Source organism: Eleginops maclovinus, chromosome 14, assembly GCF_036324505.1.
Source record: "Eleginops maclovinus isolate JMC-PN-2008 ecotype Puerto Natales chromosome 14, JC_Emac_rtc_rv5, whole genome shotgun sequence".
Lineage (NCBI taxonomy): Eukaryota > Metazoa > Chordata > Actinopteri > Perciformes > Eleginopidae > Eleginops > Eleginops maclovinus.
Window position 1 is genome coordinate 1,942,431 of NC_086362.1, and position 71,514 is coordinate 2,013,944.

Here is a 71,514-nt window from a genome sequence, read left to right on the forward strand (position 1 = left end):
TATAATAAAATACATTTGAATAATGCTGGATCTAGGCTTTAGATATACAAATATATATATGACATGTTCCTCAGACTGCCTTCCTCTTTTCACCCTCTGTCTGAAACCAGAGCCCAGTCTGCTCTGATTGGTTAGCTGGCCAGCTCTGTTGTGATTGGTCAACCACTTAGAGATGTCCAACCCCCTTGGATGGATGGAGGGAGGGAGTGAGGGAGGGACAGACAGACGACCGGACGGACGGACGGATGGACGGACAGACGGACAGACGGACAGACGGACGGACAGATGGATAGATGGGTAGACGGGTAGACGGATGGACGGATGGACAGATGGACAAATGGATAGTTGAATAGATGGATAGATAGATAGATAGATAGATAGATAGATAGATAGATAGATAGATAGATAGATAGATAGATAGATAGATAGATAGATAGATAGATAGATAGATAGATAGATAGATAGATAGATAGATAGATAGATAGATAGATAGATAGATAGATAGATAGATAGATAGATAGATAGATAGATAGATAGAGAGATGGATAGATGGATAGAGTGGTTGGTTAGTTTAATGGGGAGCTTTATTGAATGTGTTCTTTAATGTTTATTTCATTATTAACATATAATCAGTACCATCAATCACTGTGACAGCCACCTATTGTCAGCCTGGCTGTCACACCGCGCTGTGTGTGTGTGTGTGTGTGTGTGTGTGTGTGTGTGTGTGTGTGTGTGTGTGTAACATGGAGAGACATAAATAAAGAGAGAGACAGAGACGGTGAGTGTGTATCTGACGTAATTTCAACAAGGTGTGTAAAATCAATAGCCCTCGTCTTAAGGCGAAGGACAGTGGAGGCAGCTCAAGGAGACCAGGGAAAGGGAGGAGGAAAGGAGGTAAGGGAGCAACGGAGGAAGGTAGAAAGGAGACAATAATGAGGTGAAGAAGAAGGAATATAAATACGGACAAAGAAAGGACAGACCTATCAATTAAATGTAGCTTCTCTGCTAAATGCAAACAGCAGCATTGTAAATGTCACAAATAGGGTTTAGCATCCATGCTTTAGCCTGAATTAGCTAATGTTAGCATGCTAATACACCAAATTAGGGTCGTACCAGATAAATACACGCACGTTCGTGAGCATTTTAGCATGCTATCGTTAGCACATACCTCGAAAACCACTGCCTTTAAATGCAGTCGTTAGCGTACACCTGTCGTTTTCCACCCTGAGTCTTGATTGAGGGAATGTTTTACTATGAATGCAATTTAAGAGACGTGATCCAAAGGGCTGCAACATTCTTTCCCAGATGATCGAAAGATATGTAGCTTGTTAGCATGTTCTAAGTATCCTGTCTGCAAATCTAAATCCAGTACTGTTAAGATACTTCTGAGCGGCAGTGAAAGCTGCTACGACATTTTAAGCACATTTGAGCTCAAGATTCTGAAGTATTCAGTTATACCTTCATTTATTCAGGAGTCTCTCTGCAGAACACACAATCGTTTCTGCCCACCAACCATTATTCTTTGCATGTTATTTGTCTATTTCCACCTTGTTTTTTGCAGCAAATTTGAGCACGAAAGACTCAGGAGGTAAGCTTCTTGCAAACATCCAGTTGTGGAGGACAGTGCTCATGCCTTATGTGCAGACTCCAGGCTTTTCCTGTGCGATTTCTCCCGTGAATTTGGACGAATGTTTTACTTTTTTAAACTCAGATTTACAAGAACTTCATAAGACGTGCAGTTTGATCAATCTGAGTAACTTGAAAGCTGTGTACTGAGTTGGAAGTGGCTTTAATTTGTGCTTCTGCAAACATGAAATGGATTTTTACCTGCCCACTTTATTCCAAAGCATTCCCCAATCCCTGTAGCAAATACCAAATGTAGAGTCAAGAGCAAAGCCTCGTGTTGTTTGTGATTAAAGGTAAAATGTTGCTGGTTCAAATCCCAGAGGAATGAATCACGAGCCGAGCATTTGATGGGGGAAACTGTTTGAAGGAGAGGCTAGCATTGAAATAACTGCGATCGCTGCAGAGAAACAGAGTGTGTGTTGGGAAAAGAGTCCATCATGAACCAGTGTGTGAGGATTAAACAAATCAGAGTGAAAAATACCTTCAATGGAATAAATCAAAACCAAAGCTGGGTCCTGCTGTCCCCAGGTAGTGCTGCGGTTCCTAGAAAACACAGAATAAAAATCTACGGGGACAGGGGAAATGGCAAGGGAAGAATGAAAGCATTTGGACAAGAGAGGGGGGGGGGGGGCGCTCCGTTTTGTAAAAAAAAAAAAAATTGACTCGAGAAACTTTATTGATCCGAGTGCCAAGAGGAATTACGGAAACGAACCTCCGGAGCTTTGAAGAGAAGTTTCACTGTCGTTATCGTAAGCCCCTATAATCCATCATATCTGGGAATCAAATTAACATATATTTACACACACACACACACACACACACACACACACACACACACACACACACACACACACACACACACACACACACACACACACACACACACACACACACACACACACACACACTTAAACACAAGCACTCACATCATTTCTGTCTCTTTATAACACACACACACACACACACACACACACACACACACACACACACACACACACACACACACACACACACACACTTGCAGAGAGGCCAAATCATTAGTTGTAGGTTAATTAGTGTTATAATTAATAACCCAGCAGACATTCCTGTGTGTGTGTGTGTGTGTGTGTGTGTGTGTGTGTGTGTGTGTGTGTGTGTGTGTGTGTGTGTGTGTGTGTGTAACGAGGGGTCGGGAGTTAAATCATATTAATTTCAACATTGATTAAGCAATAAAAAAGACTTTTAACTAGCGGGGGTGTATATCACCTCACCACACAGGCATCGCAATTTAAATCTATGTATTAATTAAAATGCACATGTGAATGAGTGTGTGTGTGTGTGTGTGTGTGTGTGTGTGTGTGTGTGTGTGTGTGTGTGTGTGTGTGTGTGTGTGTGTGTGTGTGTGTGTGTGTGTGTGTGTGTGTGACGCCGAGGTTTCTCGAGCGAGGAAGGGATCAACACTCTTTAGCGTAGATAAAGAGGGGGAGAGATTTGAAGAGGAGTGATAGCAAAACATGGATGTGATTCAGAGGAAACGCAGAAGAAGAAGAAGAAAAAGAAGAAGAAGAGGGGATCGAGGGAGTGTGTGAGAGGTGGAGATAAAATAAAAAAGAAAGAGAGAGAGAGGGAGGAAAGGGGGGAGAGAGAGTGACTGCTGTGTGATTGGATAAGCGCCAGTGACTCTTTGAAATTGCGATCCCCTCAGATATGCATTTCAACGTATATAGCTTAACTTTTCCCCGTATTACAGATAACAGCTTCGTTAGCCGGAAACTTTGGCAACTTGAAAGCGCTTTAATTCCCCGTGCAGACTCTTTGGTGATTGATCTGCTTTGAAGGGAGGTTTTCAGATGCAAAACAAGGCAAAGAAGAAGAAGAAGAAGAAAAACAAGAACAAGAAGCAGGAGAAGGAGGAGGAGGAGGAGGAGGAAAAGAAGAACAAGAACAAGAAGCAGGAGAAGGAGAAGGAGAAGGAGAAGGAGGAGGAAAAGAAGAACAAGAACAAGAACAATAAGCAGGAAAAGAAGAAGAAGAACAAGAAGCAGGAGAAGGAGGAAAAGAAGAAGAAGAACAAGACCAAGAAGAAGAAGAAGAAGAAGAAGAAGAAGAAGAAGAAGAAGAAGAAGAAGAAGAAGAAGAAGAAGAAGGAGGAGGAGGAGGAATAGAAGAAGAATAACAAGAACAAGAAGCAGAAGAAGAAGAAGAAGAAGGAGGAGGAGGAGGACGAGGAGGAGGGATGTCAGGGCGGCCAAACTTATTTTTGTTCCTCGATGTTTTGGTCATTTTATGAACGTATCACACGTACATTCCTCCTCAGAGTTGCCAAGAGGGAGGTTTTAAATGCAAAAGAGGCAGAAGAAGAACAACAGCAACAGCAAGAGGAAGAAGAAGTCACTTTTCAACGGCAGCCAAACTATCACAAATACATTCCCCATCAAAGAGCGCCAAGAGCTCGCTGTTTGTGTGAAACCTGCGGGACTTTTTAACATTTTTAGGAGTAAATATCCTAAGAAAGACACAAAAGGACATTCATTCTCTTCTTCTCTCTAGTGCAGAAGATCAACACCAGCCTAAATCCTCCATCCATGTTAGCTTAGCTTAGCACATGTTCAGAGGAACCAGCTTTGTCGTAAGGTCACAGAATTATTCGTTGAGGGTTTAATAACGAGTTTGATTTAGACGTATCACAGACATTTCTGATTCAATTCTGCAGAAGGAAGGAGGTCACTGCCTGTGTGAAACCAAAAATCAACGCTAACTTCTTTTAATTCTCATCCGTTACTGCAAATAACGTACAGAAAACCCCTACTTTTTAGATGCAAAAGAGAAGAAGAGGAAAGGATGTTTTTATGACGGCCAAAACTTGTGGCGACGGCTCTGAGGTTTTTTTCGGGGGGTTTGGGACGCAACAAAGGTGGGAAATAATTGAGTCCTAACAGCATTGTTGAAGTGCTGCGGTGAGTTAGTGGCTGTGTGTCGCCGCCAAGGCTTTCCCCAGACCCTGCAAGGCCTCTGGTGAAGGTAAGCTCAATAAAACACAGCGGGCTGGAAGGTTAAACCGGCAGCAGGTGAGTCTTATCAGGCGGCATCACAGAGTCAGGCTGCAGAGAAACAGCATCCTGACTCAGAAAGGGTGGACTTAAAAGGAGTTTTTGATACACTTTATGCCATGTATGTTGAATTGGCTTGGCAGCAAAACAACACAGAAAGAAGATGCATGTTAATGGGTGTTAAAGGAGCATATGCATGAAAACATAACACAAAAAAAAGGGAAAATATCCTGAAATAAAAGCAGGAAGGACGGCGGCCTCCATACTGACTGAAAATATGTCCTTTCCTTCAGCCAGCGTAGAATAATACAATGCAGCGATACATTTATGGCCCACCTCTATACAAAGGTTAGGAGTACTTCATGTTGTAACTAACAGCAGTACAACACACACACACACACACACACACACACACACACACACACACACACACACACACACACACACACACACACACACACCAAGGGAGCAAGTACAAACAACCTCAGTGCACAAAGAAAAAAGCAGACATCAGGTTTAAACACACACAAACACTTGGTAGATCTCTCCCTTCACAATGCTCACACACACACACACACACACACACACACACACACACACACACACACACACACACACACACACACACTCACAGAGTCTCCGCAGGGTGTTGAAGGGAAAAATGATGAGAAGATCAATCATCAGCTGTCAAGAGTGGCTAATAGAGTATGAGAACAACATATTAACTGTACTGGTTAGATTAACACTCTCTCACACACACACACACACACACACACACACACACACACACACACACTAATGCAATCCTACCTATTGATCAGCTTCACAGTTGATTAGCTTATCAGTCATAAATGATCAGAAAAACCCTCTTTTTTAATGCAAAAACACCAGAAATATTACAAAATTGGAGCATATTTCCCTCCACACTTGTGCAAACACACACATTTAAAAGCATCGCTCTAATAAAAAGTGGTTTATTGCACCTGTGATTCCCTCCTGTGTGTTTGGTGGAAAACACACTGATCTCCACGGAGGAACACTGGCAGCGCGGCGGTGTTTCCTCCTGAAACCTGCCAGAGAGAAGAGGGAGAATCATTTGATATCTGAGGGGTTTCTCTCTCAGAGGAGACGGAAAGCTGGAAATTCACCTGGAGGAATGTGAGAGCTTTTTAACAAAAGCCCGAAACGCTCCAACGAGGCTGGACGGATCCAAGGAGACAAAGAGGAGGATGAATCAAGAGTTTACTTATTATTTACTTACCATAACAAGTGAGGAAAATGTCCTCCAAACAAGCCAAGGGAAACAGATCAAAACTGTTGAGAAATGATTGCTATCCCACGGTTTTATCTGAATATTTTTAAACATTTTTCCTGCAGCTTTTCTGGTTTTACTCCAATTTACTACATCGGTCCGCAGCAGCTAGTGGCTATTAGTGGTACTGCGTCCTAGTGCATGTCACATTAGCTACTTAGCTTTGAATATTTACTTAAACCAATCAACAGCGAGACAAATATCCTCCGAACAAAAATTGCTGTAAAACCAAGAGAAAAAAAAACAACATATTTTATCTTTTTAAGCAAAGTTGGACATTTTTGCAAATTTATTTCTAAACTTCATTTGCTGAAAACTAAATGAGAAGATCAACACCAGATACATTTCTTATTTAAACATCAAGCTACAGCCAGCAGCCTCTTACTGCATTTTATTATGTTGTTTTTAAATGTACACAACTCGATAGCAGCATCTAGTGGCCATTAGTGGCACTGCAGCCACATTCACATTACCGTCAAACTTGAACTCCCAATGTATTCTGTGGTGTCAGTTTACAGATCATTTACAGTACATGTAGCACACACTGGACACACACTCACCCTCAGTTTAATGTGTGTGTAGCAGCAAGGTCGCATTAAAGGGAGGAGAATTAAACAGAAAACAGAACTGACTCTCAAACAGGAAGCTACAGTAGCACTCCTTTCTTTGACCTCCTTAATGATCCATTACAGCAGTGTGTGTGTGTGTGTGTGTGTGTGTGTGTGTGTGTGTGTGTGTGTGTGTGTGTGTGTGTGTGTGTGTGTGTGTGTGTGTGTGTGTGTGTGTGTGTGTGTGTGTGTGTGTGTGTGTGCTGACCTTTCCCCAGTGTTAGCCATCACAGGAGGTATTAATGGACTAATCACATTAAACAGAGAATCATTAATCATCTCCCCTCAGCGCTGTCACTGCCACGCAACGCCTAATCAACTCTATTGTTTACACACACACACACACACACACACACACACACACACACAGGCTGGCATGAGGCTGGCACAAGCTCTGATGCACACACACGCACAGAGCACATGCACAAACACACACTCAGGCATGAAACGTGCGATTTTCAGCAAAAACACCTTGAAATTGATTAAAAACGAGCTAATTTTGAAACCAAAGTGGCAGTTTTCTGTTCCTTTCTCTTAATATATTTGATATTATATTACATTTTTAATTGACCATCCTTTTTCTCTCCTCTTCCTCCTCTTTATATCTCCTGTGTCTGCCTCCCTCCCCCTCTCTCTCCCCTCCATCACCCTCCGACTCTCCATCTTTCATACTCTCCTCTCTGTACGCTGTTTTGCTGATTCAGCAGCGGCGTCATTAAGATGCCTGGCAAAATGAAACCCACACACACATACACACACACATTGCATCTTTAATAACCACACACACAAAGCTTAAAGTGACACCGTGCTGAACGAAGCTAAATACGTACAAAAGTTCATTTAAATTCTTATATTAATGAAATTTCCGTCCTCGTTGCTGATTGGCTGTCAAATTAATGCAAGTTTCTTTGCGTTTCTGTCAATAAATCCCCAAATTGAATTACGTTTGAGCGACAGTTTTTATCTGAAATATGTGTTATAGTACACATATAGTGCTTATGTTGTTCCATTCTGCTTTTTGTAGGTTTCAGTGCATGTAAACGGTCTGCAAACACTCCTTTGTTTGCATCACACTCATGTTCTGTTGGCTAGCGCTCCAACACATTGTATGTGATAGGCTAAGGGGGCGGGACCTCTCTAAGCGGTTGACCAATCACAACACCAGCTAACCAGTCAGAGCAGACTGGGCTCTGGTTTCAGACAGAGGGTGAAAAGAGGAGCTGCAGCACAGAGAGTATGAGAAACATAAAGAGCTTTCTGAACATTAAAGCATGGAGACATGTCCCAGGTAACACGGCTCATATATTCCGGAAAGTGTGTAAATGATTAGACATGGAGAGACGGAGGATCGGAAGGAAAGATCGGGGGAATTCCTGCAGTGGGAACGCCTGTCTGTGAAGCTGCTGACAAAAATAACATCACAGAAGAGAAGAGAGGAGGAGGAGGACATTAAGATTAGGAGAAAGTGTTAAAGATTAAACCTTAAACAATGCTTAAGTTAGGAGGAGAAGAAGATTTATAAAAGGTTAGAGACTGTAAGGAAGGAAGGACACGAGAACTAAAGCAAGGGAAGGAAAGTTACTCTGTCCAAGTTAACTATTAATATTATCCTGTCCCATAAGCAACCACTCAGGCTTCTTTGTGGAGTAAATGGATGTCTAGAGTAAGACAATCCAGCAAGGGAACAAGGTTATTAGAATATGATAAACTTTAGAGAAAAACTGAGAAAAAGAATCTGAATAAAGAAAGACAGGAGAAACGTCACAGACAATGACTAACCTTTCAGAAAAACTGAGATAGTCTGATTGAATTAGGATCTCAAATGTGAACTATAAGCTACAAGACAAACAGAGACAATGGTTAAAATGTCCAGGAAGAAAATATCAATATTAAAGAAATGGAGAAAGAATAAGAAAAACTAAAAACAGTTCATAATTCATAATAATTGTGAAGAAAGACTGAATAAAAAAAAGGATAAAAGGAAGTAAATGCGTGTAAATGAGCCGAGGACCAGAGTCAAGTCTTTTAGCGTCCAATCGTTTAATTTGTGAGATGAGAGCCGGAAAGCTAACCAAGTGGAAAACATCGTCTGATTAAACCCTTCCTCTGTAATAATGAGATCTACTGCAATCCTTTAACACCACCCCCCCCCCCCCCCCACACACACACACACACACACACACACACACATTTCAATCCAGGATTTTTAATATAAATGTAAGGTCAGACGTGAAATTTGAGTCAGTGTAACTGTGCTTTAATCACTTTAAGGACTCAGGAAGATGTGTGTGTGTGTGTGTGTGTGTGTGTGTGTGTGTGTGTGTGTGTGTGTGTGTGTGTGTGTGTGTGTGTGTGTGTGTGTGTGTGTGTGTGTGTGTGTGTGTGTGTGTGTGTGTGTGTGTGTGTGTGTGTGTGTGTGTGTTAATGCAGAAAAATTGCATGCAAAGGAAGTTAAACCAATGGTACCATGCTGAAAAAACTGCATTAATTTATGGGAATAAAATCTGAAAAAATGTCACAAAAAATGTTGTACATTTTATTAAAAACATATATTTAAAAAAAGAGTAAAATGTCCAAATGTAAGGTCAAAGAATGTGTGAAAATGGAAGACAATAAGGTGGAAAAATGAATTTTCGAAAAGAATATGTGAAAAAGAACAAGAAAAACACAGTTTATAAAGAGAGTAAAAGCCGCAGTTCATGCTGAGGAACAAGTGGCAAAAATATGTGAATAAAGTCTGAAAGAAATGATTCAAATATCTTAAAAATACGGATAATATTTGGAAAGCATAATAAAAAAGGTTGTAAAAGCATCAGTCTTTTACTTTACATACTTCAGGTGATGATAAGGGCTTTACTTAAGTAAGGGTTTGAATGTTTACAAAATATGTGATACATCTCATTGAACATTTCATGAACCGATATGTAACCTTTTTATTTTAAAGGTCAGAAAATGTGTAAAAATATGTGAATAAAGTCTGAAAAAGACCCGAAAAAATGGTAAAAATACATGAACATCCAGATCATATTTGGAAAACACACTTCAATACTTTTACTTTAAATAACCTACATTTTAGTGAACGATCAGTCTTTTACTTTACATACTTCAGGTCCATTTTGCTGATAATAACAAGGATTTCTATGCAGGACTTTGACTTCTTCTGGATTCTTTTTAAGGCACTTTTCCTGAAGTAAGGATCTGAATACTCCTCCCATCCCTGCTCTACAACGTGAGGAACATCGTCTCCCCCTCTCTTAGGGTTTCCTTTCTGCAGCAGCGTTATAATCTGCAGCTTTTAATCGTTGTGTAATTGTCAGAGAGAACAAACGTCTGTGTTGATCTGCTGGCTGTGAAATGGGCTCTCAGTGTTAACACGCTTACAGACGTCCTCCTCTGTCTCAGAGACAAATCCTATTTTCAGCTCCCATCAGTGGAGAGCAGACGCGAGGATAGCTCTGTTTCAGTATCTCATTTAGACACTTAGAGAGAGACACACACACACACACACACACACACACACACACACACACACACACACACACACACACACACACACACACACACACACACACACACACACACACACACACACACACACACACACACACACACACACACACACACACACACACACACACACACACAGCCTGTTGCTGCATTCGAGACAAATCCCTTTTTCTGCTTTTCCGTCTCGGACAAAAAGCTCTGCTCTCATTTCCTCACGCTGCCTGTTGCTGCAGATAAAAGAACCTCTGTGATCGAGAGGCTTCGTTTATATCCTCTCTTTTCTTTCTAACCTCTCATCCTCTTTTCTAAATTACTGCACGCTCTGTCTGTCTTTGATTTTGGACTGGGCATGCAACTAGACCATGTGAAGGCCTTGAAATTACATTAGAAATACAGGGTATTAATGACATATTTATTATATAATAATATGTTTTTGAATTTAAGCTCCTTTCATATTACATTTTTTATATTTTATTTACAAATAATTATATATTTTTTATTATTATTTAATCATTTAATCTTTTTGGGGCTTTTTTTATTATTACTGTTTACTATTTTTATTTTATTTTGTTTTATTATTTATATTTTTAATGATTTTTATATTTTTTCAATAAAATAAATGTACATGTTGCATCTAGGTTTATTTTATTATATTATTATATTACAATATTTATATTTTTAATTATAATCCATTTTAAATTATTTTTATACACATTTTATTATTTCAAATAATTTATTATTGATTATTAATTGATTTCTTGACAAAACAATAAAACCAAAGTGAGAGGACAATAAAGACAAGGAAGGACAGATGAGGAGGAATTGAAGGAAACAGGGAATAAGGAAAAGGAAGGCGAGGAGAGGAGATTAAGTTAGATAAAATAACGGTTGGATTTGGAAATGAAATGGCAGGACTGATCAAGGAGAGAGCGAGGCAGCAGCAGCTTGTTTTTCCCAGCTGATATGATCTCCGTCATCAGCTCTCTCCCAGTTTTCCCACATCACATCGGCACAATCAAAGCTCCATTATCTCCCATTACAGGCCAGGAAACTCTGCGCCGCTCCCTAATTCATTTCACCTTTTCCAAGTCCTCAACTGTTCGGTGACACAATCAGAGATGTGTTTTAAAATCAGCGGCGAGCCCTAATGACTTCCCAACAGCACAGGAAGCGGCTCCGAAGGTCATCCATCACCGAGACGGGGAGAGATGCAATCACAATATGAAACCGTTTTTATAAAACATTTAGAGAGCTGTTCCTCTGCAGACACACTGAACTCTGTGAGTGGAAATAAGGGACTGTTTACATGGATTTCTCTCTAACTCACAACTGTGTGATTTATTCTTCAGAACGTCAACAGAAATGCTTAGTTTTTCATTCGTTTTAGTAGAAAAAGGAGTCATTTGGGTTTTAAAGAGACCACAAATGTATAAAACACACTTTTCTCAAAGTTTTTCAGACATTTTATAAGCCTTAAACGGTCTTAGGTTCACTTCTGGAACATAATGACTTCACCAAGTTACCCTCGCGCTCCTATTGGCTCTAACACATTCTACGTGATAGGCTAAGGGGCGGGACATCTCTTAGCGATTTGACCAATCAGAGCCGGCCAGTTTCAGACAGAGGGGGAAAGAGGTGCTGCAGCACAGGCAGCATGAGAAAAATAAAGACACACACACACACACACACACACACACACACACACACACACACACACACACACACACACACACACACACACACACACACACACACACACACACACACACACACACACACACACACACACACACACACACACACACACACACACACACACACACACACACACACACACACACACACACACAGCCCTGCTATTTGACTTTCCATACAGTGGTTAATGGTTTGCACCTGCTCTGTTCTGTTCAGCTTTTTCCAGCGTATCCTTCATCAGTTTGTGTGTGTGTGTGTGTGTGTGTGTGTGTGTGTGTGTGTGTGTGTGTGTGTGTGTGTGTGTGTGTGTGTGTGTGTGTGTGTGTGTGTGTGTGTGTGTGTGTGTGTGTGTGTGTGTGTGTGTGTGTGATTAGAAGTCTTTATTTTTCCACATCATGTCCCTTTCCATCGTCACGCTGCGTCTCTTTGCTTAACTCTGTTGAGACGCCAGGATTTAAACACATGTTGGATGGTTTTTTTCCTCTCGAGACGAGGACAGATGTTAACATAGGGATTTAATCCAGATTCACGGGTCACACATGTTACGTGGAGAAGTGTGTGACACCAAATTCACGTCCAGAGGTTACTCTTCACACTTGGACGTTTTGTGTGTTTTGGTACAAGAGGTAAAGCTTGGTTTAGCATCATGAACCACTGACTTTTTGACGTTAAAAAGCATTAAAACAACACTTTTTCTGGTTGATTTCATTAGCTTTGAGTTCTAGTATTTGAAAGAGGCTATGATGAGGTCATTTGCTGCAAAAAATAATAAAAATTACGTCTCAAAAAAGCAGTGGCAGCAGCTGAAGCAAGACTATCCGCCTTTCAATTTCAAGAAAAAGAGGCATAAACACATAGAATATATATTATAGTTTCAGCTGTCTGTACCATAAGATACAAATACAAACGTCCTGCAACCGACGAAAACAAATGTGCCTTTCAGCTTCAAATAAAACCCTTTTGGTGAATCTGTAAACATTTTAGGGGTAAAAACCCAGAATAGATTTGTATAATTTACCACTTTTAATACGCAAAATGTTTTTTAGAATAAGGTAGATTTTTCAAAAGGTGTGTTATACCTGTAGGCCTGTCATGGTGCATGCAGGTGTGTGTGTGTGTGTGTGTGTGTGTGTCTGAACACAAGGACCAGCCGAGTTTAGAGGACGACACACTGCAGAGGAACAATTATATGAGAGAGAGAGAGCTGTCAGAGTGTGTGTGTGTGTGTGTGTGTGTGTGTGTGTGTGTGTGTGTGTGTGTGTGTGTGTGTGTGTGTGTGTGTGTGTGTGTGTGTGTGTGTCTCAGGAGGGAGGCAGCAGCATAAAGACGCCAGATGCTACTGTGTCAGGCAGGTTAGGTGTGTGTGTGTGTGTGTGTGTGTGTGTGTGTGTGTGTGTGTGTGTGTGTGTGTGTGTGTGTGTGTGTGTGTGTGTGTGTGTGTGTGTGTGTGTAGACGCACACAGAGAGAGAGAGAGAAAGTGAGACGCGTGAGGAGAGACAGAAGGAGGGAATTGGAGACAAGTGATGGAAAAATGAAAAGTGTGTGCGCGTGTGTGTGTGTGTGTGTGTGTGTGTGTGTGTGTGTGTGTGTGTGTGTGTGTGTGTGTGTGTGTGTGTGTGTGTGGCAGATGGTGAGTAGAGACGGAGAGCTTCATATTACAGTATCAAAATATCTACTCATGTTTACTGGGCAAGTGTCTGTCTCAACGTGTGTGTGTGTGTGTGTGTGTGTGTGTGTGTGTGTGTGTGCGTGCGTGCGTGCGTGCGTGCGTGTGTGTGTGTGTGTGTGTGCGTGCGTGCACCTGCTCTATTGGCTGCGGTGGATTATCCTCAGGTCTTCATCTCCATCTAGTGGACTGATGGTGCCAAACCAAAATGAAATGCTTTAATGTTCAGAAGCTCTTTATGTTTCTCAGACTGCCTGTGCTGCAGCTCCTCTTTTCACCCTCTGTCTGAAACCAGAGCTGCTCTGACTGGTTAGCTGGCTGGCTCTGTTGTGATTGGTCAACAGTTTAGAGATGTCCCGCCCCCTTTAGCCTATCACGTTCAATGTGTTGGAGAGATGGGCTTCGATGCAGGAAGTATTCGTCAGCTTTCTCGTCTTTTCCCATTTATTAAACCCAGTTTTTTGCAACCTGGAACCGCTGTACATGTTGATATCCAAGCATCCTCTTATTTATGATTTGTATTTATTGATTAAAATACTCTGATTTACTAACACTAATACTCTAAAGTAAACTCAGAACATGTACTGTAGTCAGAATGTGTGTCAGCCTTAGAGACAGACAAAGGAAACAGAAAATGCCTTTACCAACATTTAACATGTGTGTCATCCCAGTGTGTGTCTGTCTCACACACACACACACACACACACACACACACACACACACTATATTAAGTGCTCGGTGCATGCTGCAGGCGGGTGGAGGCATTGCACTACTAGCCTACTTTAGGACAGGTCAGTCCTCTAAAAGCGTCCACCCACCGTGAAATTCATATTATTCCCATGGAGGACCCCCCCCCACACACACACACACACACACACACACACACACACACACACACACACACACACACACACACACACACACACACACACACACACACACACACACACACACTATATTGAGTGTATAGCTTCATCTCTGTTCATAGAAAACACAGAAGAAGACTAGAAATCCAACCTGTGCCAGTACATCTAAAGTACAGTAACATCAAGTTTCTGGACACTCATTCTAATATAAGTATATTTATATATTTGTCTGAAAATATTTGGGATTATAATAAATAGTAATAATAATAATAAAGGTCATTTCTTAATGTAATACAAATACAACAAAATAGTGTATGTTGTAGTCCACTGCAATTATGTAATACCTTTAATTAATTATGATATTTATATTATTATTATTATTATTATTATTATTATTATTATTATTATATTAACATCCAGACCATGATTTCCACTTCTTGTGTTTATAGAAATATTTATTCATCTTTTCATTGAGTTTTCTTACTTTCACTTCTAGAAATATTTTAATTAAATATTTTAAATTTTATCCATTTTTTTATTTCACTCTAAAAATGACAAAAAACACAACAAAACAAAACGATTCTCCTCAGGATAAATAACATACTATTTTGTTTACCAGCTGCAACATTAACGTGATGCATTCAAAATGATAATAAAATAACACATTATTGCAATCCTGCAAAACTGTGATATTGTGATGTAAGTACTTCTCGTATTTCTAGACTGTAATACTGTACTTGTACTTCGGGAATGGATCTAAGTGCTTCTCTCACCTCTGTGCACACGGTCAGCGCGGGTTCAGAGTCCGGACATGACGTCAGCGGTGCCATTACGCATCTGGAGAGCGCGCACAGAGGATGGGGATGGAGCTGGAGAGGCGCGCGTAAAGCCTCCGTGTTTCTGCGGGGATTAAAACAGAGAGGAAAGGATGGATGTTAGACTCTCTTCCTCCTCCTCCTCCTCCTCCTGCTCCTCCTCCTGAGAGCCGCAGAGATGGGGGACCGGACCCGGAAGAGACTCCTCACCTCCCGGTCCCGGGTCTCCAAGGAAACCAAGCTCCGGCTCCGGGTCCTTTTCCTGGACGACAGCGAGCGCACCTTCGAAGTGGAGGTAAAGCTGGGATAAAACTTTAAAAAACAAGCTATTTCCTAATTATTAAATCATTATTTTAAAAAGTATAACGTGCATATGTGCACCCTCTGTTTTCTATGGGTTAGTAACTATTTATAAATCGCATTTTTAAAGCAGATTAATTGCAATTGAGATTCATAAAAATGAAAATATTAAAGGAAACTCTCTACAGGTGCAGTGAAGATATAGAGCAGGTTTTATTAACTGCTTAATGTTTTTGTGGTGTTAATATTCTAAGTCTAAAGCAAACCGTGAGCATTTCAGTAAATATGTTACTGCACAACATGGTGAAATTGTCCTGTTCCTTAGGGTTAGGTTTAAGCCTAAAAATATTTCCAATATTGCTCTTTAAAGGGATTTATAAATACAGCAATGCATTAACTAATATCTTTATGATGTTTTAGTAGCTGGATTAAATGATCCCCACCTTCAACCTCTGCAGCCATTAAAGTGAGGGACACATGAGTGACTCTTCAAAAGGCCTTTCTGCGTCAGTAGGCTACATTCTGATGCTGAAACCTAAGTGTTTCTTGGGTAAATCGTATGCACTTATGGTTTTAAATGCAGGACTTTTACTCATAAGTAACCTGAGTATTTCAGAGTAAAAGTACAGAGTGTGTGTGCAAGGATCAGATTCATCAGTAAAATGTAGATTTGAATATTTAAGCTTCAGACTTTTAAACTTGTTTCTAAAACTCCTATCCTGCGCTATTTTATATACGATGAAGGCTTTTGTATCTAGGTTGCATGGATTGATCCGTACAGATGTGCAAGGGATGTGCAATTAACTTCTAATTGATTCTCCTGAAAGACATTGAGTTGAATTACAGATGTTTTAGACGTGTTAACATCTGCAGTGTGAGGGGACCGCTCTGCTGTCGATGAACGGTCACATGATCTCTGTCGGCCGTAAGAAGAAGAGACGGGTCAACATGTCGCCTGCCAGGCAGTAACGCTATCTAAAGAGTGTGTGTGTGTGTGTGTGTGTGTGTGTGTGTGTCCCATTTTCCAAGCCCATGCTTTCTCTGTGCAGCGGCCTGCGGGACATGAGTAGCATCTTTACAAGAGGAGGGGGAGAAAGGGAGGAAAGGGAGGAAAAGGAGTGATACGTGAGTGATGAGGGGGAAATATAAGTGTGTGTGTGATAATATAGTGTGTGTGTGTGTGTGTGTGTGTGTGTGTGTGTGTGTGTGTGTGTGTGTGTGTGTGTGTGAGAGAGATCTTCTTGCATTCAGGGTTAAACCCCAATTAATGAGGAGGAAAGATGGAAAAATGAACGCTAAAATATAGTATTCCAGAACGAGTATGCGCAGTACTTGTTATTGTTTTTGGAATAGTACACAAACGTTGTGTTGAAGCAGAAACATTTATGAATAATTAACATTCATTTTTCATTTTCTTGACCAAAACCAGCTTCTGAAACCAGCTTTTTTCAAAAGTAGTCAACAGCATGAATGTCAGATCTTTAAATGACTATAATAATGAAATACTAATCAGTGTTACTGTGGAGATTTATGCGTGAGAAAGAGGAGGACAGATGGATGAAAGTAGGAACGGTGGCTCAAGACTGAGGAGTAAAATGTAATTTCCCAATATGTTACAGAATAATCTGCCTAGTATTTGTAATTTCTTTTAGGAATTATAGGTAAAAGCTTAGTTGAACTGAAGCTATTTTATTTTATAAAAGATACCCTATATGTAGAATAGAAAATATCTGACTTTGTATCGTAAAGTTTAACTCAATCTATTTCAAATAATACTATGTCTCTGCACTGAGTTTCTTCCTCTGTCATTGTTAGAATGTATATATTTTATTTGATCATTTTACCGTCAAAGCAGCCTGGAGATACCTTGCATTTTATCCCCTCCTTCCCCCCGTCTCCTCTCCTCCTCGGTCTCTAAGTACCAAGCAGTTGTTTGTGCGTTGCATCAGGAGGTTTTTTTTAAGCGTTAGCTGTCTGCTAGCCGGCGTTTAGCGCCCTGGTGGGGGTCTCTGGACGCCTCTTATTAAGTTGTCATGAGGAAGACGAGATGAAGAGGAGGGACAGCAGCTGAAGTCGATTACAGAGAGAAACGCATGATTAGTGGAGACTAATGGCCGCCCACACAACAACACAGCAGCAGAGGAGTAAAATCTAGAGGAATAAACTATACCGTCCAATCTGCTGCCTGGAAACCCCTCTGAGGAACATGAAGTACAGCTGTAGTAAAAGGATGTGTGTTTTTAATCAGCTCTGTTTAATGCAAAGATACACTGCCCTTTCAAAATAAGAGTTGCACACAAGCTAAATCTGGATTCATTGACCACATTTGAGTAATAGTTTCAGCAATATCTTAAGTGGTTTTCTTTGCTTGATGCAGGCCGGGAATCTGACCCTTCTGACACTGACTGACCTCCTTTCCAGGACCATAGGATGTGTCTCCAAACATGGTTGTTTAAGAAATGAGAAGCTTATTAATCAGTAATTATCCAATGGAAGGCTCTTACTGATTTACTGAATTAAATCCAGGTGACTTGATGTAATTTGCTGTATTTAGTCTCCAACCTCTTGTAGTTTTGGGGAATAATGCAGGCCGATAATCATAACGGCTCAAAGGATTCTGTAATATATGGCTGAATAATTTCCCAATTTTGGATGAATAATAGTATCTATCCATCTCTTTTATGTTCAAGTACTTATAACCGTCCATAAAAAGTCCTCCTAAATCATATCATGAACTCAGTCTTGAGAAAAACTCCTTAAAATATGAGGAGGTAAACTCGAGAATTATTGTTGCGCAATACCCTGCTTAACTCGTACGGCCTACAACACGGTATTATACAAACTCCCATTATGCAAAGTGAACTCAGTAAGAGAGGAATTGAGCCGGGCTCCCCCGAGGGTCCCTGCTCTTTAACTTTAAGTGTGTGTGTTTAATTAAAAACCCAATCATCCCTCCGCCCGTCGTCTCACACCGTGTTTAATCGTCTCACAGCAAAAGGTCTTAGGCCGAGACTTCTTCAACAAAGTGTGCGGGCATCTGAAGCTGCTGGAGAAGGAGTACTTCGGACTGGAGTTCAGGCACCATGGAGGGAACTACGTGAGACACACACACACACACACACACACACACACGTTAAAGAGTGTTTAGGGTTGTATAACATGGGTCGTGTTTGTGTTGCAGGTGTGGTTGGAGCTGCTGAAGCCGCTGGCCAAACAGATCAAATGTGAGAGCGTTTTTCTGCAGTACTTACTTTACAGTTTACTTATTTCTGCATTTAACTTGAACCATATCCATGTTTTATGATGTCATATTTATAGTATGTTGTGTGCTACACTGTGAAGCCTGCATATGACAATAAAGGCTTTTAATCTCCAATCTTTGAAACAGAACTTTGGGTTTAATTCAGTTTAAAAAGCTGCTGTCTGGCTAAAAATATCCATTGCCATCCAACAGAATACTATAATTCATAAGAGGTTGATGAGTTATTTGTAATCTTATCTTGGATATCCGGCTCTGTATTTGAAAACAAACTTGTATTTTATTCTATATTTTACCTGTTCTTTCTCTTCTTTCCTGCCCGTCAGACACCGACGATCTGTTCTTCAGGTTTATAGTCAAGTTTTTCCCGCCAGATCCTGGACAACTCAAGAGAGGCCTCACCAGGTAACTGCACTTCATTTATTTAGTAATAGTAATAGTATTTGTCAGATGCATGCTCTATCTTCCATATTATATATTGAATGTTCTCTGCAAAAAGAGATGCATCTAATGACCCAACTTGAATTTCTAGACTAGATTTTTACCTTTTAATGTATGAAAAGTGAGCAGATTTTTACATTTAATCGTGTGTGTGTGTGTGTGTGTGTGTGTGTGTGTGTGTGTGTGTGTGTGTGTGTGTGTGTGTGTGTGTGTGTGTGTGTGTGTGTGTGTGTAGATATCTTTTTGCCTTACAGATAAAGCAGGACTTGTCTCACGGCAGTCTGACCTGTAATGACAACAGCGCCGCCCTGCTGGTGTCTCACATACTGCAGTGTAAGGATCCAATGTTAAAAACATATGTAGCTATTCATAGGTGAAAAAAAATCAGTGCACATAATTTAAATCTATGTACTAGAAGTTTAAGTATAGACTACTTTGGTTATAAAGTACCTTATGTTTCATCGGAGGTGGTGGAAAGTAACTTAGTAAATTGGACCACTGTTTAAGATTAGGGAGTGAGAATCATTTTACCAGGCGTGTGTGTGTGTGTGTGTGTGTGTGTGTGTGTGTGTGTGTGTGTGTGTGTGTGTGTGTGTGTGTGTGTGTGTGTGTGTGTGTGTGTGTGTTGCAGCAGAGCTAGGGGACTACGACGATGACCTGGATGCTCAACATTTAGAGATGAAGCAGTACGTCCCCAACCAGGAATATCTGGACCACAAGATCATCAAGTTCCACAAGAAACACAGGTACAGACACAACTCAAATTTAGATTTCCACCCCAGACATACCTCTGCAAGGAATTGAAACAAGAAAAACCCTGCAAAACCTCATGCTAATCACACCCTAGGTCACTAAGGATTAAAATGTGTGGATTTTATAGCCTCCACCTTTCCTTCTGTGTCTCTCTGCAGAGGTATAACTCCAGGAGACTCCGACATCCACCTGCTGGAGGTGGCCAGGAAGCTGGACATGTATGGCATCAGGCCTCACCCGGCCCACGATGGGGAGGGGATGAGGATCAATCTGGCCGTCACTCACTCTGGGGTACTGGTCTTTCAGGTATGGTTTCAGAAATGTAATGGCTCTATGGCAGCAGGTGGTGCTGTTTGCAGACTTATTAGCATTCAAGCTAAGTCTGTTGGTGCTTCAGAGTGGTATATCCCAACAAATATTGGATGGATTGGCATGAAATTTGGGGCAGAAAGCCAGGGAATGGGAATTTACACTCAGGGTAAGACGTATATGTTTTAAGAACATTTATTTTGTCAGGTTTACTTAATGGTCCACTCTTACTTAGTCTGAGTTTCAGGTGATGAATCCTAAAGACTTTGTTGACTCTTTTCAGTGAAAATGTCCACAAATGTACATCTTAAATTTGACCAAATGAGGGACGGGGATGACAGATAAACTGATCTTTTTCTTCTGTGCTTTTCTAGGGAAACACAAAGATCAACACATTCAGCTGGGCGAAGATCCGCAAGCTGAGCTTCAAGCGGAAACACTTCCTCATCAAACTTCACGACACCGTCGGGGTGAGGACCCGAAGGCTCCACTGGGAGTTCTTTGACTGCATCGGTTCAATATTTATCTATGTATGTGTATCTGTCCATGCAGCCGTTGTGTAAGGACACACTCGAGTTCTCCATGGCCAGTCGAGATGTGTGCAAGTCCTTCTGGAAGACGAGTGTCGAGTACCACGCCTTCTTCAGACTCGCCGAGGAACCGAACACGAGACACAAAACTCTGCTGTCCTGCAAAGGCTCCAGCTTCAGATACAGGTACATTACATCCTACTGTCATATTTTCCAGACTCTGTACATGATTCGGCTTGTGCGATGACTTTTGCTTTTTTGCTGTTGTTACTCAAACTCTACTAGTGGACGGACGCAGAAACAGCTGCTGGAGTGTATGGGATCAGGGGAGAAGAAGCCTTCGCATTTTGAGAGGTGAGACTAAATGATTCCAATGATAAAATCTACCTACTTTAGGAAAATACCACCATTAAAGCTACTAAAAGAGCTTTAAAAGTAGTAATTTTTCACATTTTATTTCTACAATTTAGCCCACAGATAATACACTAGTGTTTAAGTCTTTCCTGGTCTTTCTTTGGAGGACGTAACAAGCTTTATCTCTTCTTGCTGTTCCTCAGGACTTACTGCCAGTCAGACTACGACCCCCGGCAGTGTCGCTCTTCTCCTGATCTCCTCACGGACGTCTCCAAACAGGTAATAAAAAGCTACCGTTTATGCATATACTGTGCTGGAAGTAGAGTTGCATTGATGGACTATTTTGATAACTGATTGATCATTTAAGTCCTTTTTGAGCAAACAGACCCATGCTTTTCTTGTTCTTACCTTGAAAAACTAGAAAATCTGTTTGGGTTTAGTTTGGTTTGCAAAGAAATTACTTTTTAAGAATGAAGTCAAGCAAAAAGCCACATAGATCCCTAAATAACCGGAGTTATTGACTGTTGGAGAGTCGGTCAAAGGTCCGATGGGTTGTTGTAAAACCTAGGACCATAGCAACCTTTCTTAAATAAGTTTGGACAAGGCATGAACTCTTGGTCGGACCAATCTTTGACAGCTTCACTTTGGTCTCTAGAAAATTGTGGAACGACATAAGCCATCTAGACAATGATTGGCAGATAAATAGCCAATGTTTGTGTGTGTTACCTCCTCAGATGTACGAGCAATCCCGCCTCTTCACCCGCCCGGGTCATGCGTTGGCAGTCTGCAGTCAGGATGAGATGGACCCCCACGAGCGAGGCGCTGAAGTCACCCGTCGGACTCGCCCTCTCACCAGAGTCACTCCTCTGTCTCCATCCTTACACCCATCAAGCCCTTCGTCCAAGCTGAGATCTTCCTCCACGTCCGTGATGGAGGACGCGAGGCTGGGACGAATCGGGATTCAGCGGCAAGCCCAAAGGTTAGCCGGCGTCTATGGGAATCGGTCACGGCGTCGACCCAATCCCCAGCCTCACCCGGACGCCGGTCAGCAGCTGGTTCTTCTTTACCCAAACACTCCGGCCTACCAGTTCCACCCCATCCTCCCAACATTCCCACTGGCAAGTTCCTCGCCTCTCAGCCGACACCCCTACTTGTCGGACTACGTCACCGTATCCTCATTGGAACGCTTCCCGCAAGCAAGGAGGGATTACGTGCCGATGGACGGGTTATCACGACAGCCTTTCTTCCCGCTAAGCCAGGATTCGCCGCCAATCAGGAGGCAGCTTCGCCCGTCCGGATCAGGCGGGCTGGGCTTGAGTCGGGTTTACCAGCCAGGAAGCAACGGATCGAGGCTTTTAGGCATCGGACGAACTGAGCCGGGGCATTACAGCGACGACTGCAACTTCCTACCTGGGCTTCCTCGCCGCGTAGCTAGCCAACCAGATGTGAAGTTTCACCTTTCAAGGAGCACCAACCCTGCCTTTGACCCGGCCTCTGAGTTTCGCCCTCTCGGTTACTACCCCCATCTGAACCGTCCTTCAAGACCCACCTACCTCCCGCTGAACTCCTCCCCGATCCCAGATCGACCCACCTCGCTGTGCATGATCGGCGGCACCACGGGAAACTACAGCGACTCGGACCCGGAGGTTTTCTACCCGTATTACTGCAAACCACCCCCGCTTGGTAGAATGGTTCGTCCCCCTGGGCTAGCAAGAATGAGGTTTTCCTCTGGGAGCCTCCAACTGGACGAGGAGGAGGAGTGCGAGGAGGAAGACGATAATGGAGCGGCGAAGGGTAAAGCACCAAAGGCGTTGAAGGGGGAAGAAGAGAAGAAGGAGAACATGGAAGGAACTGCGATTACTCAAGTGACTCTGTAGATAAAGACGAAAAACCAAGGTTCATGATGTGATCACACTCACAACCGGACACCTGCAGATCAAACAGGACAGGGTGGATTTATATGTACTGTTTTTGCCTTGTTTTAGAGAAACCTCAGCTTCTTCAGTAGCCACATTACGGGTATAAGCAACAAACCTGGAAGCAACAAACATGGTTTACAGATAATTATGGTTATGGCGTCATTTTTTGTACCCGGGCATTGAATCAATTGGGGATAAATAGGTCAGACGGACCGATTTGCTGGTGCGTTTGAATTTGTTAACATTAAGGGTGACGTAGCTGATTATTTGTTATTTTATATGAATTGTTTTGGTGAATGTGTGGAAAAAAAGTCGGTTTGAAATAACAGAACTGCATTCGCAATTAAGGATTACTCAAGGATGTGTTCAAATTAAAACAATTAAACCAATCAGACTTTATCCAAATCTCTAAGACATATTGATGTACAGAATGAAAATAAAACATCTCACACCGTTTTCTCAATCAAACTTAAATATTTATTAATAAAACTCTAAAGTCCCGCTACAAAAAAAAAGTACGCGTCTGTAAAATCTTTCATTATACATCCCCCCTCCCCACCCCACCCCACCCCCCAACAAGCATTGTCGAATCCCTTATGATATATATATAAAAAGACAAAAATATACAATGACCGAGTTTTATAGTGTCTTTGGTACAAATCAGTAATTTCTTTGATTACAGCTCCCTTCATGCTCTTGAAACGACCGTCCTTTCCAATGATTGGTGTTAAAAACGACGCCGTTCGCATCGAGCATTTCGCGAAGAGTCACCTTTCAATCCTCAATGTTTCCGAAAATGAATCCCAAATGTACATTTTAACCACCAGTTAGGCTACTGTCAATTCAACCACTCATTTAGACCGCTGACTGTTAAGCTAACAGGGTGTGCTATGCCACTAAGTGTGCTACAAAACACATTGATGTTATTCAAATGGCAGCTTTGAACATTTAGCTTGTAACCCTATCTTCATTTATACATATTTAAACAGTTAAATTCAGCTAGCTACACCAACAGCTAGCTAGCCAGAACAAAAACAGAATGCTAGCTGGCTAAACGGTGAGCTGGCTAGCTATTTTGTTATTGTGCGTTCACACCAAAACGCGGGATCAGGGAACTGTAATTTAGAGAATTACTAACACGACAACAAATATGTATTATTGGCATATAATCTGTCTCAAGTGCTACGGAACAAACATCTACAAACATACCACTGCTGACGGACCAACCCTCCTCTATATATTTTTTTGTGTACAGCTTCAACAAAACAACATCTCCGTTACAAAAAGTCTACTTTTAGAAAATGTCTGATAGCATAAATAATTAAGGCACATTCTGGTAAATTTAAGAAAGTTTGAACATACTTTACGCAGACTTACTTAAGTTTGACCTAAGTGAAAACAGACTGACAATTTAGTTTAAAACTTCAGACCTTTTGAGCTGTATTTTGAATCCAACTTGGGGAGAAAATAGGTTTTCAACCTGCAGCAGTGAATATATATATATATAATAGAAAGTGTGTTTACAACATTAGTGTGTGTGTGTGTGTGTGTGTGTGTGTGTGTGTGTGTGTGTGTGTGTGTGTGTGTGTGTGTGTGTGTGTGTGTGTGTGTGTGTACAGCGAGGAGACATCGCACAGCAAATCTCCTTCTTTTCCGAATCCTCCAGCAGCGTCACCGTACGGAAACACAGTCTCTCTTTCCACGAAACATCTCCCACGTTCTTGTCCTTCAGTTGGTCGTGAATCTGAGGTGGAGCGACAGAAATCAGAGAGGGAGGAGAGAAGGCAGAACATTTGGTAAACAAATCTGAGGGAGGAAGGTATAGACATCTTGTTCTGATAATACAACGAGAGGAAGACACCAAAACAAAGCTGAGACACTACAAGTAAACACAATGAATACCACTCTGAAACTTCCCCAGTTGATCATTTATAATAAAGACAATTGCTTTTATTATTAAACATCATGCATAAATAACAACACCCTGTAGTTTGCATTGTATCTATCCAGTACATATTAGTTTCTTTCATATTTTATCAGACATTTGCTTTTGTTTATATTTTCTTTAATTATTTTGCACATATTTCTTTTTACTTAATATTTGTATTTATGTTTATTTGACTTTATTTCATTTCATTTTTGGTTCTTTTATTCTATTTTAAATACTCCACAGCTTATATTATAGTATACTCTATATGTTATATGTTATTGTAGTCCAACGGGAACATTTTGTCTTTAACTTTTGATGTTTATAAGAATATATTTCTTATATTTTATTGGAAATTTCCTTTTGTTTTTATGATTTTTAAAACATTATTTGAACGTTCTTCTTTGGACTAAATATATACTTTTTATGATTTATTTTAAATGTTTTTATTAATGTTTATTTTACTTTATTTATACATCAGTTATTTTATTTTATTCTACCCAATTTCCCCCTGCAACAGTATTCTTGATCCTCTTTTTTACACTGAATAAAAACATGTTATGGAAGCAAAACAGCCCAAAATGCAAATAACCAGGCAAAAAAAGCATGAAACAAACAAACAAACAAAGAGAAAGACGTACTTCTGGTACCTGGCAATGATGTGTGTGACCATCCTGTCCGTGATGCCGGGACAGACGTCTTCAGCCAATCGGATGTTGCGTTCCAGCTCCTCGATAGCCAGTCGCTGCTCAGAGTGCTCCTTGTGCTGCTGCTTCAACTGCAGGAAGAGGAAAGGGGAAAGTGACCCAAAAGTCAGGGAGTGTTTCAAACAAATTGAGCTGCATTATTTGTATTCGAGATGAGGTTTATGTTCAGACATGCAAATGCTTTTACGGACATAAAATCCCTCAGACAGTTATATTCTTTTATGGCTGAACTGTGCACTAACCTCAGTGAAGACAGGGGAAATGACTGTGGTCAGACTGGTGGATTTACTCAGCTGATCCTGAACCTGCACAAAGGGAGAGGAGGATGAAGTTTAAGATTGAAAACATTTTTAAAAGGTAAGAATGAACCATATTTGGCCAGGATTTTGCAAATGAATCAGAAAAGCTGTTTCAACATTGTAAAACCCAATAGTATTCAAAGAGTATTATGGTTACTGACCGTTCCTTTCAGAGCCTTCCTGCCGTCCGGCTTCTTCTTACGGACGGTGGTGAAGTTCCAGTCAGGTGACTCGCTGTTCTCCTTATTACTGGACTCACTGCACACAGACATGTAAAAAAACACACACACTTGATACATATTTTCCATCTTTTTGCCTGCAGGAAAAGCTTATACATCCATTATACATTAAAACATATTGGAGGACAATATATACATAGTTTTCTCCATTAAAATGAATATTTTTCAACTTAAAATGATGTTTCCCCCTTTGTTTTTGTATGGATTAATCACAAATAAGTAAAAATAAGAGCTAATTTGCTACAAAATGTATATAAATCCTGATTAAACTCCTAAAAAACGACCCCTCACATTGAAATGAGTTACCTGTTTTCATGTTTTCTATGACATGTATAATAAAATAGCTAATAAACACAGAAATTAAGAATTAGACACTCTAAAAGTAATCTGATTACCCGTCTGAGTCGTCGGAGCTACTGTCGCTGTGTCCCTCCTCCTTCCATCTCCGGTACCTGTCGATCAGCTCGCTGAGGTACGACGTCTTCTTGCAGTGTTTGACGATGAACTTGTGCTTGAGGAGCTCTTTGGCTGTCGGACGCTGCAGGAGCAGAGGAAATATACCCGGTTATTCCATCAATTATGTAAAGTCAGTGGTTTAAGTAAGATACAGATGGAGAGAACTGTTTGACTGCAGGACTCTGGAGGAATATTACCTGATTTTAAGATGGTTTGTTACATGGTTTATTAATAAATGGAGGAGGAGAAGAGGAACTAAGGGGGAGAGAGCAGTGGCGCTGTTTGTCCACCAGGAGGCAGCAGAACGCAGCATCAATAACACAGTAAAGGACCCAGTGTGTGTGTGTGTGTGTGTGTGTGTGTGTGTGTGTGTGTGTGTGTGTGTGTGTGTGTGTGTGTGTGTGTGTGTGTGTGTGTGTGTGCTTGCATGTTTCTTACGAAGGTAGGGTCCTTGTTGAGGCAGGCCTCGGTGAACTCTTTGAAGCTCTTGGAGAAGTCTCCGCTCAGCGTGGGGGGTGGGGACTTGGGGATGTGGAAGAGGACTCTCATCGGGTGCATGTCCGAGTTCGGAGGCTCCCCTTTGGCCAGCTCGATCGCCGTGATGCCCAGAGACCAGATATCAGCCTGCGGATACACACACACACACACACACACACACACACACACACACACACACACACACACACACACACACACATTCAGATTTAACACACACATTGTGCTACAATCCTAAAGTTTCTGGAACCCAGTGACATCACTACGGAACACTCGTGCTCCGACACATTGTACCTGACGGGCTAAAAGGGGCGGGACATTTCTAAGGCAGGTTGACCAATCACAACAGAGGCAGTCAGCTAACCAATCAGAGCAGGAGAGGACTCTTTAAAACTATGAACCTAAATGAACTAAAGCACTTCTTCTTCCCTCAGTGTGACAGGAAGTTTGAAATGTCAACACAACACCTTTTAATGCAATCTGTAAACGGCAGTATCATCAGACGCCTGCCAGACAGAAATATAAGGAATTGTTTTTGTGCTCAAGTTATATTTGTTGTCGGGTAGAGAGTGGCTGACCAACGGGCCAAAAACATATAGAAATATTGAGCTTTATAAAAAAACAGCAGGAAGCGAAAAACTCAAGATATTTGTTGCTATATAAAATTAAATACTTCATTTTGTTTTTCCTGATAATGTAATGAAACAAAGTGCACAGAGCTAACACACACACACACACACACACACACACACAGGTGGTTTGCAGAGGGAAGTTGTCAGGCTGCGACACTCACTAACCATATGTCATCTCACACACACGCACGCACGCACGCACGCACACACGCACACACACAGGTTGAATGTCACCTTGTTTCAACTTGCTCCAATGGCCCTGTGGCAGGTAAGAAACACAAACACACACAGACGCATATATACACACACACACACACACACACACACACACACACTAGCAGCAGAAGATCACATTACAACAGGATGCTCAGTCATCGTTTGACTGTTAACTCCAACGGCTCCATTACTGATACACACTGAGCATATGGCACACACACACACACACACACACACACACACACACACACACACACACACACACACACACACACACACACACACACACACACACGAAATAAACCACATCAACAGAGTACACACACCCTAATGGATTCGCCTTATTTCCGAAACACACGCACACACACTCCTCAGACTTGTATAGCGCCAAACAGAGCAGGTCAGACGTCCAGGTCTTTATCTGACTATATAAAGAGACATTTGTTTACTTTGATATTTGGTATCGCAGCTATTTAAAGCACATTTTACCGTGTGTATGTGTGTATGTGTGTGTAATAACAGCAGGTGCATCTGTGCATACACTCTGCTGGGAAACCCCAGCCAAAATAAAATCACTATAAAGAAATGTGAGGGTAAAGATTTGAATAAAGGAACTCAAACCCTAAAATAAGATCTAAGAACTGAGAAGAAAATCTGACTTTTCTCATTAAAGTCCAGACCTCAGGACAGTGTGTGTTTTTATTGGATGCAAATTAAACTGAGCGCACTTTGGAAACAATGCAAACGACTGAGGCCAGACGTCAACAACAACACGTGTCTGCGGTTGCTACAGCAATACGCAAAGGTGGCGTAGAGACAACAGAGGAAATCACACAGCTGATGATTAAACACAGATGAGGTTTAACAAGGAATGGAAAGAGTGTTTTCCCTCTCCTGCAGTGTGTGTTATAGGTTTCAGCGCATGTAAATGGTCTCTAAAGACATGATATATTCTCCGGAGTCTTACCTTGGAGTCGTACGCAGACTGCTGGATGACCTCCGGCGCCATCCAGAACGGCGTTCCCACGAACGTTTCCCGTTTGATCTGCGTGTCGGTCAGCTGACCGGCCACCCCGAAGTCCGCCAGCTTCACCTGACCGTGCTCCGACAGCAGCACGTTGGCAGCTGCAGGAAAACAACATTATTTGACATTTTTTTATTCACTTTTTATTTGTTTTTAAATATATTTATTTTTTATTGAATTTAACTGATATTTTTCTTTAATTTTTTAGGTTTATATAAAAATATTCATTCTATTTTTATTGGTTAATTTAATTTACCTTTTTATGTTTATTCAAATATTTTTATTTGACATTTTATTTAACTTATTATTTATTCTGCATTATTATTTTATTGAATCATTTTTACTTTACCTTCTTATGACTTTATAAACATATTTATTTAATCTTTATTGGTCAATTAAATTAATCTTTTATTTATTAAAATAGAAGAAATGTATTTTATCTTTTATGACGTTGTGACTTTAAATGATCATGTTTATATCAATATTTTTTATCCTTCTTCTTAATTTATTTATTTAATTCTGGAGCAACGGTCCAGAAACCCAATTCCTCCCAGCATAAAGAAAGTATTCTGATTCTGATTTGAGAGTTTTTTTAAGACCATCTAAGCATCTATAACAATTATTCTGATTGTGGTAAACATATCCAAAACTGATCAAAATGGAGAAGTATTTCATGCTCTTAAATGTACCAGCAGGGGGAGCAAACGTCAGAAACGTCCGCTAAAAAAAAGCATTACCCAATATGTGGCATGCCTTGTTTCAGCTAAAAATATAAAAGGCATGAACAATAGAAAAGTTTGCTCTTATTCCACGAAATCTGCAGAGATGTTGTGATCTCGTGAAATAAGCGGGAATGAATCCCTTCCAATGCGCTGCTGCAAACACCACATCTGCCTTTTCGCGGTCAATAAAGGTTCCTCTAATCGGTTCTTTTTAAATGTGTATCTCTGAAGAGCCCACATTTGATTAAAGTGCATGAATATAAACGACAGCAGTGATTTTAATGCACCAGGCTGCAGGATATGTAGCGCACCCTTGATGTCTCTGTGGATCTTCTTCTCTGAGTGCAGGTAGTCCAGACCCTTCAGGATCTCCTTCAGCATCGTGGCAATCTGAGCCTCATCGAACGGACCTGCATGGAGCTGCACGCACGCACACACACACACACACACACAAAAATGATGACAGATATACAACATGCCGAAAGCTAATTGTAAGAAACACACCCTGTTGAGTTTCATTCAAGACAAGACTCAACACGAAACCATGCAACCAGAGAAACTACATCACACCTTCAAATAATATCAAACTCAAACTTTGTTATTATTATTATTTCGGAGCAGCTGCTACTTAACTCAGCTAACAATGAAATCCACATTTTTCGTTTTTCTGGATTTTATTAGAAAAATGTGAAATATTTTTCATTAAAACCAAGATCATTTCCTCTCTGGCCAAAACTGAAACCCCCTTTCCCTGCATGACTGATCGCTTACATGTATGCTAATAAGGACAGATAATAGACTAGAAACTGCTTTAAAACTCACCAAGTCGAGCGCTGAGCCTCCACCCAGATACTCCATGATGATCCATAGTTTACTGCCCTGCAACAGGAAGAAGCATTTTACTAAACGGACAGAAAATCCAAATACAATATGAGATCAATTATTCAAATGATGCTCTTTTCTGATCCTAAATATATATCCTTCAGATTAGTCCCTGTGATTTCATGTGTAAAGATATTTGTTTTATTTTTATTGGTCAATTTAAATGAAACTTCTTATGTTTATTAAAATATTTGTATTTTATTACGTTTTTATTTTAACTTAACAATTTTTATTCATGTTTTTTATTGTACATTTCACATTATATGTTTATAAATAAAAGCTATTCTTTTTTTATATTTTATGGATATTTTATCTTTAACTTTTTATGTTTATTTAAAATATTTATTTATTTTTATTAATTATAATAATAATTATTTTTTCAATTTAATTCATCTTTTTTATATTAAAAATGTATTTTATCTTTTATTTTACATTGTTACTTTATCTTCTTGTGTTGATCTAAATATAGTTATTTTATTACATATTTTTATTGTACATTCTTACTTTAACTTCTCGTGTTTATATCAATATTTTTAGGCTTTTTTAATCAAACCTTTTTAAGCCCACAGACACAAAACAAAGACAGTGAACCCGTGGTCCTACCTTCAGATATGACCCGAAGTATTTGGTGATGTAGGGGCTGTCGCACTGGCTGAGGACGGTGATCTCCTGCTGGATGTCCTCGATCTCGTCCTCCGCCTCCTCCAGATCGATCGTTTTGATCGCTACCACGCTCTGAGTGCGATTATCGATGCCTTTGAACACCTGCAGGACGAGGAGCGATGCATGCAGGGTAAAAAAGAAGCACGGACAAACAGAACATGATGTGGAAGACAGACTGTAAATATGAACACACACACCTCTCCGAAAGACCCCTTCCCGATGCGATCCAGCTTAGTGAACAACTCCTCCGGATCGATCTGAGAGCTCTGAGAGGAGGAAGAGGAGGAAGAGGAGAAACAAGGAGAGGAGACACAAAATAAAGCTGTTAAATAATAGTTTTATCCACCAAATTCTTGAAATGGTAATAACTGTTTAAATCTGTGCTCAGAGCATGTCGTGAAGTTCAGGAAACACTGAAAGTCGTAGGTGACGCATTTTTCTCAAGTACGGACCAAAAGACATTCAGTTTAATGGAAAATAATACAGAAAAAGCCAGAAATCCAAACTTCAAGAGGTTAAAAACATGGGTTTCTACCATTTCTGAATTAAATCAACCACTTTTACGCTCTAGATTTAGTCCAAACCTCCACACTAACACTATCAAAGCATGTTCTACCTTTAGTTTACGTGCAAAAGCATGTTGAAAAAGCTTCTTCAAATCCATGCATGCAGCACTTGCTGTTATTATCCCAGGTAGCAGGATGTGCAGACGGGGGACACCAGAGTGACTTTTCAAAATAAAGCGCAGTGTGTCTTGTGCAACTCTTCTCTGTTTGAAGTAACTTTGCACCAGCTTTGTCTCCGTCATACGCTCATTTGCATATTTACGAGGTCATTGCACCTTCATTTGCATACAGCTTGTGATGAGAGAGAGAGAGAGAGCGCGAGAGAGAGAGAGAGAGACTAAAGAAGAGGGGGGGCTGTGATCAATCTGGGAAATAATTTTCTTGATGGTGTGAATACCTTGCTAAATTAGTAGGTATAATAGGATGGGAAGACTTCCAATTTTACTTTATTTTACTACAAATACAAACACGTATCAAGAAGTGAATTCAATTAATGTCAAATATTATTTATTTATAAATATATGGGTCCAAATGTCAAGTATTTCTCATGCTAAATATAAAAAAAGGACAATAAATGTTCTGTTTCCCTCACTTTCTCATGCATTTGACTCCTTACACACACACACACACACACACACACACACACACACACACACACACACACACGAGGCTTTGCAACACGACAGCCATGTTGTCACCACAGAGCCACTCTCTCACACTCACACATTAAAACACAAAAGGAAGCAAGCATGACAGTTAAAGATAACAGGAACTGTACACACATACACAGCTGCCTGACCACACACACACACACACACACACACACACACACACACACACACACACACACACACACACACTATCTCTAAGGGTTTCCACTGACTTAGATGTATTCCCTTAACTCTGCTCTTCGTTAGCCTTTGGTTTTAACAGTAGAAAGGTCTGCAGTTTACAGTCACAGGGAGGAGTTCATACATGAGAATTTCTATTGTCATTTTTCACAGCTTCTGGCACATTTTGACACTTATTAGAGTACCATTGCACTGACTTCTAGAAAGGGAACTAGTTTGTGGTTAAATGTGATGTATTCTGGTTTGTTTTGAGGTCGGAGCCAGACGGTCACAAGGTGATGAAAATCATGAAGACAGTCGTTTCTGCAATATGTATTTATGCAGTGGTTTTACATCACCTCATCACACTGCACTACTTTACTGTTATTCAACACAATTCAAATCCTTTTTATCTATCCATACAAACACAAGAATTCAAAGTAAAAAATGCCCAAAAATAAAAGATCAAATAAAGCGTCACAGAAATATAATAAGTAAAAGAGAATGATAATAAACAATAAGGCATGTATACAAAGAAATCATTTTGATATGTCCAATAAAATATGATATAAGATACTAATATTATTAAAATATAAGAAGTTAGAAGAAAGAATTAGCAACAAAAAGAGAAATAAAAGAATATTTTATAGAAATATCAGAAGTTCTAGTCTATACACACACACACACACACACACACACACACACACACACACACACACACACACACACACACACAGACACACACACACACACACACACACACACACACACACACACACACACACACACACACACACACACACTTTTCTTGAACTCATGTCATAAACACACCCACAGAAGCGTATGATATTCCTATGATGCTGCCTCAATTTCCTCTCTGAACTAAAAAAAGGAACTACCACACACACACACACACACACACACACACACACACACACACACACACACACACACACACACACACACACACACAGCCCACAGAGTTGCCACACCCTGTCAGCACACAGCGCTTACTGTCTGACTTTAGCTCGGTGCAGAGAGAAGCAAATAGAGACGGTGAACACAGAGAGGATAACACACAACACAATAATATACAGCTGGTTCGTCTTAAAACTGGAAACACACAACTAACATACTAAAGACTAACATGTGTGTGACGTGAATGTACAAAATAAATACTAAAAGGAGAATTGAAAGGGTTAAAAGATACAAATGTGCTTTAGATTCAAAGATGAGGTAACAGATAGACTTGAGTTACATTAAACATCTATAGAGGGCTCAGCAGAACATTTCCAGGTTCAAACACAGTTTAGACTAAATAAAGCACAAACATGACCAATGTATTACCTATATTACATCAGCTGCACGTCATACTCCTCTAATAATAACATATATTTATTCTAATGGATATCGGGTACAAACTAAACAAACTATACCCGGGGATAGTACAACTTCTCACCGTCAGCTCTGAGAAGAGTTACAATTCTTCCCTTTTTGTCTATTTATGAACGTTTAGCACTAATATTGTATAAACTGCACAGGGGACTTGTAAAAAGGCAGTATATCTCACAAATAATTATATTATAAAGCAATAAAAACTCAACTTTTCACCTAAATGTGATATAACTGAACACTGTGACCAAACAGATATTTCCCTTTTGGGTTTCTCCACATGACGTTCTGCACTCAAGCTATTTCTACCCACCAGCGTGGACATTACAGGCTGCTGAGGTCTGACTGCGCTGCCTATATTTAACTTTCTCAACGTATAATTACATGCATTCTGCACACATGTACTGTGCCGGTTCTTCAACGCCCCATTTATGGGTTTCTGTGTCTGCTGAAGTTCCGGTACCCAGTGACATCACTACGGAACCCTCGCCCTCCGTTTGGCCAGCGTTCCGATACATCGTACGGGATGGGCCAAGGGGGCGGGACATCTCTAAGCTGGGTTGACCAATCGCAACAGAGCCGGCCCAGCTAACCAATCAGAGCAGACTGGGCTCTGGTTTCAGACAGAGGGTGGAAAGAGGAGCTGCAGCACAGGAGGTATGAGAAACACAAAGAGCTTTCTGAACCTTAAAGCACGGAGACATGTCCCAGGAGACATTAAACACTGATTTACCCCTGAACATGAGGAAAATGGGGCCCCTTTAAAGGTTTCTACCTGTTCTGACTCACCTTCTTGTGTGTTTATCTCCTGCTTTATTAACTAACAGCTGTTAAAGACAGCACTTATCTTTCCAGTCGCTCCTAAGGTTCAGTGACATGCGTTTATACTGACACAGCAGCAGAAATCTACCTCAATATTGGCATTCAGGTTTCCATATCGTAGGATCCATTCCCACCATACTTAGTCCCTAATCTAATCATCCTAATTCTCCCTTGCATGTGTCAGATGCTTCACCTGCAGCCAATAAGGAAGTCCAGTGATCAGCTGTTCAGATATTAACGATGATGCGATTTTAAGCAGCGACGGGGCTTCACCTCAGGACTCTGGACTCCCTCTCTGTCTCCTCATCACAGCTTTTATTAAACGCTTTCCTGTGCTTTTCACTGCATGGTTATCTTTTTCCCGCCTACAAACTGCAAACCTACTGAGAAGAAAAAAGGATGTCTTTCTTTCTCCATAAGAGTCCGTTTCAAGCACCAGTGTGAGACCTTTACTCAGAACTATGAGCTCTGTTCTTCATGTAACAAAAGGACACAAAGTCCTCAAAATTTAAATGACTATAAAGATATGTGGAACACCATGTATAATCGCTCATATTTGTATTAAAATAGGTATAAATATTACACGTCACAGGTTTTAAAAGGCATTCGGTGACAGGCTTGAGTTGCCATAAAGAAAAGCTGCCTTTGTTTGGAAACTTGACAGGTTTTTTTTGAGGGGAAATGGATTTAATCTGATAGTTGCATGTTATATATCTGTGCAGAAACATCTGATTTTGTTCATTGCACACATTTAAAACACTCAAAAGGTCTGTACAAAGTGGTGTTTGTGCTAAATGCAACAGTCCTGTAACACCACCCACAATTATGCTGAATATCCTGTGTAGATCATACAAAAATATTACACGAAAGGCTCATTTCAGGTGAGGTTTTACATTTAAAAAGGTTGCATACTTATCAAATTAAGGAGGGACTTTTTTAATTATGCAATTATTAATCTATTTAAAGCAACTTCAGTGAATTTCCAGACTCAATTTCATTCCAGGGTTACACTTTGACCTCAGTGTGTGTGTGTGTGTGTGTGTGTGTATGTGTGAGAGAGTGTGTGTGTATGTGTGTGTGTGTGTGTGTGTGTGTGTGTGTGTGTGTGTGTGTGTGTGTGTGTGTGTGTGTGTGTGTGTGTGTGTGTGTGTGTGTGTGTGTGTGTGTGTGTGTGTGTGTTTGGTGAAAGAAAAACAGAGAAGAGGTTAAACATTCAACCCTCGCTCAATCAGCGCATACCTGTTTTGTTACTGTAGATGCATTTCTACACATGAGGAACAAAGCTAGAATCTCTCTCACCCAAAAGCAGGGTGAGTAAATGTTTGACTGCAGGTAGAGAACAACAACGAGTCGACACGCAGTCTGGACATTTTTATTCATCAGTTACGGGACTAATGCAAACACGGGTTTTATAAAAAGGTGCTTTGCGTTAATGAGTAACCAAAGACAAAAGAGAGTTTAGATTGAGCTGCTGAGTCATATATCGCACCTCCAACAACAAACAGATCCAGAGCTCCGGTTCCTTTACTTCCTCTCCAGAGAAAAGGAGAGTAAAAGAAAGGATCAGAAATCTCAGTCTCAGTGTCAGCCTGCTGCCTGCCACTCGTCCCCCGCAGACCCACCGGACATCCATCCCCTATTTATTCTCCATTAGCTGTCTCTGCCCTCTGACCAGACATCTGACTCCATCTTCATATCTCTGGACTCAGTAAACCCTTTCTGACCAACAGAGAGATTCCATCCTGTGCAACCATTAACTGCTGTACAGCTAACCAGTGTCTGCAGGATAACACATTAACTCTATTACAAGAGCAAAACATTTCTCAGCAAAGAAAAGCATCCAAATAATAATGCTAGTACTTTGCATGTGTACTTTCCACCTGTAGGGATGTTAAGATCACTCTAAGATACGCAGTGCTGCGGCTAATGATTAACATGTTCATTTGTTGTTCATTTATTTTGGGATGAAATTAAACGAAAGATAAATTAATTAAAAAAGAGAATAAAGGTATTTTAACACAGGTAGTAAAAGTAGCTAAGCTGCAATAAAAATAAGTATATAGAATTTAATTGTCCAATAAAATAATGAATAAATACATATTTATATTAACAGGGAGAGGTTAAAGAACTTTGACACTAAATAAATTAAAATTAAGAAGTTTAATAATTAATAAGAAGTTGAAGTACAAAAGCAAACATTGAGGACAACTTGAACAAAGCTGTGGAAACTCAGTGAGAGTTACTGAGAGAGATCCATGTTTTTACTGACAACTGGGGTCCAAATATCCAAACATAAGAAAGCTGTGTGTGTGTGTGTGTGTGTGTGTGTGTGTGTGTGTGTGTGTGTGTGTGTGTGTGTGTGTGTGTGTGTGTGTGTGTGTGTGTTGAGAGGTCAAAGGTCACAGCTGCTGCTGGAGGAGGATGAAGTACAAACAAGGCGTTCTGAAAGTGACCCTTCAGAGCTGCATCATGTGAGAAAGTCGCCCCTCTGAACATTTCCTGTTTCACTCGAGAGCTGAAACACGTCCTGATGAGTCCTGCTTCTCACAGGCACTCATCAGCAGGGACATTTCCTGTGTTTACAGTAATAAAAAACCTTATTTCTCAAATGTTAAAAGGAGTATTTTTTGAACATCATGTTTGTACACCGAAATATGAAGTCGCTCAGCAACTGGTTAGCTTAGCTTAGCTTAGCTTAGCGTAAAGACTGGAAACAGATAGAAACTGCTAGCCTAGCATTCTCTAAAGCTGACAAACATCTGGACTTATGTCAAAACCTTATTTTACTGAACATGAACACACAGGGTGAGCCAAACCTTTCATTTCTATCTTCATTAAAAATATGGAGCATTTCTTATTCATTTAGAGTGGTGTAGGGAGCAGCTAACACTTTTCTAAATTACTAATTGATCCGCAAAACATTCTTTTCCTAATAAATCGTAAACAATGATCATGAAGATGTCTTGAATCCCAGTTCAATCTCTTCAAATAGCTTAGTCAAATTATAAATGTATTATCATAAAATAAAATGTGTGAATAATATTTCAGGTCACAATTATCACTTAATTCTTCTCCACAATTAAGAAATCCATGTGAGTTAACGACGTAAACTCAGAGGGGGTTTTTTAAATGAAAGTTACAAATTAATTTGTATTTTTTATTATTATTTATTTATACTGCCTTCATTTTAAGCTTCTTCTTTATTTACTAAGGGAATTGTGTAAAATATTAAGAATATTAATGTTATTTTGTTAAATTAATACAGTTAAAAAAAAGAGCTTTAACCATAATTAGAAATATATAACTCATCAGCTGTCAGTGTCTAAAATCTATTTTCTCTGAATGTTTGGTTTGTTTTTAATTCAAACATGTCGCCTGATCTCGGTAAACACCTCTTTCAGCGCTTCCTGATCTGTTACACTCAGTCCAACACAGGAGCTGCTTTTAGGCCTTCTGTAGAAAAACTCTACTGTAATGTAAACAAACACAAGGAGGAGGAGGAGGAGGAGGAGGAGAGCAGAACTGAAACTCCCACTCACCACCTGAAGCCAAAACTGATTATTTAACACCCAGAAACCCTGAGGTCTCATTCCAGTGTCAGCCTGTGATTAGAGGCCGTAAACTGACAGAAGAAGAAGAAGACTCCATGCTGTGTGATCAGGATCAGCTCAGAGAGGAAACTACCTGCTCTGTGGTTTACAACAGGAAGCTTCAACACCACAATCTGAAGAACTCATCCCCTGCAGGAGGTACTGTTCAGATGGGAACAGGAAGTCCTCATTTTTGCAATTTTTGTTTATGAGGAAGGGTCAAAAGGGCAGCTAGACATCAAGCCTGGAGCCTGGACCTATTCCTCTATTTTCTGACCTCTACAGTCCATTAGCACACTAATAAACATTGCTTTAAATGCACCGGAGTCAGCTAAGGGGCTTTTTTCAGCTGTAATCTCTTGACGATTGCTTCAAAGTCCCCCTAAAAACAAATGAACCTAAAGATATTCACCCAAGCATGATATAAAACAGAATGAAGGGAAATCTCTTGATTTAAGCGGCTGAAATCAGCTTTTGCAGCCATTTTTGCATCAGATTTACTCAAATAAATGATCAATAATCACAATGGTTGCTAAATCCTTTTCCACTGACTAACCATTAGTCAATTTACCATTGCATTGAGCCGTCATTCCCCACACAACACACCCACAATGCATCATCACTCCTCTCTACAGGTGAGACAGATCATTCATGTGTGAGCCTCTGCGCTGCAGCAGCTGAATCTGGGTGTCAGGTGTGTGTGTGTGTGTGTGTGTGTGTGTGTGTGTGTGTGTGTGTGTGTGTGTGTGTGTGTGTGTGTGTGTGTGTGTGTGTGTGTGTGTGTGTCTCAACACCGTCTCAGCCCCGCCCATCTGGGACACACAGCAGCCAGTCCCACAGGTAGACACACCTGAGAGCCGGACAAACAGGAGGCCAAGCTTTCATAACTCGCGTCACACATTGCAGACACACAAATACTCCACTGGGTTGTCAGGGAGTGTTCAAACTACAGACACATTATTATTGTTCTGTTTCTATTCATTTGTTTTATTAAGTCCTGTGTTTATCCACATTTTCAATTTGGCTTTAAATTAATTGTATTTATTCCGTTTGTTAATTTTTCTACCTTTTACTTCATTTCTTATGTTTAAATCAACATTTGTATTTATTTAAATGTATTCAATCTTTTATTTCCCATTTTTACTTTAACATCTTTCTTTAAATAATTATTATATTGTATCTTTATTTCATAGTTTTACTTTTAAGGGTTAAATATTATTTGTATTTGATTAGAGATTTTCATTTTAGCTTCTTAAGTTATTGTTTTATATTTCATTTGACTTAAACCTTATATTTCACTTTTTACTTAAACTTCCTTTGTTTAGAAACACATTTTATTCCAGTTTGTTTATTTTTTACTCATTCTCTTTTTTTCTAAATTTTTTATTGGACATTTTTTCCCCTTTTACTGTTTGTATAAATAATGCTTTGGTTTTAAGTGCTTTATTTAACCACACAGTGATGTATTGCTTTGTCTATAGATTCGGAGGGGGGTTAGTATTATTTTTATTCTATTTAAACAGATTTTTAAGCATTTTGTGTATAAAAAGTGATACATTCTGGTTGATTAAATGACCGAACAAATGTACGATTTGAGCCCTATGATAACCATCCAGTGCTAAACCAGTCCTTTAATGACCTATCACCCTGTTGGGTGATAGGTCATTAAAGGACTATCAAAAGGCTACTGCAGAGCCACACCTTCTGACAGCAGTCCACTTATACCTCATATAAAAGCAGATAAAGATACTGAGCTATAAATACACCTGAAATAATCTCCCAGACACAATGCTTCGGGAGTATCATGGCAACAATACAGTGATGTAACCACACTTAAAAGTCCTTTTGTAAATATAATTATGACTCTAAAGTTCACGATAATGACACAATAGGAATATTATAGGACGTTTGGAGTTCCAAATCTGCTTTATGTGGATACAGAAGTAGTGAAAGGACTTCAGAAACTCACAGGTTACTGAATATAAAGCAATGAAGTGAGATGACACGTCACTTTATGAGTATTATAGGGACATATTAAGAGATATGAACACTGTAATGTCACTGTAACTCACATTTAAATAACAAAAGGAGAACTGAAGAGAGAAACTCGATGTGGAGAGGCAAATCAAAAACTAATAAAAGTCAGCTAATACTAACGGGACATTTCAAGAGACTAACACCAATATGTCCCTGTAAACTAAGATTGGACTATCAAAGCCACATACAGTCACGACGAAAATACTCAGACGACTTAAGGATTATTGAATATGCAGCACTAAAGTCAGATTATAAGTCACTTTATGAGCATTATAGGGGTATTTTAGGATAAATAAACGTCATAATGTCACTATTAAATAAGATTTAAGTAGTAAAGCCACAGTATAAGCTAGTATAGGAACATTATACAGCTATTTCAATTACAGTAAACACCATAAACTCAATTTGGAGAACAAAAATCACAATACAAGTCACCATATGAGATCTAAACAGCAGAAGTTTCCTATAAACTCAATTTAGAGAAGCAAAGTCAGGTTATAAAAAGCTATAGGAGTACTAAAGGGACATTTAAAGAGATATAACCACCATCATTGGTTTATTTAATTACTTTAAGGTAGAAAAGTCACATTAGAAGTCACTAAACGTAAACTGTAAGGATTTCTTTGAACATAATTAGATTATATTAAGCAATTTGGAGCAAGAAAGTCTCAGAGAAGTCTTAAAAAACATATATAACCAACAGCATAAATCCAGTTTAGAGTCCTGAAGTCACACCTAGAGTCACTTTAGGAGCATTGAAGAGTTATTAAAGCACTGTAAATGTACTTTAACGTTCAAAACAAACATCTAAAGTCACTATAGGTCAATTGTATGGACATCTTTGAACACAATTAGATTATATTAAGCAATTTGGGGCAAGAACGTCTCTATGCAATATGTAAAATCACCATACAGTTAGAAGAAAGTCAGTTTAGAGTACTCAAAACACATGTGGAGTAGTGTAAGAGCATTATAGAGTTACTAAAGGGGTTTTTACACCATAAGCTCACTTTAAAGTCAAAATGGAGTACCACAAAAGCCCATTTAATATAAAATAACCTTTCAACGCAACATTAAAGTGACTTTCCTTCCAACATGGAGACAGAGGACGGTGTATTTGAATGAAGAGGCCTGCAGGTTAGCCTATAAATCTAAATATCACGCAGAAACAGCAGCAGGTAGTGGGAAACCACATCGGAAAAGGCCTGTAGTTGCACAATGCTGCCTTAAGTTGTGACAAAGCTCGCGAAATATGCAAAAACACACGGTAACTGCCCTTCAGAATCCACCTTTCTGCTCACCTGCATACCAGGAACTTCCATGGTTACTTCGAAGTATGAACGCCCTTTTCCTCCTCCAGGTTTCTGTCTTCTTCTTTTTTCAGTCCTTTATTTACACCTCCTCTTCGAGCTGTCTTATCCAACCTCAGAATAAATACACTCCAGAAAAAGTAGCAGGTTAAACTTCGAAGAGGAAGTGAGGGAACAACGTATCCGAGGAGGGAAAAAAGTTAGCAGTAGAAAAAGAAATGAGCAAACACACACACTCTCACACACACTCTGTGAGTCTACAGCAACAAAAAGTGTTGAGCAAACGAGCAGAATGACGGGTTCAGGGGCGGAGCGACAGGGTGGGAAATGTCAGTTTCACACATGAGGATCTCTACTGCCTCCTTGTGTTTATACACTGCCAGTGTTTCTATTCATCTATCTATCTATCCATCTATCTATCTATCTATCTATCTATCTATCTATCTATCTATCTATCTATCTATCTATCTATCTATCTATCTATCTATCTATCTTTTATTTTAATATTCCAAGTACTTTGTCAAATTATATTATACGTAGTATTCTTGTATCTCTATGTTTCATGTAAATATTGAAGATACTATAGTTCTTGGATTTGTCTTGTTAAATTATGAAAATATCGTCCCTGGCACGAAAAGATAGTTATGTCCTATTGAAATGTTTAAAATGTTAGACCATATCTAGGTTTTGATCACAGAGTAATACATGTAGAAGCATTTTAATGTTGTGTTCAATGCAAAGACCGATATAGTGCTGTATCATATCATTTAATAATATATATTTGTAAGAAGTAGACTTAAGGTTGAACGTATTTAAATTTAATACAACTTTAATACCCATATGTTGGTAGTTTTGGTTCTGTCTAGTAGTATATATATATAAAACATATATATAAAATACAAAATATTTGAATACCCATTTTTCTAATTACATTTGCATTGTTAGATCACAAAAAAACTCTAACATTTTAGAAGTATGTTTTAATCGCGTGCACTGGCCCTTTAAGACGGAAAGGCTGAGTACTAGAGCGTCAGATTTCCGTTCTGTGGTAGCCGTGTATATATAGTTCCAAAAACAGTGTTTTAAAGAGAATAAATTATAGATAACAAATTGTATTTAATAAAAAGAAATACAAAAAATGTATAGATACATTTTACTTATTTATTTGGCATTGTGAGATCACATGCAAAAATACAAAAACATATTTTTTAACGGTATATTTTTAATTGAGTGCACTGGCCCTTTAAGAATGAACCGGTGTTCATACGTTACTAGAAAGGGAGCGTCAGATTTCTGCATGACGTCAACCGGAACTGTGGAAAAGGGGGCGGGGCCCGGGAGAAGATGGCGTTTCTGCGCTGTAGGCGAGATCCCTGCGGTGTTATCTGTCTGATTTTAACTTATTTCAGCGTGTTTTACGCGGACTACGTGGTCATACAGTATGTCCTCATCCCCGCCTACTCGGACAGGTCTGTACTTTGTGTTTTTGTTCAATTTAAAGCGTTAAAAAGCCGACATGGCGCCTGTTTCTCTGCTGCTTTCTCCATTCATTTGACAGTTTCTCCCTTTCTCTGCAGCTGCATCCGCACCAAACTAGTTTTCCTGACATTAACACACATTTAAATATATTCAGGGGGTCTTTGTTAGGGGTTTTCACTGAGGTGACACCTAATAGTGTGCGTTTCTTCTTTTGTTTACAGCAGGAGGTTTTGGTTGTTTATCACCAGTGGTGTAAAGTAACTAAGTACATTTACTCGGATACTTTTTTACAATTTTAACGTTTACTTTTCTTTTAATGGCACTTTTTACTTCTACTTTACTGAATTATGGAGGGAAATATTGTACTTTTTATTCCACTACACACATGATTGCTTTTGTTGCTTTTTTGCACAAATAAACTTAAATAAAATTAAGAATTGGTGACTTCCTTTTAATAATGTATTTTAATCTCCTCTTTTGAACTAACTGAGTATTTTTACAGTGTGGTATAAGTACTTACTAATTAATACAACTTATTTCCACCACCGTTAACTCCTTTACATTTGAGTTATTATGATTATAGTTCATTTAGCATATTTCTTTCGTTGACAGTGACACAGTTGCAGTGATTTTTCATTTATTCATTTGAATTAAATGAATATAAGTATGGACTTACTGCACACACGATAACTAGGGCTTTTTTGGAAATTAACCCCAGTTATATCACTGTTTCGGAAATGTATTTAATTAGTTTTAGAATAGGACTAAATCTTTCTTGTGTGTGGAGAAGCATGAAGCAGGGAAAGCTTAGGCATAACGAACAATGCCCCTGTTTCAGCAATAAAAAACAATATTAGTTACACCTGTGCACATGTACCACCTTGAAGGAGTAATATCTATTATTTACATTTAATCTTACTGTTCGTAGAGTTTTTAAGAAAATAACTCGAGCTTTTTTATAATTTTCCAAACAAAAATGCCTCTCCAAAGTGCAGCCTGTGTTGTTCGATGACTCATGTTTCATCCATTCAGGCATATTGTAGATCCAACGACACATCTACAAAATAATCTGCAAGTTAAGTGATGAGTTGCATCCTTGCACATAACAGATCTGTATTAAACCGACTGTATGTGTGTCTCTGACAGTGTGTGGTGTACTGTGCATGGATCAGTGTTCAACCTGATCCTGCTGCTGCTGCTCGCCTGCCACGCCAAAGCTGTGTTCTCAGACCCCGGTCAGTACGTGTGTGTGTTTGAGACAGAGAGAGTGTTTAATATAAAGATCCATAAATCCAGTCTTTATTTTCTTTTTAATATGTGTGTGTGTCTCCAGGTATGGTGCCTCTCCCTGAGACAGCGATGGATTTCTCAGATCTTCGCTCGCAGTCGTCTCGGATAAATGAGCGGGTGAGTCCAAGAGTTAAGTCCTTTCTAATCTTAGTAATGACACAGAGTTTACTGCATCCTTTCACTGCTGAGTCAAGTGTAAAGTGGTGTAAATTACCTTGAATCGTTTAAAAACTCATGTTCTTTGTGTCTTTCCTGACATTTTTCTGAATGGTTAATGATAGACAGCTCCTCTCTGATTATAAGTGTGTTATTAACAGCTATATATTTATGTCCTGGTGACTGTGTATTTAAATCTCAGCAGCTGTGATTATGTCTGCTAGAGCTTGTCATTATGAGTCTGGACAGCGTTTCACTGAAGACAGGAAACTTTGGGAAGTGTGTTTATTTTTGTTATACCCTGTTCTACTATTCTACTTATAGCCGTGTTTTGCAAAGGTGAAATTAAAGGCGGATTTATTTTAGGTTTAGCATCCATCGGAGTTCAGGTGTTTTACCCATAATGCCTCTGTTTGCAGGGCTGTGAAGGCTGGACGGTGTGTAACCGCTGTGAAACGTACAGACCTCCCAGAGCGCATCACTGCAGAGTGTGTCAGCGGTGTATACGACGCATGGACCACCACTGTCCCTGGTGAGGACACACACACACACACACACACACACACACACACACACACACACACACACACACACACACACACAAACTTTAGCCCTTTCTCCTTTCTCAGTTTTCCCCTCTTCGACTCTTCACCTCGTGTCTTAGTCCGGCCCACAGGAGATGCGAGCGGAGGAGTCGAGGAGGGAACCGAGGACGGAGGAGTGGACATTTTCCATTTTTCCTTTAGATTTTCTTTTCAAACTTTTCTTTTTTTTTTTTTTTTTGACTATTTCTTCAAGATTATCACTTTTTTCCCAAAAGATATGACTTACTTTTTAATTTCTGGATTTTCTTTCTAAATGTCGTCTTTAAGAAATTCTGAATTTTTTTTCCAAATTATTATAATTTTCTTCCTAAAAATTCTGCATTTTTTTCATATTTCTACCTTTTTCTCCCAAATTTCTTTCCTTTCGATTTTCTTTTCAAACTTCTGATTTTTCTGAATTTCCTACTATTTCTATAAAATGATCATTTCCTAAAAGAAAAGAAATGTCCCTCTATTTTCTCATTATTCCAACTCCTTCACGTGGCCCTAAATATCTGCTTTTAAAAATTCACACTTTTTGTCTCCCAATTTGGGTCGAAATTTGGAGAAAAGAATCTGTTTTAAAAGAAAATAGAAAAGAGGCGAAATGGGAAAGGGCTTTTGTCTCTTACTCCTGTTTTTTATTTGTGTGTTTTAGGATCAACAACTGTGTGGGAGAGCTGAACCAGAAGTATTTCATCCAGTTTCTCTTTTACACCGGTGTGTAAATACAGTACGCTACATCATGTTACATAAATTGCAAATATTAGTGCTACCCCTTAAAATGTTTACGAAAAAAGGTCTCAGAATAAACGCAAAAAATAATAATTTAACTAAATAAATAAATATTAAAATGTGTAGAAAATGTCAAAAGAAATCATGAAAAATAGATGTAAGATTTCTGGAATAAATGTAGAGAAAATGGTTTGAAAATGGTTTGAAAATGGTTTGAAAATGCCTGAATTTATGTGAGAAATTTCTTTGTAATTTTTGTGTAAAAGTCCCAAAAACTAAACCATCCATCAAATCCAATATAAAACACTGACAAGAACATCACTACTTTCCTTTCCTCCAGAACATTCTGAAGTATTTGAGCATTTTTACTTTGTATGTTTGTGCAGGTATGGCCAGTCTCTACTCTCTGGTGCTGGTGGTGTCGGCCTGGGTCTGGAGGATACGCAGCGAGAGGGAAGGAGGAGCAGAGAAAGGAGGAGAGGAGACGCCCAGCAAACACCTCATAGTGTGAGTCCTCAGCGCAGGGAGAGATGTGGACAGTATTTCAGAGTGAAGTCTTCTGCAAATACTTTAAAAGCTTGTTGTTTCTGTTGCTTTTCTCCTCTTTAGTGCTCACTACATCATCCTGCTGGTGGAGTCGGTGCTTTTTGGATTGTTTGTCATGGTCATCTTCTACGACCAGGTACACACAAACACACACACACACACACACACATTTAAACAGTAAACATATACAGTTTTCTGAAAAAAGCGTGATTCCTCCCCTCCAGCTGGTGTCTATAATCACAGACGAGACTCCCATCGAGCAGCTGAGGAACAGACTGATGATCATGGGCCGAGGCTCTTCATCCTCCTCCTCCTCTTCATCCTCCACCTCCTCCCCTCAGCCGCCTCCGCCCCCACACACCCGCAAACCCAAGCTTGCGCTGCTGAGGGAGGTCTTTGGAAGAGGTGCGTTTGTTTTGATCAGATTTACCGTCTCAGGTGTGAGTCAATACTTAGCAAAGCTTCTCATCCTTCCCCTCCAGGTTCGGTGTTCTGCTGGCTGCTTCCTCTCCACTCCAGCCCTCCGTCAGTCGGCGGCATCACCTACTCCGCCCTGCCCGACTATGACGTCTGAGGTCCAGGTTTTCAGTGTGTGTGTGTGTGTGTGTGTGTGTGTGAGAGTTTTCTGCCTAACTATGATGTCTTATTTGGATGGAGGGAAGGAGGATGAAGGTGTGTGTGTATTAAATGAATGAGTGTAGACGTGTGTGTGTGTGACTTCATCCTCAGACTCATGATTTTTTTTCTGTCATAAGAGAGTTAGTCCCGATCTGTAGTTCAACTCCCGGCATCGCTTGATTATTTAGTTGTGAACACTGGGGTTCAGCTGATACACTCAGCTTGTGTTTTTACACCAAAGCGGCTTTTTCCCGACCAGGAACTCATTATTCCAACTATTCTGACAGTGCATGAATGCAGCACAATGCCCTGTCTCGAAATGTTAACGAAAGTGGAAAATAATTTGCTAACCCGCTCGCAGTTCAAATCCATTTCTGCTGATGGAGGTAATGGGAAACTGGGGTTTTACTAACACTATGATCAGTGTGACCCCTGTGTGTGTGTGTGTGTGTGTGTGTGTGTGTGTGTGTGTGTGTGTGTGTGTGTGTGTGTGTGTGTGTGTGTTCGTTCAAGGGAGTCAGTATTTATGCTCACGGACGTTTTAGCATACACACTAAATACATGAACAAGCATCGAGCCCTCAAACAAAAAGCCCCTAATGGCAGTCCGATATGGTACGGGTTTTTTTAAACCTTCCCCCGAATGAAGACGGATCAGATATTGCCTTTCGGTTCTTGAACTCTAAGACTAGTTTGTTACTGAACTGATTTCAACAGAGAGGTAATATCCAAGCTAAGCCTTACAAATGTTACCAAGGATGTTCCACTGATAAGGAGTACTAACAGCTGGTACCAATATCTGACATTTCCCATGGTGTTGAAGTTAAAACACTATCATGATTCATCCATTTATTGCAATTAAAGCAGCAAAGGAATATATTTTTGGCCACATACTGAACTATTGGATCCATAATGGTTCATTTCTGTTGCCGACCAACACCAAAAGACATTGAGGTCACTTTATTTTCTATTATTTATATGATTTTATTCTCAAACTAACTTCTTGAGCTTGAGATATTGACGATACGATGTCCGTAACTCTCATTTTTAGACAATATTTATATACTGATCCACTACCAAAACTAGCTACCTGTCCTCCATTACATATTTTGAATAAATACCAAAAATCTGGTTCAATAATAGAAATAATAGGAACAAATAATATGTGTGCAAGTGATGCATTTGGGTTCAAACAGGAAATGTCCTCAAAGAGATTCATTTTTATGATGATTTATTTTCTTATTCCTGTGTTATATTTAAACGTTTGACGTGCTAACTAAACAGAAATGTGTTACACTTACAGATTAGCACCACACACACACACACACACACACACACACACAGAGTACTCAGTATTCTGCTTGATCTCAGTGAAAGGACGATGTTTAACTTATTTATTGTTTCTAACTATTCCGTGGAGTTTCTCTACCAGCATGTGTGTGTTTTGATGTGACGGGTGAAGCTGCTTTTCTGCACTGAGGAGGTTTTTTAAATGGTGGTTGTGTCACTATAAGTTAAAAACACAGCAGCAGAAAAGCAGCTTCACCCCCCCATGTTTGTGTATATAGTAACCTGTGTTTAACCTGGGTGCTGTCAAGTGCTTCAGTGACCTCTCACAAAGAACTGCCAGTAAGAAAACGGTTTTTCCTCTGAAACAAAACAACCTTTTTGTGACTTAAAACCTGCCTTTTTAACTCTGCTTCGAGAATAATCAACATGTTAGCGCTGTATGCTGATGACGACTCTTCATTCGTTAATGAAAAACCTTTGAGATGGCAGCGTTTGTTTTGCATGCTGCGTTGTTGATGGGTTCTTTTAGTGCGGCAGTCACACTTATGAGCAAGATGGCTAATATTTCAGGAATCAGAACAGTTATAAATCGGGTTTTTTTTACTGTAATTAGGAAAAAACCTAATGAATCACAAATGTTTGATTGTTTAATTCTACTCAAGATGTAGAGATGGGTACTAATGCCTTCTGTGCTTGTTAGTGTAATTATTAATAGGTTAATACTGTCAAAGAATGACTGAATTATACATTAAAAGGCAGCAAACAGCCTCATCTGTTTAATTGGGAGGCTTTTATTGGCCATGATTCTTCATAGACGTTATCCCATTTGCAGAGACACCAGACGGTTGAGATTTCATATTTTTTATTCAGTTTATCTGAGCTAATATGTAATTTATGAGCCAATTAAAAGGTGATGGTGTGAATGCATGTTTAAAAACCCCAAAAGCTGCATTCCTTCAACTTATACGATGCCTTATTTCAGATTTTTTTCATAGCCTTCGACATATTTTAAAGCGCTCTCCAAACAACTTCTGGACAGGCAGATACACTCACAGTCGCCCAAGTTTGGTTTTCATCAAGCTGTATGAAGGTTCATGTTTTATATCGATGATGTGCAATTCTCATGAAGGGAAAGTTACTGAAACTCATTTTTTGTTTTCGCGATCTGGGTAAAAAAACAGCAAATTGAAGTGTTTTTGTGAATATTCACGAGGGGAACGAGGTTAAGTCTTTTGATTTGTCTTACCTTGTGGATTAAATTAAAGAAAGTAATAAAGGGGAAATCCTTTTCTGTAAAAACGTACAGTCCCACGTCTCAAATCAAGTGCGCCTCCCCTTTTGTAAAACACGTAAATACATTTCATACTGTTTTCTTTCACCCAGGTGTGTGTATATCAGGTTACTGGCTTTCTTGTTTGAAAAATGCAGTTGATCTGTTTCTGTTGGGTTTTTTTGTATCAATGTTACTCAACAGGGTGCGCTTGTTTTGTTTGAATAAAATAAGCGCACCCTGTTTTGCTGTTTTTCTTGACAGCGGGAAGGAATGTGTGTATAAACAAAGAGGGGCCTGAAATTAACACGTCGCCACCAGCCAAACAAACCTGGGGACTTTAGACTTTTGGGGGGAAACAAAAGAAGTTTGCATTACATTCCCAACTTTATATTACACCGGCTTGTAATAACAAAGCCATTTTTATTGAAAATAAGTTTTCTAATCCAAAAAACACACCAACCAAAGAAGTAATATCCAATATTTCAGATACTGTACATATTAAACCAATACAACTTAAAGAAAGCTTCCTATTACAAGTGTTACAAGAGGCTGTTTCATCAGTAAACTCACATTCTGTGCACTCTCAAGACACTTGTTTTAGTTTGGAAAACTTCATATTTGTTGGCTGGTTGGTCCAGGAAAAGTTATTTTCTTGCCCTGCAAACAACACCAACAAAGACTTTACTATCATCTGGCTTCATGATGAACGAGTTTACTGACTGATGTTTTATTTATTCATTGTTGCTCTCTTGAAACCGTGACCTGTGTATGATTCCTGGTGACATGCTGCTCGCGCTCGTTCGACTGGAAGTAAAAACGGATGTCTTTTAAACTTCACTGTCTCCTTGTGTCTTTTTATAAACGAGCATTATATCTCACGACTTGCTCCTTATAAATATTGGGGGCTTTTTTCTACTGTAACTACTTTCAACTTACAGAAGTGCTTGGGTTTGAAAATCAGACATAACCTGACTAACAGGAAGAGGTATCTGCGTTGTCATGTGGACCGACCGTCGGCAGAGCGAGTGTGTTCCTGCTTGTGTCACCTGACAGCGGGGATGTTTGACGACTAGAAAACACACGGACTCACATTACAATGCTGAGGAAACCTGCAATGAAGGGGGTTTTTAAACGGAGCAATACAGAACAGACAAAGGTCAACGCTTGAGAATAACAAAATATTTTACATCTGGACTGTTAGAGTCCGTGCGTGCTCCACCAACAGATGGGTTTCTATTGTTTGAATGAGAAGGGTAACGTAGATTTTGAGTATTTTTTTTAAATGAAAAAGGGGTAGAAATGGGGTTGATAATTAAAGATGACGTATTTTGCTGATGTTCAGGTGTATATCAGTGTGCAGTGTCTCTCCTGGGACATGTCTCCATGCTTTAATGTTCAGAAAGCTCTTTATTTCTCTCATGCTGCCTGTGCTGCAGCACCTCTTTCCAGCCCAGTCTGCTCTGATTGGTTAGCCTGGCTCGCTCTGTTGTGATGGGTTCACCAGTTTAGAGATGTCCCGCCCCCTTAGCCTATCACTTTGATTTAATCATTCAAATCTGATCATATACATCATCTGGAATATTGAATTTGAATATGTTTTATTGGATGGGGGAAAATATAGTACTTGGAGTAGGAAATAGTTCAGCTTCCACTTTCATAAAAAAATAGCACACTACAAATATGGAAATATAATCAAATACACTACATTTTTCTCAGCATTCACCGAGCCCTTCGATTTTGTTTTATATCTTAATTAATGGCTGATGTGCCCCAGAGTTAATTCAAATAGTTACATTTTGCTCAACAGTATAGACAAAGATGCTGACCTTAAAGTTTTCAACTTGAGAGGCACTTGAAAATATTCCTGTTTAATTGACAGGGGTTGCTGGCGTTGTGAATCCCACTTGCACACTTCTGACGAGGTGTAGGGTTATGTCTGATGGGAGCCCTTTTCTCACCAGTTCATCTTCAATCTGTAGAAGAAAAGTGAAACAAGGGCGATATGATGGAAGAGATATGATTATGACAATTATGATAAATGACGACATCATTGTGTGTAACGTGAGAGTACTGTAGGACAAGAAGAGGCTGACCTGTTGCATGATAGTGGTCCTGATGTCGTCCTTAGACAGTGGAGACACAGAGGACAGCTTGATCCTCATCGCTACAACAACTAGAAGAACAGTGACTTGACGTTACCATGCAGGCAAGAAGAGGGCTGAAACTGAGTAATATGCATGGACAACCTAACTATGTGCATGACGAGAAAAAGAGGTGGGCCGAATTGTATTTGTACTACAATTTGGTTTTCTGTTTGCCATCCTGCAGTTTTTGTTTGCAAAAAAAAAACTCTGTTCATGAGTACACACTTTTAAAATGTACTCACTCTGTTTTAAGACTCCAGTTACAGGAGTAACTGTTGTGTCTTCAGATGTAGAAATCTGTGATCGACTTGATGGTGTAGTTGTTGGTAGAACAGTCGTAGTTGGTGAAGTGGTGAGGGTATTCGTTTGAGGTGTAGTTGTTGGGAGAACAGTCATAGTTGGTGAAGTGGTAAGGGTTGTAGTTTGGGTGTAGTTGTTGGGAGAACAGTCGTAGTTGATGAAGTGGTAAGGGTTGTAGTTTGAGGTGTAGTTGTTGGGAGAACAGTCGTAGTTGGTGAAGTGGTGAGGGTTGTAGTTTGGGGTGTAGTTGTTGGGAGAACAGTCGTAGTTGGTGAAGTGGTGAGGGTTGTAGTTTGTGGTGTAGTTGTTGGGAGAACACTCGTAGTTGGTGAAGTGGTGAGGGTTGTAGTTTGGGGTGTAGTTGTTGGGAGAACAGTCATAGTTGGTGAAGTGGTGAGGGTTGTAGTTTGTGGTGTAGTTGTTGGGAGAACAGTCGTAGTTGGTGAAGTGGTGAGGGTATTCGTTTGTGGTGTAGTTGTTGGGAGAACAGTCGTAGTTGGTGAAGTGGTGAGGGTATTCGTTTGAGGTGTAGTTGTTGGGAGAACAGTCATAGTTGGTGAAGTGGTGAGGATTGTAGTTTGTGGTGTAGTTGTTGGGAGAACAGTCGTAGTTGGTGAAGTGGTGGGGGTTGTAGTTTGAGGTGTAGTTGTTGGGAGAACAGTCGTAGTCGGTGAAGTGGTGAGGGTTGTAGTTTGGGGTGTAGTTGTTGGGAGAACGGTCATAGTCGGTGAAGTGGTGAGGGTTGTAGTTTGTGGTGTAGTTGTTGGGAGAATAGTTGTAGTTGGTGAAGTGGTGAGGGTTGTAGTTTGAGGTGTAGTTGGGAGAACAGTCGTAGTTGGTGAAGTGGTGAGGGTTGTAGTTTGAGGTGTAGTTGTTGGTAGAACAGTCATAGTTGGTGAAGTGGTGAGGGTATCCGTTTGAGGGGTAGTTGTTGGGAGAACAGTCATAGTTGGTGAAGTGGTGAGGGTTGTAGTTTGTGGTGTAGTTGTTGGGAGAACAGTCGTAGTTGGTGAAGTGGTGAGGGTTGTAGTTTGTGGTGTAGTTGTTGGGAGAACAGTCGTAGTTGGTGATGTAGGGATGGTTGTTGTGATTAGTGGTGTAGTTGTTGGGAGAACAGTCGTAGTTGATGAAGTGGTGAGGGTATTCGTTTGAGGTGTAGTTGTTGGTAGAACAGTCGTAGTTGGTGAAGTGGTGAGGGTTGTAGTTTGAGGTGTAGTTGTTGGGAGAACAGTCGTAGTTGGTGAAGTGGTGAGGGTTGTAGTTTGTGGTGTAGTTGTTGGGAGAACAGTCGTAGTTGGTGAAGTGGTGAGGGTATTCGTTTGAGGTGTAGTTGTTGGGAGAACAGTCGTAGTTGGTGAAGTGGTGAGTGTTGTAGTTTGAGGTGTAGTTGTTGGGAGAACAGTCATAGTTGGTGAAGTGGTGAGGGTTGTAGTTTGTGGTGTAGTTGTTGGGAGAACAGTCGTAGTTGGTGAAGTGGTGAGGGTTGTAGTTTGTGGTGTAGTTGTTGGGAGAACAGTCATAGTTGGTGAAGTGGTGAGGGTTGTAGTTTGTGGTGTAGTTGTTGGGAGAACAGTTGTAGTTGGTGAAGTGGTGAGTGTTGTAGTTTGAGGTGTAGTTGTTGGGAGAACAGTCATAGTTGGTGAAGTGGTGAGGGTTGTAGTTTGTGGTGTAGTTGTTGGGAGAACAGTCGTAGTTGGTGAAGTGGTGAGGATTGTAGTTTGTGGTGTAGTTGTTGGGAGAACAGTCATAGTTGGTGAAGTGGTGAGGGTCGTAGTTTGTGGTGTAGTTGTTGGGAGAACAGTCGTAGTTGGTGAAGTGGTGAGGGTTGTGTTCTGTGGAGTAGTTGTTGTTGGGAGAACAGTTGTGGTTGGTGAAGTGGTGAGGGTTGTAGTTTGTGGTGTAGTTGTTGGGAGAACAGTCATAGTTGGTGAAGTGGTAAGGGTTGTAGTTTGTGGTGTAGTTGTTGGGAGAACAGTCGTAGTTGGTGAAGTGGTGAGGATTGTAGTTTGTGGTGTAGTTGTTGGGAGAACAGTCATAGTTGGTGAAGTGGTGAGGGTCGTAGTTTGTGGTGTAGTTGTTGGGAGAACAGTCGTAGTTGGTGAAGTGGTGAGGGTTGTGTTCTGTGGAGTAGTTGTTGTTGGGAGAACAGTTGTGGTTGGTGAAGTGGTGAGGGTTGTAGTTTGTGGTGTAGTTGTTGGGAGAACAGTCATAGTTGGTGAAGTGGTAAGGGTTGTAGTTTGGGGTGTAGTTGTTGGGAGAACAGTTGTAGTTGGTGAAGTGGTAAGGGTTGTAGTTTGGGGTGTAGTTGTTGGGAGAACAGTTGTAGTTGGTGAAGTGGTAAGGGTTGTAGTTTGTGGTGTAGTTGTTGGGAGAATAGTCGTAGTTTGTGAAGTGGTGAGGGTTGTAGTTTCGGATATAGTTGTTGGGAGAACAGTCATAGTCGGTGAAGTGGTGAGGATTGTAGTTTGTGTTGTTGATGAATTTGGTCTACTGACGGATCTTGTGGTGAGTGGGGTAGTTGTAGTTTGTGTGGTTGTGTTAGTTGGTGTACTTATGGTTGTTGTGTTCTGTGGAGTAGTTGTTGAGGGAGTTGTTGTAGTTTGTGTGGTTGTTGTAGGGATTTGTGTTGTGGTAAGTGGGGTAGTTGTTGTGGATTGAGTAGTAGTTGTAACTATTCTAGTGCTGGTTGAAGTTACTGGGTTAGTTGTTGAGCGAACTAAGGTTGTAGTTTCACCGGTTGTTGTTGTTGTTGTTGTTGATAATGATGTAGTTGTTGTTAAATGAGTTCTGTTCGTAACTGGTGTAGATGTTGTGCTGGTTGTAGTTAGCTGAGTAGTTGTTGAGGGAAATGTGGCTGTAGTTTGTCTGGTTGTTGTATTTGGTGTAGGGGTGGTTGTTGTGGTTAGTGGTGTAGTTGTGGATTGTTCAGTGGTTGTATCTGGTGGTGTTGCTGTTGTTCCTGCTGTTGTTGTTGAATGAGCAATGTTTGTAACTGGTGTAGATGTTGTGCTGGTTGCAGTTAGCTGAGTAGTTGTTGAGGGAACTGTGGTTGTAGTTTTTGTGTGTGTTGTATTTGGTGTAGGGGTGGTTGTTGTGATTGGTAGTGTAGTTGTTGAGGGAATTGTGGTTGTATGTTGTGTTGTTGCTGGTGTAGTGACAGTGGTTGTAGCCACTGGTGTTGTTGTTGATGGAATGGCTGTGGTTATTGTTGGCTCTGTAATGCAGATGGAGTATACAAGAAAGATTAACAAGGAAATAAGCAATGTAATGTAAAAGTAGAATTCTTGATGGTTGTCTCACCATTTCCAACAATCACAATGACACATCGGAGCTCAGACTGATATCTGTTGACTGAACTGTGGAAACATATCAATACATTAAGTTATTTTCAATTAGCACCGATGTAATAATTTCATTCAAATACATAAACCTGCAGCCTGGAGTCCATCCCTTATTATGTTATATAAAACAAAGTTCTTCCCCAGACTCCTTTCTTATCTTTTATATTCATACTGACAGACCCAAACCTTTGCCCTCAGTTAAAAGCTTTCCTCATACGTTGCTTTAGGCTAATGTTAAGCAGGACAAGTGACTGACGTTGTTATGGCTGTTTGGACGACAAAACAGATGGGATGGCTTTCTCCGTCTTCTTGTTGAGACGGCGTCCATCTCAGGAGGAAACTTCCTGCTCCTGATGAATTATTGATTATGTTGTGCGGCCCACTGAACAGCAGCTCATAGTTCCTTTAAAAAGAGAGAGAACAGCCTTTTGTTAAATGTTATCAATTCAAATGACAAAGCATTATTGTAGCAACAAAAAACATATGTATGTAAATATCTAGTTAAGTAACGACCAAAGTTGCTCTCCCTGTGTGTGTTTTAATCCAAGGACCTGACTCAACGTTCTATTTAATGCGGTTTTTCATGCCTCATTGAAGTGGACGAACCAGTTTATGCCTTTAAAAGTCTGAGCTTGTAAGACTACTGAGACAATGTGGTGCTTACAAACAATTTACTCTAGGGCCTGAATGCATTACCCACTGTGTTTGAAAACTATTAGCACCATACAGTTGGTGGGTTCAGTTAGATTTACACTCTTGTCAAACCGGTGTTGTGCGTCAACCACAAGACACCATATTGGATTCCTTGTGCATTTGAAAAACTTTAGCTATGATAATGATTTGTGTGAGCGCCCTAATGTGTGGGACTAAAAGTATTTTTCTCCAACCACAGAATGTCATTAACCTTTGGTATTTTGATATATTAGTTCTTTATATTTTGTTTTATGTTGGACTCACGTGACGTTAGTTGCAGCTACATTGATGCTGATAGAAAGGATCTGATTGACAGGGGTGTACAGTTGAGCTTTGTTGGCTGGAGTTGGTGACAAGAACTCGGGCATATAGAGTCCCTCTGTGCAGGATGGCACCACGGGGTCCACTGGAAGATTAAAGAAAAGCTAAATGTTGTTCAAGAAAGGCAATGCCTTTAGGGTCGTCTTTGCATCAGTCGTTTCAACACTTTGGTCCAGATTAAATATCTAACTTACTGTTTGATTGCCATAACATTTTGTCAACTACAGATTCATTTTCACCCATTTTATATTTCAGAACTGATGACTTTTGTTGTTAAAGCTTAAATTGGAAGTAAAAAATCCATCGCTAGCTAGAAGAGGAATCATCCAATCATGGATGGTTATTAAAAGACACCCACAAGTTATGACTTCTCAATATACAGTAGTACTCTCAAAAAACTGATCCACTCCCTGAAGATCAACAAGCTGCATGATAAACAAGATCATGCAGCAAAGTAAAAAATCTTACCCTGTAAAACAAACTGGACAGGTATTTTGCTGATAGCACTGTTGACCGTAAGCTGTCCGTTTTGGGTCAGGGAGATTGTCTGCCTGGGAAAGTCCTCCATCACCAGCTGTACAATATATGAACCTTCGTTGGCGCTGCCGGTGGGGCTGAAGGACAGAGTACAGGACTGAAAGAGGTAAAACAAAGGATTTCCTGTCAAGTAATGAAATGCAATGTCATCTTCAAGCGTCAGTGTCTGTGGCTACTCACTTCTGAGAGGCTGAGAACAGACGGCGGTGTGCAGTCGGTACACTCTGACAGCGAAGAGTTTGCGTATCTGCATTTGACCTTATCTCCATCAGGATCAAAGTCCAGCAGGTTGAAATCTCTCTGACAGTTTGAAGGAACTCTGACAGAGAGACACATTATGTAAAGCACGAGCCAGACAGCCAACCAATCTGCTGTTGCTCAGTTTTGTCTAGACAGATTTAACTATTTAGTGTCAAAAGACAATGGGGTGATTGTCATTTGGAATGAAATGGATATTGCATGCAATCTCAGCTGCTTGTTGCTCACAATTTGCTCCAGGAAACCTTCTTAAATTTAAGCGTGAATCTGAAATTAAACCAAGGCGAACCAATAAAATAACGGAAATTACCCGCTAACTGAAGAAAGGGGGCTCACCTCAAGAGTGGCAGGATGGTGGTCTGGGGCGATGTGTTGGGTTGTCCAATGTCCGACCTGTTCCCCAGCTCCACTCCAGTCACAGCTCTCCAAAATGAGATCCCATTTATAGCTGAACTTATCCAGGCAACACCAGTCAACCTTCATGAGAAAGTCCATTTTTAATGAGCTACACAGAAGCTGGCAAATGTAAAACATCAGACTGCGTTATGTTTATTATTATCATGGTGGACTCACTGTAGTTGGAACTGAGCGTTGCTGGGAACCCGCCGAGTCATGATTCCCTCTCTTTGACACCACTCTCCAGTGCTAACCTGGTCCACCACGTTCAGCGCTAGAGAAGTCTGAGTCCCGCAGTTTAGAGAACGGCAGTCCCAAGTGTCCCCCCTTGTGCAATCATCGAAGTTCAGCTTATAGCGGAGGACCACCTGTTGTTCACAATGTGTTATTCCAGGAAAAAAAACATAAGAAGGTGCTGACATGATAGTCCAGGTTCCGTACAGAGACAACGAGCGAACACGCTTCTTTCAGCTGTTATTCATTCACAAGCAGTTATGTGAAGTTATTCTACTTATTTGTTTGTCAAATTTCCACAGGTAATTATTGAATTAAAAGGAAACAGTACGTACCGTGAGAGATCCATCTGTGTTAGTGTTTTTTGGGTAGTAAGTTATTACTGTCCCGTAAAAATGAGAAGCCTGGGTAGTGCAGACCAGCAGTAGCAGCCGCAGAGGGACCAACATAGTGAACGTGATACTTTCTGCACACAATGATAAGAATACTGGAATACATACCAAGACTAAAGCATTTACTTCAAAAGACAGCCCTTGTTCACCCCTCCCTACCACCTTTTTGTCTTCCAATAGGAGTCTTTTGATTGGATAATAGAACACAAACCAGGAAACTGCCAGGTATGAGGAAATATTGGGTGATACGGTTTGTTAAAGACACCTTTAGAGAACAAGAGGGCTGCTTTTTTTTTGCAATTCTCTTTTTACTGGTCACCAAATAAATCCTCGAGGAAATTGCAATCAGTTCAGAATGAGATTTTATTATATTTATTTATTTATTTTATTTATTTTATTTATTTTATTTATTTTATTTATTTTATTTATTTTATTTATTTTATTTATTTTATTTTATTTATTTATTTTTATTTTTTTAATTTTATTTATTCTACTCTTTTATTTGCCCTATTTGTTTGTTTGTTTGTTTTGTTTATTTTTTGTCTGTCCTCACAACATGGAAAGTGGCCTTGGGTCCCTTGAAAGGCGCAATATAAATGTAATCTATTGTTGTTATTATTATTATTATTATTATTATTGTTATTATTATTATTGTTGTTATTGTTATTATTATTGTTATTGTTATTATTGTTGTTATTATTATTGTTATTATTATTATTGTTATTATTAGAAGGATGCTCCGGAGGTGAGCTGTTATTGTTAATCACATTTTTATGTAAATCAAGGGGAAAACGTGTTTTGTCTGATGGCAGCCCTTGTCCAACCACTTCATCTCTTATCTGCAGAAGAAAAGTGACAGAAGTGCTCAGATATGATCAGAAGTGCTCAGATATGATCATGACAACAATCAGGTATTATAGTTCTGTGTTAAGCCATAGTCCTTATAAATCCATCGCACAACGGTTCTAAGAGACTCTTGACATTCACTTTTTAAGCTCATGTTTCTATGGAGGTTTTGGAATAATGGAATAAAAACAATTGAAACGAAGAACTGTAACTCAAAGAAACAAATAGCCATGACTGTATTTTAGGTTTATTTTACGCAGTTACTTCATACTGTCTTTATCTTGTTCAACCTGCGTTTATTGCGCCCCTCTCATAAAATAACTGGCATGGTGCTCCTGGAGGCTAAATGCATTAACACACACTCTGTACATACTAACAGCCCCATGCAGTTGGTTGGTTGGTTCGGATACACTTATTGCTCTCTTTTGAAACCTGTCTGATGCATCTGAGCAACACAACCCAACAAGTCAGATTCCTTATGCATCAGATTACCTTTGAAGAATGATGAGAATTTGTTTGAGGGACCCACTAAATGTGTGTGTGTGAAAGTAGATCCTATTCAAGGAAAGAATGTTCTGTGCCTTTCAACTATGGATTCTTTACATAGCTAAATTTGACTGATGTTGGACTTACATTGAGACAGTTGCCTCTGCAGTGACGAAGATAAAAAAGATCTGATTGAGAGCGGTGTACAGTTCTTCCTTGTTGGCAGGAACCTGGGCAGATAGAGTCCCTCTGTGCAGGATGGCACCACAGGGTCCACTGGTAAAATAAAGAAAAGCTAAATGTTTCTCAAGAAAGGCATCAAATGCACCACCACTTTTTGTCCAGACATATTGGTAACTCTTGATTGCCGTAAAAAAAAGTGACATTTTCCACCAGCAGGTTCACTTTTTTGAATTGCCAGTTGCTTACAGAGACAGAGTTTTGAATTAAGCTGTGTGTCATCGACGGACAGCTAAGTGGACGCCATACTTGGTCAACTGTGTAGTTTCTGAAAGCTGGCATTGCCTGGTCAGATCCCGGCTGAATCATTCTGCAAAATAAAAGCTCTTACCCTGTAAAACAAACCGGACAGGTAAGGTATTCAAAGCATCGTTGAAATTGCTCAACGACTCTCCAGTGTAGCAGGCTGCCTGGGAAAGTCCTCCATTGCCAACTGTACAGTGTAAGGACCGTCGTTACTGCTGCTGGTGGGGCTGAAGGACAGACTACAGGACTGAAAGAGGACAAAGGGGAAGGTGAGGTCAACATAAAGTATTTCCTTCAAGAAATCAGAGATGTTATTTTTTCCTCATCTATCTGCGTCTTCTTCGGTTTCTCTTCCTTATTTCCAACAAAGCAGGATTATTCTCAAAGCCCAAACAGTATGGACTCACTTGTACCTAATATATTCAACCACACTACAAATGGATTACAACGTCATCTTCAAGCATCTGTGTCTGTGGCTACTCACTTCTGAGAGGCTGAGGTGGACGGCGGGGTGCAGTCGGTATACTCTGACAGCAAAGAGTTTGCGTATCTGCATTTGACCTCCTCTCCATCAGGATCAAAGTCCAGCAGGTTGAAATCTCTCTGACAGTTTGAAGGAACTCTGACAGAGTGTTGGTCTCAAGGTTACTGCCTGCCTCACTTGTTCCTCAACATTTGCACCAGGAAACCTTTTTAACTGTAAGCGTGAATCTGAAACTGAACACCAGTCAGGAGAAATGAAATGCTAAGTAGTGAGGGGGCTCACCTCAGGGCTGGCAGGATGGTGGTCTGGGGCGATGTGTTGGGGCTGTTGTGCCTCTATCCAGGCATCACCATGAGGAAGTCAGTTGTTGTGGTGCCGCACAGAACCTGAGGATATCCAGGTATTGCATATGTGTTCAGGTAACCTGCCTTAAAATCTAATACAATCTTAACAGTTTTAGAACAGTCGAGTCGTTGTGGACTCACTCCAGTGCAAATTTAGAGTTGTCGGGAACCCGCCGAGTCATGATTCCCTCTCTTTGACACTACTCTCCAGTGCTCACCCGGTCCACCACGTTTAGCATTAGTCTCTCTGTACAATTGTGGAAGTTCAGCTAATAGCGGAGGACCACCTGTAGTTATTACAGGGACAAAGTCTTCCTGCGTTAGTGACAATATCCAGGAGACAAACATAACAAGGTGCTGACTTTGGAAATGGTTTTCAAAAATATAGAGCCTTGAGAATCGCCCTTGTTGAATTGTTCTAAAAACCCAGAATTATCCCCAGTTTGCGCTTATGTATTGTTGAATTTCCACAGGTAAGTACTGAAATAAAAGGAAACTGTACGCACCGCGTGAAACAGTTCTGCTGGGTTTTTTGTGTGTCAAGGGGACTGGTATGAGGACAGGTTTCATAAAAAACTTTGGCTTCTCACTCACACCAAGGTGATATGTAATGTCTCACCTTTTTCTTCCCCTGTCTTTGTGTGTAATTAATGTAAGATAAGATAAGATGGACCTTTATTGATCCTTCTAGGGAAATTCAGGTGTTATAGCAGCAACAGATTAGGAGGGAGACACAGGGGAGAATATACACAGGGATATAAGTAATTTTTAAAGTATAATAAATAAGAATAAACGCGTATTAAAATAAATATCAAATATATTAAAAATATATATATTATTAATAATAATAATAATAATAATAATAATAATAATAATAATATGTAATGTTGGTGTATTACGATGGGAAAAAACAACAAAACAAAAACGCACTGTAGAGTTAAACTTATGCACCCTCACGATGGTCTTGCTTGTCTGAAGCACTGTTGTTGTTGTTGTTGTTGTTGTTGTTGTTGTTGTCCTTAGTTTGAATCTTTATGGTTTACTTGTTGTACGTCTCTTTGGATAAAAGCGTCATCTAAATGCAATGTCATGGAATCTTATATAGGGACCGGATCGACACGCCCTCTTGTCAAACGGGTCCAATCCGAAATCAGATCCCGCATTTGATCCCATGTGACAGATGTTTGTGAGATGTAAACTGTTTATTTTTATTTTATCTATACTGTATTTGCACTATTCAATGTTACTGACCGAAAATAAGTGCCTTAAATGTAAAAACAAACCAAAACTCTGCCAGCTGTCAAACTGTCAGACGGTCCAACCCGAAAACAGATCCCGCCTTCTCACGGTGCGCTCTCTCATTGGTCGAGCGCGCGTTCAATCACAGCTGTGACTCAGATCCCAGTCATGTGACAGATGTTTGTGTTCGCTTCCTGCCTTCAGTTTTATCGCCTCATCACGTGGAAGTCAAAACCCCTGACTGGCTTTGTAAGGTTTAAAATAAGGTTAATTTATCTCTACCTCGGGATTTTTTCCCCCCAGGACTGTTGAGGAGGACGGGATGTCTGACGGGGAACGGTCGCCTCTTCTGTCCGATCAACACGACGGGACCAACGGCTTCTCAACTGGTCAGATCGGACATGGATATCAGAGAAAACCCCAGAGTATGTTTCTGCCAAAACCATTCAGACACATTTAAAGTTTTTATAACAGTAACATTCGAGGATTTTCATTGTTTAATTCGACCTGGAGAATGTCGACAACTAGTAAACAAACTTGTAAACAAACGTTGGCTAGTGTCAGTTGAGGGTTGGAAGCTAGCTAGCTAACATTAGCACTAAATCATTACATTACAATGCATAACATTACAATATACAATAGTACAATACATTGCATTTAGCTGCATTTTATGTTCTGATAATGAACTTACAGTCACAGGTAAAGAGGTTTAACTCACTTTAGGTTTTGTAATTAAACCCTAGAAACGTATTAAGGCTGTCCGGTCTAGCTATTCAGACATATTTAACATTTTTACGACATCAACTTTGGAGGTTTTCATTGTTTAATTCAAGCTGGAGAATGTCAACAACTTGAAAACAAATGTCAGCTAGCTAGCGTCAGTTATGGGAGAGAAGCTAGCTAGCTGACGTTAGCGATGTAGCTAAAGTTAGCTCTAAATATTGAACTTACAGCCTCAGATAAAGAGGTTTAACTTATGGAAATGAACCTTACGATTTGTTATTAACGTCTGGCAATAGTTTAGGGCTGTCACGATGTAATGACATGATCCCAAATATCCTAACAGTTACATAGGTGGAAATATTCCTTTACTTAAGTGAAGCAAATACTCCACTACAAGTAACACTCCTGCAAACTGAAGCTTGCTAACATTATTAGTATCTCAATATTCTTAGTGTACTGATATTTATATACAATTAACATGCAACGTCCCCGTACATCTGTTTTCATTAGAGACTTTTTTCATTTTTCATAAATAACTCAAATACAAGGTGAAAAATCTACAGAGGCTCTGTGACAATGACAGGCTAATGTTGAGCAGGTCATGTTTATCATACAATCTGCAATCTTAGTGTCGCATGAGATCATAGGACAATAGGCACTGAGGCTGATGGTAGTGTCTTAAGTTTAGATGGTATTTGGTCGTAAACCGAGTTATTGGACTCATTACTTTTGAGCTCATGATGCCACTACATGGAATAACAATGGTTCATACGGAGGGCACAATAAATGTCTGAACAAAATCTAATTGCAATGTGTAGGATAGTATTTCAGAATGATCTAAAGTATCATATTGACAGGGACGTGTAACTAAACTCTTCCTCCCTGGTTGTGCCTCCCTCCAGGTTTGGCGCCGTTCCCCAGCTCGCTGGCTCCAGATGAGCCTCCACCCCCGTATTCCCCTCAGGGCAGCCCGGACAGCAGCAGCGCTCCGGTCATCAGCTGCCGGGTCTGTCAGAGCGCCATCTCCGTGGAGGGCAAGACGCACCAGCACGTGGTAAGTGCAGCATCTGCAACGAAGCCACGGTGAGTCAGACACAGATTAGCAGCGGGAAAAAACGATTTAGGTTCTCTCAGCGTGCATAAAGGGGTGTATCGAAACATTTAGTCCTGCCTGTCCACCTTCTTCTCCAGTATATCTGTGTTGCAGTGTACTGTGGAACATCTCTTCACCCTGGAACAAAACTAATTACTGCAATTCGGCTGTTTTTAAAATGAAAAAACTGGGGGCTTTTTCTTTTAAAAAGCAAGAAGAAGCAATTAACAATATCCTTTGAACTTAAAACAATACATAGTAATAAATGAATATACTGTATTTGTGTTATTCTGTAGTGTTGAGTATTGTACAGCCTTCTCTTGTATTGTACACAGTATTGTTTCTTGTTTTCCTGCTGCAGCACTTCAGTTTTCCCGTATAAATATATCATGTTTTGACCTTTTTTTAGAGGCTGAATTAGGGACTTTATTCACGTTACAAAAATATAACAACAGATTGGAGATTTGTTAGCTTTTCATTTGGATTTCTCAGATCTGAAAGCGTCTAAAGGGTTTAGAAAGACTGCTAAGACATCAGACTGAGTGTCAAGTATCTCAAACCAGACCTCGGCAGTGTCTCGTATTTCCTGTCAGGAAGTCTTTCCATCGTCTCATCACCGAAGATGTGCAGAATTTCTGGTGATTGGATCAAAAGTGAACTATTTAAGAACCCAGAAATGGGGAATAAACCTTGAGGCTGAAACTAAAAAAGTGCTGTGTTGGAAGTTTTCTCACTCCTGCGTCCTTTCTTCCTCCCTTTCTCTGCAGCCGATAAAGAACGCTCCGGTTGGGAAGAAGTACGTCCGCTGTCCCTGCAACTGTCTCCTGATCTGCAAAGTCACGTCTCAGAGGATCGCCTGTCCGAGGCCGTACTGGTGAGGAACAGGATTCTTTTCACCCTCTCATAAATGTGCAGCATTATCAGTTTAGACACATAACACTTTATATATATGTCGAGTCTAAAGTTTACAAACTGCAGAGGAAGAGAGATTTCTTTCCTTGTCATGTTGCTTCATTTGAGCAAGTTTGTGATGCCTCAAAAGGTAAAATGATTGGGTATTTTGTAAGAAAACCTCAATCATCATGCTCTACTTCTGGTTGGCTTTGGTAAGAGTTTGATTGACAGATGGTTCATCCCATCACCTGCAAAGTACTCAAATGAAGGCCTCATCAGTTGGGCGAGGGTCTGATATGTAAAGCATCAAAATATAGAATCTAAATGTGTAGAAATGATTTACTTCCTCACACCTTTCCTGTGTTTTATGCTTGAGATTATGACCTTTTATTTTATTTAGTGTATTTGTATTTTTTTCTGTGCAGTAAACGTGTCATCAACCTGGGGCCGGTTCACATCGGGAGGGAGAGTCCGGAGCCGCAGCATCAGCCCGTCGGCATCAGGATCATCTGTGGACACTGCACCAATACATTCCTGGTAACACACACGTACACACACACACACACACACACACACACACACACACACACACACACACACACACACACACACACACACACACACACACACACACACACACACACACACACATTATGAATGACAGTGCATATTTCACTTCTCTGTTATTTAATATATGCAGTTTTTGTGACATTTCACTTCCTGTTTCTGTTCCAGTGGACAGAGTTTTCAGACCGAACTTTGGCCCGATGTCCACACTGCAGAAAAGTGTAAGAGCCTCAGAAAAATCCCCTTTAAAATACCATTGTTGTTTCTTTGACCACTAATTTATTTATTTTTATTTCCAGCTCTTCTATTGGTCGGCATTACCCCAGGAGGAGGAGCCTGCTGTGCTTCCTGCTTTTCATCGTCCTCGCTGCCTCCACTGCAGGACTGGTGGTGTGTGTGTGTGTGTGTGTGTGTGTGTGTGTGTGTGTGTGTGTGTGTGTGTGTGTGTGTGTGTGTGTGTGTGTGTGTGTGTGTGTGTGTGTGTGTGTGTGTGTGTGTGTGTGTGTGTGTGTGTGTGTGTGTGTGTGTGTGTGTGTGTGTGTGTGTGTGTGTGTGTGTGTGTGTGTGTGAAACCGTCTGGTTCAGATCAGCTGACTTGCCTCTCTGTGTTCAGGTCGGCACGTGGCATCCCGCTCAGACCTCTAAAGGGATCTACGTCTCCTGGATTCTGCTCATCCTCCTCGCTCTGTTCACCATGGCCAGAACCATCTACTGGAAGTGTCTGAAGATCAGCGCCCCCATATCCAACATCACGTAGAAAGGGGGAGACAGAGGGGAGGAAAGGAAGGACAGGAAGTTGAGAGGGCTAGTGGAGGAAGGGAACAAAGCATAGATGAGACAATGAGAGAGGAAAAGATGCATTAAACGTCAAACTCAAGGTCGAGGAGATTTAACACAAAGTAAGTAAGACATGCGGATCGTTCGGGGACGGTTGCTTGGGAAGAGGATGCAGAAAAACAAAGTTAAACGAGAGAAGAAAGCAGAAAAAGTGTGTTTAATTTATTCGTTTTTGACCCGGTAGTTTTCCCCTTATGTTGTTTCAATTAGATTAATGTTCATTATTCCAACAGGATGTGCCCAAACTGTAAAGACATGATAGTAAAAGAAGAACTAAGAATCAGTAAGGACAAGACACATGTTACGTCATATAATGTATGCTGATCATTGGAGGAAAGAGGGGCGTCTTTTTGTTATTCTGTACTAGAAAAGATCAAAAGAATTACAACGATTCCTTCAGAAATACAAATATATTCGCATTTAAACTCAAATTTGAGCTGATTTTCTTACAATTAATACAAAGAAATACATGTTTGTTTTAGGGCGCTGTTCGTTAGATAACATGCATTATATTATGTTGGAAATATAAGTAATGAATGTTGTACATGGGGACATTTGTTAGGCATTAATTCAGGATTAAGTGGCATCATTTCTCATAAACCAGATCATCTCACATTTACATTTTGGGGCATTTAATTATTTATTTCTTTGCTTGAAAATGATTCACATCAGAGATGCTTACAGTTCTTCTACACGTCACTGGAAATGAGTAAAATATAAGATATCATTTTCCTCTAAATGCTTTTTAAACAGTCCAGCGCACACAGGGAGCGACTTATTTATTCCTCTCTTTTTAATCCACCTCTCATTTGACTCCAACTGAACACCAGTGAAGCGATGTCTCTTCTGTAAAAGTGTAAATAAATATATATCCGGGTGGATGTTGATTATTTTGGTCTGTACAGAATTAACGAGCTGCCCCCCCCCCTCCCCCGTGGCTGAGTGATGTAAGTACCTGCTGACTGTGAAACCTGTTGCACTACATTGTACTGATGAACTACTGCTGTACGCATATTATTCCGGTGGATGGATTTCTTTTGTATATTGTGAAACAAAGAAGTAATACTTTTAACAACTCGCTCTGACTCTAACGTCTCTTATTTTCAGGTATAAATTGATGGGTTTTTGTGATTTCTTTTTCTCAATTATAACTGAATATTTTGTGATTTGGGAACATACAGTACATGGGAAAATATGAGCAACAAAAGTGAATGTTTTTATTTATAAAATACATTCAAATAAATTAATGAAATTTAAAAATGAAAAATAAATGAAATTTTATTACAGAATTAAATTGGAAAAAAAAAACCTAATTAATAAACCAACAAATCCTTAAATGTAGCACTAGCAATTGTTTGACCTTATTTACTATCTTTTTTAATGTGTTTCTTAATTATTAGATGACCTCATTATACGTTAAATGTAATATATTAAAGTTTCAATCACTTGAATGAATCTCTAGGAAATTACAAATTGTACAAAAGCTGCCAAACATAGTAATATATAATAATAGTAATAACAATATTTTAGAACAAAATGAAAGAAAACTAGAATTATAATATTTATAAAAACTGTGATTAAGGATATGCCATAAAAAGATAACATATAATCCAAATGTTCATGTAATTATTGGAACTTACTGTACACATCTTAAGCAGAGGGGTACCCAGGGTAATGCAATCTGCACCTTCACCACTAGATATCACCAAATCCTTTGCACTGACACTTACACACCAGTGGGATTTAAAGACACACACGTGCTGCGAGCATAAAATGACAAACTGCCGCGTAATGCTTTAGGAAAAAGTGGATAGATGTGCACACTTAAGCCTCTTCCACTTTTCCAGTTTCCAATAAATCTTTATTGGTAATCAGTTTCCTGCAGGAAATAGTCCTGAACATTTCAAGGAAGGACTTGTAACTAAACTTTTTCTGGGGCATTTGATTGTGACGACAGAAATAGGGTTAATAGATGATACGTATGTGGACATTTATCAAGCGTTACATCAGGAATATGTTGCATGATTTAAGAGGAAAACACATTTTGTGGTGGGATAAGTCACGATTAAACACAGATTGTGATTCTGATTAATCACATTTTAAAATGGATTGACACCACTATTGATAATACTGTACAAACACATTCAAATAAAAAAGAGATGTGAGTCCTGGTGTTCTCCCCCTCTCTCCCCCTCCAGCTGCTGTCTCAGAGGGAGTGTGTATGTGTGTGTGAATGTGCTCTCACTGGCCCTTCAGTGTCTCGCTGCTTAAATCCCACTGAGCCACGAAATGGCTTTAAGCCTCAGAAATGCAAAACGCTGGAGTCCGGGAACACCTGGGATAAAAGACAGGAAGAGGATTCAACGTCTTTATTCTGCTCGGATTTAAAGACTTAGTTTTGCGTTGTTTCATTTTTAAAACTTTTTTTCATCCAGTGTTTAAATTGGACACTAATGGATTCATTGCCTTCATTTTCCATTCGATTCCTGGGCGACCTGTTGGATAACACTCCATTTTTTTGGGTGGATTTCTATTTGGATTTAAAGCAAACTGACTAGACTGGTTTAGTGTAGCAAGTGTGTGATTCGAGATATTAAGAAAGTGTGTGTATATGTCTGCGTGTGTGTGTATTAGTGTGTGTATCTGTGGCCATGCTGGAGGAAAAGAAGGCCCCGGGATCAACGGACGCAGGTCACCGAAAAAACATCCGCAGCAGCACGAGTAAAAGCATCGTCATCTCCCACAGCAGCGACCGTGCACACCGGTGAGGACTAAATATACTTATTTATGACTTTTAGAAGCTAGTTTATGTTGCATATTCCTGCTGAAACATCAAACAGAACATCACTCATGTACCTGTGATAAATGTGGTCTTCTATGACTGAAATGTATTTATAAGTCACTACAATCACACCTCAGACTGTGCTGCTAATAACTGTGGAGAGTCTTGATGTATACACTTCAATATGAGTCGATCCACAGTGACCAGATTCCTGTCGGGCCATGTGTGCATACGGAGCAATTAGCAGGTGTGAAACCGTCCTCTTTTAACCCCGGCTGCTCCGCCGAGCCTGAAGCTAAAACAAGGAGACACACAGACTGTATGAGCGTTGTGTACATTACGAGTGAGAGGCCTCGTGTGTCCGAAGCCCGGGATTTAAGAGTTTCCCTCAGATATGCGGATAATCCAGAACCAACACACACATCACTCACACTCAATCTCGTCCGATGGCGACGGGAAGAGGTTCCTACAGATTCATTCAAGTGATTGAAGCTTTAGTACACCACATTTATCCAAATCGACCCAGAATAAGTGCCTTTAACCATGAAGAAACACATTTAAAAAGCAAGTCAATAAGCCAAATCATGTTAGTGCTAAACTCATTTATTTATTTATGTTTATATTATTAGTTTGTTTATTAATTTTAATCTATTTTATTAATTGAATATAATATTATTGTATTTATTATATATTTTTTATTTGTTGTATTTAATTTATCGTCATTTAATTTATTTGTCATTTTCAAATTTGTTGAATTAAATTGAATATATTTTATTAATTGATTTAGTTTAATGTATTGCATTAGCCAAGGTGCAGTCAAAACTGGTGGGTTTTTAAGTCTGCAAAAAGGAGTGACCTGAAATCAGTTTTACACCATTAAGAAATAATAAGTTGAGGTCAAACATCAGAAAAAGAATCATTTAGGTTGTTTTTCATTCATCAATAAATGGCAGAAAATACTATTTCTAGCAACACACGTAGGTACTTTTCCCGCTGTTCTGTTTCCTATCATAACAAAGTGAATAGAAGACAAGATATATAGAGTTAGGGTTATAACCGACAGTTAATCCATTGTTGTAGGTAATGTAATAATCAGCTCTGTGTGTGTGTGTGTGTGTGTGTGTGTGTGTGTGTGTGTGTGTGTGTGTTTTATCATCCCAGGCGTCAAAGACATTAATGGCCTTGGACGGGTTTTGATGGGATGATAGTATAAAGGGAAGTATTCTCATAATACTGTCTGAGGGTTATACGTGATGAAGATGGACTGATGAAGAGGAGAATAAGTGGACGGAAAAAAGCGGTGATGGTGTCGGAGAGGGAGGTGTTTTTATGTAGGGTGTGAAATATCTTCAGTCTGAAGCAAGGCTTTGCTCTGAGCTCTCTGTTGCTGTGGATTGCTGCTATTTTCAGGTTTTATCACAGCTCTGTCATCTGATGCTTGTAGCACAAGTCATGTCAAGACCAATTTACAGCCACACACACACACACACATAAACACAGACACACACAGGGTCTTGGGCTGTCGTCTATATTTGAGCTTTTATGTTAGATCCCTCTCTTACACACACATTAGAGACAAAGGTTGAAGACATTTTTAAACATGTCGTTCAAAAAGCCATTGACTTTAATGAGCTAAATTGCCGACTCATTCCCAGGTTTAGGACTCATTCCTTTTTAAGTCAACTGCCCCTGTAAGAGCCCTTACAGAAACCTCACATTTTGAGTGTCACATAGCAAACCCTCATAGTTTACCTAAATAGATTTGAGTATTTTTTAACAAGAGCATTTCTCTTTATCGCCTGGGATGCTAAACTTGAAGCCGCAAACCCAGCCGGACTGGAGGAGGCTGAAGTGTTAACGGCCGACAGGTGTGTGTGAGAACGGGACACTGACAAAACAAGACGGGAGTGTGTGTACCTAAAAGTGATGGAGATACGATGAGCAATAGTAAAAAGTGGAGCAGAAGCAGCAGCTGCCCTTTATTAATCCACCTGTTTCTCTTTCTGACACACGCTGCTTGTTAATCACACCTGTCACACTGCAAAAACCAAGGCGCCCTCCAACGTTTACGAGGTGTTCCTTCGGTCGTGTGGGGAGTGTGTAACGGCGGCTAAATGTGTGTGTGTGTGTGTGTGTGTGTGTGTGTGTGTGTGTGTGTGACATTGTTCCACTACAAGGTCAGTGTGTTTCTGACTTGAACTTGATCTTCCTGGAAAATCAATCCAATCGAGCATCTAGCACGGAGTATCTGTCGCTCCTCAATATGTTTACCACAGTTCCCCTCAGCTCTATGAAGGCTGGTTGTAAAGGAACATTTAACAGAGGAGAAGTTGCTCATTAAAGACTTT

At 40.0% G+C, this 71,514-nt stretch overlaps 6 protein-coding genes across 7 annotated transcripts in view; 4 read left to right on the top strand and 2 right to left on the bottom strand.

Moving 5' to 3' along the window:
• Positions 1-15,303: 15,303 nt before the first annotated feature.
• LOC134876160 (FERM domain-containing protein 7) lies at positions 15,304-23,415 on the top strand. Its single transcript, XM_063901051.1, has 12 exons — positions 15,304-15,420; positions 18,418-18,522; positions 18,607-18,649; positions 19,011-19,089; positions 19,361-19,458; positions 19,757-19,871; positions 20,037-20,184; positions 20,562-20,657; positions 20,740-20,903; positions 21,003-21,071; positions 21,275-21,350; positions 21,806-23,415. Exons 1-12 carry the CDS (start codon positions 15,304-15,306, stop codon positions 22,946-22,948), a joined length of 2,253 nt encoding a protein of 750 aa, XP_063757121.1. The 3' UTR covers positions 22,949-23,415.
• Positions 23,416-23,540: 125 nt separating this feature from the next.
• stk26 (serine/threonine protein kinase 26) lies at positions 23,541-42,084 on the bottom strand. 2 transcript variants are annotated; one of them, XM_063901101.1, is made up of 12 exons: positions 41,791-42,084; positions 31,450-31,518; positions 31,193-31,354; positions 30,530-30,586; positions 30,019-30,127; positions 28,929-29,086; positions 27,057-27,242; positions 26,558-26,700; positions 26,085-26,181; positions 25,867-25,929; positions 25,568-25,695; positions 23,541-24,734 (listed from the first exon to the last, which is right to left on the bottom strand). In XM_063901101.1, the coding sequence occupies exons 1-12, from the start codon at positions 41,809-41,811 to the stop codon at positions 24,719-24,721; spliced, it is 1,209 nt and encodes a 402-aa protein (XP_063757171.1). In that variant the 5' UTR covers positions 41,812-42,084; the 3' UTR covers positions 23,541-24,718. The 2 variants fall into 2 exon arrangements, with proteins under 2 accessions (XP_063757171.1, XP_063757170.1); XM_063901100.1 differs by having other exon boundaries at positions 25,559-25,695.
• Positions 42,085-43,124: 1,040 nt separating this feature from the next.
• On the top strand, positions 43,125-50,604 carry zgc:77880 (zf-DHHC domain-containing protein). The gene is made up of 9 exons (XM_063901134.1): positions 43,125-43,268; positions 44,425-44,513; positions 44,612-44,685; positions 45,144-45,256; positions 45,967-46,028; positions 46,430-46,550; positions 46,653-46,725; positions 46,814-46,994; positions 47,072-50,604. The coding sequence occupies exons 1-9, from the start codon at positions 43,144-43,146 to the stop codon at positions 47,161-47,163; spliced, it is 930 nt and encodes a 309-aa protein (XP_063757204.1). The 5' UTR covers positions 43,125-43,143; the 3' UTR covers positions 47,164-50,604.
• A 746-nt stretch (positions 50,605-51,350) lies between these two features.
• LOC134876288 (probable serine/threonine-protein kinase clkA) lies at positions 51,351-55,661 on the bottom strand. Its single transcript, XM_063901277.1, has 4 exons — positions 55,644-55,661; positions 52,156-54,700; positions 51,863-51,942; positions 51,351-51,742 (listed from the first exon to the last, which is right to left on the bottom strand). Exons 1-4 carry the CDS (start codon positions 55,659-55,661, stop codon positions 51,638-51,640), a joined length of 2,748 nt encoding a protein of 915 aa, XP_063757347.1. The 3' UTR covers positions 51,351-51,637.
• Positions 55,662-62,430: 6,769 nt separating this feature from the next.
• On the top strand, positions 62,431-67,462 carry LOC134876210 (type I phosphatidylinositol 4,5-bisphosphate 4-phosphatase-A-like). Its single transcript, XM_063901148.1, is given in 8 exon segments — positions 62,431-62,695; positions 63,896-64,045; positions 64,048-64,076; positions 64,854-64,960; positions 65,406-65,517; positions 65,716-65,768; positions 65,847-65,937; positions 66,161-67,462. Coding segments are annotated over 8 exon segments (789 nt in total). The 5' UTR covers positions 62,431-62,592; the 3' UTR covers positions 66,305-67,462.
• A 1,426-nt stretch (positions 67,463-68,888) lies between these two features.
• Positions 68,889-71,514, top strand: part of LOC134876289 (uncharacterized) — a 26,564-nt gene continuing 23,938 nt past the window's right edge. Inside the window, 1 exon segment of the mRNA XM_063901278.1 lies at positions 68,889-69,148. Within this exon segment, the coding sequence (XP_063757348.1) occupies positions 69,036-69,148 (113 nt within the window). The 5' untranslated portion in view covers positions 68,889-69,035.

Bases quoted from the DNA above. Each gene is read 5' to 3' on its own strand.
- LOC134876160 (XM_063901051.1), top strand. From the start codon at position 15,304: ATGGGGGACCGGACCCGGAAGAGACTCCTCACCTCCCGGTCCCGGGTC. The intron at 19,459-19,756 runs GTAAGGATCCAA...TGTGTGTTGCAG, and splicing joins GGTGTCTCACATACTGCAGT to CAGAGCTAGGGGACTACGAC. The intron at 21,351-21,805 runs GTAATAAAAAGC...TTACCTCCTCAG, and splicing joins TCACGGACGTCTCCAAACAG to ATGTACGAGCAATCCCGCCT.
- LOC134876288 (XM_063901277.1), bottom strand. The intron at 51,943-52,155 runs GTGAGTACATTT...CTGTTCTTCTAG, and splicing joins AACTGGAGTCTTAAAACAGA to TTGTTGTAGCGATGAGGATC. The intron at 51,743-51,862 runs GTCAGCCTCTTC...TTTCTTCTACAG, and splicing joins GGACCACTATCATGCAACAG to ATTGAAGATGAACTGGTGAG.
- zgc:77880 (XM_063901134.1), top strand. From the start codon at position 43,144: ATGGCGTTTCTGCGCTGTAGGCGAGATCCCTGCGGTGTTATCTGTCTG. The intron at 44,514-44,611 runs GTCAGTACGTGT...GTGTGTCTCCAG, and splicing joins AGCTGTGTTCTCAGACCCCG to GTATGGTGCCTCTCCCTGAG. The intron at 45,257-45,966 runs GTGAGGACACAC...TGTGTGTTTTAG, and splicing joins ATGGACCACCACTGTCCCTG to GATCAACAACTGTGTGGGAG.
- stk26 (XM_063901100.1), bottom strand. From the start codon at position 41,811: ATGGAAGTTCCTGGTATGCAG. The intron at 30,587-31,192 runs GTAGGACCACGG...TTCCTGTTGCAG, and splicing joins ACTTCGGGTCATATCTGAAG to GGCAGTAAACTATGGATCAT. The intron at 30,128-30,529 runs GTGAGTTTTAAA...GCGTGCGTGCAG, and splicing joins GAGGCTCAGCGCTCGACTTG to CTCCATGCAGGTCCGTTCGA.